This window comes from Dermochelys coriacea, chromosome 2, assembly GCF_009764565.3.
Source record: "Dermochelys coriacea isolate rDerCor1 chromosome 2, rDerCor1.pri.v4, whole genome shotgun sequence".
Taxonomy (NCBI): Eukaryota; Metazoa; Chordata; order Testudines; family Dermochelyidae; genus Dermochelys; species Dermochelys coriacea.
In genome coordinates this window covers 54,419,951-54,480,898 of record NC_050069.1, presented here as the reverse complement: position 1 = coordinate 54,480,898, position 60,948 = coordinate 54,419,951, and the positions used below count along the sequence as shown (strand labels likewise).

The 60,948-nt window shown below is 42.4% G+C and overlaps 1 protein-coding gene and 2 long non-coding RNA genes across 4 annotated transcripts; 1 reads left to right on the top strand and 2 right to left on the bottom strand.

The window, feature by feature from the left end:
• Nucleotides 1–4,048: 4,048 nt before the first annotated feature.
• On the bottom strand, nt 4,049–22,273 carry IL7 (interleukin 7). Of its 2 annotated transcripts, XM_038389540.2 has the most exons (5): nt 21,590–22,273; nt 16,437–16,576; nt 13,782–13,868; nt 6,740–6,895; nt 4,049–5,254 (listed from the first exon to the last, which is right to left on the bottom strand). In XM_038389540.2, the coding sequence occupies exons 1-5, from the start codon at nt 21,597–21,599 to the stop codon at nt 5,105–5,107; spliced, it is 543 nt and encodes a 180-aa protein (XP_038245468.1). In that variant the 5' UTR covers nt 21,600–22,273; the 3' UTR covers nt 4,049–5,104. The 2 variants fall into 2 exon arrangements, with proteins under 2 accessions (XP_038245468.1, XP_043363622.1); XM_043507687.1 differs by lacking the exon at nt 13,782–13,868 and having other exon boundaries at nt 21,590–22,245.
• A 7,769-nt stretch (nt 22,274–30,042) lies between these two features.
• Nucleotides 30,043–43,124, top strand: LOC122458649. Its single transcript, XR_006278754.1, has 4 exons — nt 30,043–30,287; nt 36,015–36,065; nt 41,541–41,596; nt 42,698–43,124. It is a non-coding gene; the product is annotated as an uncharacterized LOC122458649 (long non-coding RNA).
• LOC122458650 lies at nt 33,244–37,600 on the bottom strand. Its single transcript, XR_006278755.1, has 3 exons — nt 37,589–37,600; nt 36,917–36,921; nt 33,244–33,376 (listed from the first exon to the last, which is right to left on the bottom strand). It is a non-coding gene; the product is annotated as an uncharacterized LOC122458650 (long non-coding RNA).
• Nucleotides 43,125–60,948: the final 17,824 nt, after the last annotated feature.

The following is a 60,948-nucleotide window of genomic DNA, read 5'->3' as shown; positions in this document are numbered from 1 at the left end:
ATTTCATAACATACTCAAAAGAAAACTTGGGAAATGTGGTCTAGATTAAATTACTATGCTATATACTCAGTGCTTATCAGTGATTCATTGTCAAACTGGGAGGGTGTATCTAATGGGGTTGCACACAGGTCAGTCCTGGGTCTGACACTATTCAATATTTTCATTAATGATTTGGATAATGGAGTGGAGAATATGCTTATAAAATTTACAGATGAAACCAAGTTGGGAGGAGTTGTAAGGACTTGGGAGGAGAGGATTAAAATACAAAACAATTTTAATAAATCAGACAGTCTAAAATCAACAAGATGAAATTAAATTAAGTGAAAGGAAGGAAAAATCAAAAGCATATATACAGAATGGGAACAATTTTCTAGGTAGTAGTACTGCTGAAAAGGATCAGGGATTATAGTGGATCACAAATTGAATATGAGTCAATAATATGCTGTTGCTAAAAAGGATGATTTCATTCTGAGGTGTACTAACAGGAATGTCTTATGTAGGACAGAGGAGATAATTCTCCTGCACTACTTAGCTGTAAGTTTGGATTTCCAAATAGTTCTCGGTTTACAACAGCACTATGTTATAGAGCCCTATGATGATTCATACTTCCTGCAATAGGCTACGAAGGCAATGTTGCCAATTATTGCCTGTATTCTGTATACATTGGCCAGATGGAAAGATTATGCTTCGGTGAAGCTGGCGCCATGGAATCCCTTCTTAGACACTCTGCAACCCTAAAAGAGTAGGAATATCTTACAGAGCAATCAGAATAGTCCAAATTTGCAAGTCAGTGATGATTCATGCAGTTTTATGAAAGTACCAGCTCTTAGTCTCATATTATGGCCTGTATAATTTTTAAAGGTGAGTTTGTAGGTGAGTTATTTTTATTACATAATGAACACCCAAAAAACCTACAGTAGAGGAAGGTTAAGATTCTGAAGGCAGGCACTCAAAAGTTAAGAAATTCTGGAATGTGCATCTTTAATTCTATATGCATATGCATTATATTTGTGTTTAATGACATGATCACACACTCTTTTTTCCATGGGACCCCTGCTCATCAATGAATGAGTAGTTCTTCAATATTTTATGTTTATCCGCCTATTTCAAAGTGTGCCCCCAGACTTTATTTTACTGCCACCATCCCAATGCTGCCCTGAATATAGCATTATTCACTTCTTCAGCGACATTTCTATCGTCCTCTTGAAATAGGAACCGAGTGCTTCACACACAATAATGAATTTGTCTTCACATCTCCTCTGTAAGATTTGGTAATAGTATTATATCCCCATTTTATAGCTGCATAACTGAGATAAATTAAGGCCAACTGTCCATTAATTTGGGATGCCCAATTTGTGGGACATGGGTTCTAATTTTTCAAAGGCCTTAGCATTTGTATAGCACGTTACGTATTCAAAGCACAACTCCAACTGACTTCAGTTGCAATTGTGAGTGCATTTCAGCACTTCTGTAAGTCAGATCCCAGGTGGACCCTTAAAATGAGAAACACAACTAATGGCCAACTGTAAAAATGTTGGTTTACTGACTTGTCCAGCATCACACAGGAACTCTGTGGCAGAGGCAGGTGTGGTGTTCAGATTGAAAATCATTCTGAGCCAAGGAATCTGACAGTGTTCCTCTTCATTCGATGTCCGACTTCTAAGGGACCAGCATTTCACATGAGCCTTCTGCATAACACAACTGGTTCCAATTAGCTCTTGCCAAACCCTCTTAAAGGCACACTTCCCCACAACAGGGATAGAATCCAGTTCTCCAGGGTGGCATTCAACTTCTATTACCATAAGACTATCCTTTCTCTTTTTACAGTCACCTGCCTCCTTTACTACATACCTTCCAACTTCTGCAATAAATGAGGCAGGGGTCCTACAGACAACAGCCTCTTTCATTACACAACCCTGATTTGTTCCTAGAGCACTGTTTATCCTGTGCACTGAATGAGGCAGGGGTCCTGTGGAAAAATGTGTAATCATGTAATTAAAGACTGCATCATAATTCATATGCATAAGAAGGCTGAATTAATGTGCTCAGTCCCTGCATTCCTGGGCTGGAGCGTGCTCAGTGCAGATTGATCTTCTGAGACTTTACCTGCCAAGTCTCCTAATTAGGATGTGTAAATTGTAATATCCAGGCTTATATCTTGGATCCAGTTTTCACAAGCATAGCAAAAGGCACAACTCTGACAGCAGAGTGACCCACTTTGCCAAATTTCAAGCCCTTAAGAGCATAAGGGTTGCCATACTGGGTCAGACCAATGATCCATCCAGCTCAGCATCCTATCTCTGTGAATAGCCACTACCAGAGCTTCAAGGGGAGTGTACAGAACAGGGCAGCTGGAGTGATCCACCCTGTCTTCCAGCTTCCGGCAGTCAGAGGTTTAGGATTGCTCTGAGCATAGGGTTACATCCCTGACCATCTTGGCTAATATCAATTGATGGACCTATCTTCCATGAATTTATTTAGTTCTTTTTTTGAACCCAGTTATACTGTTAGCCATCACAACATCCCATGGCAATGAGTTCCACGGGTTAATTGTGCATTGTGCGAAAAATACTTCTTGTTAGTATTAAACCTGCTGCTTATTAATTTCATTGGGTGACCCATGGTTTTTATATTGTGGAAAAGAGTAAATCATAGTTTTCTCTGCACCATTCATGATTTTATAGGGTTCCATCATATCTCCTCTTAGTTGGGTGAACAGCCCTACACTTTTTAGTCTCTCCTTAGCTGGAAGCTGTTCTATACCTTTGATCATCTTTGTTGCCTTTCTCTGAAACTTCTCCAGTTCCACTATATCCTTTATGGATAGGGTGACCAGAAATGGACACAGTATTCAATGTGCGGGCACACCATGAGTTGTGGCATTATGCCATATAGTAGCATAGATGTGCCATATAGTGGGATTATGATATTTTGTCTTATTTTCTATCCCTTTCCTATCAGTTCCTAACATTCTTGCTCTGGCACATGGAATGCTAGAGTTTCTCAATGGAAAAGTTGCAATAATTTTTTTTAACAAGGACAAAACAATGTAGGCATCCCTAATCTTGTTCCTTAAAATAACTCAAGCTTCCAATAAATAAATATTAGCCTGAGACAGACACCTGGCATTAAAAATTTCAGCCAGAACAATGTGGAAAAGTTATAAGCAACTGTAAACAGGATCTTATAGTGGGAAGTGTGTGATGAGGTGTGCACCCTACATCAGTCCTGAAGAAACTGAATTAGATGAGGTGGGCCCAATCAGCCAGTTAAGCTGCAAATGGGGGAGATTTAGCCTGCGGGGAGGCCACTAATTCGAACGAAACTCATCAGTAAGGGAATAGGTGGGGCTTCTATAAAGTCAAGAAGCTGACAACGGTGTGGGAGGCTGCATGGAGGAAGCCTGTAGTCTCTCTCTGAGGTTAGCGAAGTGGGGAGAAGAGGAACACTCTGAGAAAGGATTTACTTAGTAGGCCTAAGGGGTCTGACTAGGAAGGCTGGAGAATGAAAAGCTTGGAAAAGCACAGTAGGAAGTAGTCCAGGGATGAGAGTAGTAAGGTTGGTGTAGCCAATAAACTGCTTGCTACAGGGCCCTGGGCTGGAACCCAGCATAGAGGGTGGGCCAGGATTCCCCTCATATCGATTGGTAGAGTTGTGTTATTTGGGGCAGTGAATGGGAAGACTGCCTGAGTCACTGCAGGATTGAGATAGTCAGGGTAGTGGGCATGAGGACTGCCTGATGCTGCATATGCAGAGACTTGGAAAGACTTCCTGTGAAGGGGAAATCGCAGTGTGGCTTGGCTGGAGGGCTGAGTCACAAAGCAGCCATGGTGTGACTCCATCAGTAGGAGGAGAGCAGCAATGGTGGAAGAGAAGAAAAGGGGCACTGAAACAGGCGGAGCTAATCACCAGAAGAAGGTGCCACACAACACTGAGTAGAACACATGTGACAGTCAGTTAACCTTAACTACAGGTGGCATTATCAGCTCTGTCTATGATATTCTCATATACCAAAAAACTAGAACAGAAGCAATGATACCAAACGAGACACCATTTTGTTAGATATATTACAAGTGGGTTTTGTTACAAAAGGAGTAGTATATTTAAGTAAGAAATTGTGAGGTATAAGCAACTAATAAATATTTATAAATTCATCAAAAATTAAATATGAACATATAATTAGTAAAATGCCAATATATTATTCTCTGAAAATACTCATACATATCTTAAGTCATGTCTGTTTTATGTTAAATACACTATGTAAAATATATACACTAAAGTCATCACAATTAATGTAAGCTATTCTAACTATTCCTGCAGCTAACTGTGATTACCAAATCCACAAAGCTAGTATTTTCTCCAGTCAGCTGATCTTCCTCATGTTCAGGAGCTTTCTGCATCCACAGGCCTTACTCTGTCTTGCCTCTAGCTACTTCAGCAGCATCTGTGCTAGAATCCTCCAAAACTGATACCTCTCCCTAGGCTAGGTAAAAATAATTCATTCCCATATCTTTCTCTGGCAGAGACCTGGTTCCATTTTTTTGGCCTTAAAATCAGCTTGCAGATCCCATCGGATACCAGTACTTCAAATATTATTGCATCAGCAGAACTGGCTGAGGAGCCATTCTTAACTAGCATAACTGTTAATTTTGATCCATGATGTGGTTATATAAAACATCCTATTAATTTGATATTTTTCTTTCCTTGCAGTTTGCAAGGCAGTAGGCATCGCAGTAGGCATCTAACAAGTTTCTTCTCACCTTAAAGTCATATAAAGGTATTCAAAAAACATGACCAAGTACTTGTAGATAGCTACAGAGTCTAAGTACTTTTCATTGTGTGAAGGTGGGGCTACAGCATTCTATTCTGTTTGTCTTTGCTTCCAATTGTGTTGTTAGCTTCCACTTCTTGTACTTCAGCAGTTCAATTTGTTGGTTTCCAATGGCTTTGTCCCCAGAAACAAGGTATAGGATCTTCTCATCAGGACTTTGGCAAAAAGTATTTATCTAAGCAGACAGATACACTTGAAGAATGCATGTAAAGTATGCATGCAAAGGTATCTAGCAATGGCACTTTGAAAAAACATAAAGGCATCTCAAGTTTTTTAGCTAGCAATATCTTTTTCAAACTTATTCCAGCAGGATCTGAAACTAGATATAGTTTCCTTTAGTTCACATAAGTCTTGGCAACATTTTTTCTTGGGGCCTTGTGCCCCTCTTGTGTCTTTGCTAGTTTGTGTAACCATTATGCAAACCTGCAAAAGAACAGTTTTTAAATTGTTAATTGAGATGAGCTTATGTTCCTTTCTGCAGAGAAATACTTTAAAACATAAAACAATCAATAAATATAATTAACCTAACTGAGCCAGAACACTGGGCTACTCACAATAAGGCCATAGAATCTTAGTCACTTGTGATCACAATCAGATCAAACCACTAGAGCAGGGATGGGCAAACTTTTTGGCCTCAGGGCCACGTTGGGGTTGTAAAACCGTATGGAGCCCTGGGTAGGGAAGGCTGTGCCTCCCCATACAGCCTGGCTCCCCGCCCCCTCCCACTTACTGCCCCCTGATTGCCCCCCTCACCCATCCAACCCCCCACTCCTTGTCCCCTGACCGCCCCCTTCCTGAACCCTCTGCCTCTAACCGCCCTCCCAGGACCCCACCGCCTATCCAACCCCTTCTCCCTGTCTGCCCCCTCCCAGGACCCTGCCACCCCAACCACCCCCCCGAGACTTCACCCCTTATCCAACCCCCCCACCACTCCCTGTCCCCTGACTGCCCCGACCCCTATCCCCACTCCTGCCCCTGACAGGCCCCCTGGGACTCCCATGCCTATTCAACCCCCCGTTCCCCGTCCCCTGACCGCTCCCCCACAGAACCTCCACCCCATCCAATCGCTCCCTGTCCCCTGGGACCCCCTGCCCCTTATCCAACCATCCCGCGCTTACCATGCTGCTCAGAGCGCCAGGACTGGAAGCTGCATCGCCCAGCCGGAGCCAGCCGTGCTGCCCACACGGCGAGCAGAGGCTGCGGGGCAGGGGGGGATGGTGGGAGAGGGGCTGGGGGCTAGCCTTCCCGGCCAGGAGCTCAAGGGCCGGGCAGGACGGTCCCACAGGCCGGATGTGGCCCATGGGTTGTAGTTTGCCCACCTCTGCACTAGAGGCATAGTGCCTCTTTACACCAAACCAGAATACTCAGTTTTGACTCTGAAGAAAGCAAGCCACCTGCTGAACTACCAGCACACCTTCCTGTAGCATCCAGTGGTACTTTGAAGTGTTCACATGCAAGTACTGAACTGGCCTAATCCTTGGTTAATTAATGCATATAAAAACCCCAAATCCAATTACAGCAAAAGCTTTGTTATCCGGCATGTTGGGGGAATAGGGGGTGCCAGTTAATCAAATATGCCGGTTAAGAGTTATACATTACCAATTGTAGGGAGATGGGGTGTGGAAGGGGATATGGGCTCTGCGCTGGGGGTGGTTCTAAAATATTATCAGAGTACTTATTTTGAAAAGTGTTAGTGCTTACCATAGAATCTTTCCATAGACGTCAATGGGCTTTACATCAGAGCCTTAAACTCTGTATCAAGGGGCATACTATATAGTGTGAGTTTTATAATGTTTCATTTTGGTTGATGGTAGTAACCTTCTATTCTGAAGAGCCTTAGGGAGCAATGTACTTTCTTTTTTGTATAAAAATATGCAATATAATTTGTAGGCTCTCCCAACAACTTACCTTTCTATTTCTGCTCCCCCTATCACATCTGCATTGTAGAATTTCTAATGTCATACATGAAACCAGAGCAGTTTGCCATCTGAAATCTTTGTTGATCTTTTGTTTATTAAAGAACTTAAGCAAGTCACATGCCATATTCTGTAATGACCTTATTTCCTATGAAGACAGAAATAAAGAAAAGATGCCTTAGAAAAGATGAGTTTGAGTTCCCTTAGATTTTATATAATGGCTGTCTTAAGGTCAAAGCTGTTTAAATAGGCATTATCTTATGCTGTTATGCTGTTCTCTTCCAATAGATTATGTGCTTAATCTGACTAAATTTTCAGATCCTTGTAGTGTATGAAGCATTACTAGATGTGTGGAATTCAGTCCACAATTACAACTGACACTGATGGTTTTTGACCTTGTCTAAAGCAAACTAATATATCAAATTTTAAAAAGTGATTCTGTGGTTATGACAACTACCTATGTATGAATTTATGAATATTAGTATGTATAGTAATGAGATTTCCCCCCCCATACCCTATTAACAACTTTGGCTTCTACATGGGAACAATGTCTGCCACAACATTATTTTACAAATACTTCTTACTAGAAAGTGCAGATTATTTTGTAAAAGATGTCTTATATACATATAATTAAAGATCAATATCTGAAGTGAAGGTTTATTTGCATTGGTAACACCAGAAAAAAAATTGGTAGGAAAATAAAACAAAGCATTTGAAAGATTAATGATTACTTGTTAGCTAACTGACACAAAGAAGGCATCTTGTTCTTCATTCAATATTGAATGAAAATATTTTTTAAAAATCAGTATTTTGATAAGTGAATATAATTTCTGTAGTAGGAGATATTGGCTTCTTTGGATACAGAATTACTATTTAAAGTTTCAAATAAAAATCAAATACTTATGTGCAGTATGCATAAATTTTAGGCCCAGAAAAGATTAAAAGGAAATTATTTTATTAGCTTTTAGGAGCCCACTATGCTTGACTCTGTACAAAAATGGAAAAAAAGATGGTCTGTGCCCCAAAGAGTTTATAAACTAAATATAAGAAACTGATGGAGACAGACTGACAGGGATGGGAGGAGGAGTATAAGGAAACAATGAGACAATATTGGCCAATATGATAGGCTGTGGCCTCAGCACACCCGCAGTCTAACCATTGCAAGTTTTAAAATGAACAGTTCTATAATACAAATTCTGAATTCCAGGACTTGCTGTGATTACAACATAACAGTACCCATCAGCAGAATTTGTCACACAGGGATTGGATTATACAGAAAAGAAATTTACAACACACAAGTGCAAGTAAACTCTGGGGGGAAAAAATGTACTGACCTTTCTGGAACTGTTATTCTTCGAGATGTGTTGCACATGTCCATACCAATGTAGATGTGTGTGCATCCCAAGAAACTTTTCCCTCAGTGGTATCCATCGGGTTGGCTCTGGTGTGCTCTGGAGCCTTGTGTCCATAACATTGGTATATAGGACACTGCCAACCCCATACCTCCTCAGTTCCTTCTTTCTAGCCAACTCCGATAAGATGGGTTAGAGGGTGGGTCTTGGAATGGACATGTGCAACACCTCTTGAACAAGTTACAGAAAGGTTTTCTTTTTTGAGTGATTGCACATGTCCATTCCAACATAGGAGATTCTCTAGCAGTTGTACAGGTGTCCCTAGCCTCTGTTTGCTGGAAGCTGGGAATGGGCGACAGGGAATGGATCACATGATGATTACCTGTTCTGTTCATCCCTCTGGGGCACGTGGCATATGCCATTGTCAGAAGACAGGATACTGGGCTTTCTTATGCTCTTATGTAGGTGGACGGCTCAGAGTTTAGTGACATGCTGACTGCAACGCAGCTTGGCCAAATCTAGCATTGTCCCTAGCCTGCTGAGTGATGGCATAATGAGAAGCAAATATGTGCACCGACGACCAAGTTGCTGTGCTACAAATGTCCTGAATAAGGACCTGTGCTCAAAACGCTGCTGAAGACCCTTTGTGTCCTTGTTGAATGATTAGGGTGATTAGGGTGGGAACGCCCGCTAGTTTGTAACACATGTGAACACGACATGATCCATAATGAAATTATCTGAGCTGAGATGGAGAGACCTTTCATCCTGTTTGCAACCGCTACAAACATCTAGGTGGATTTCCAAAACTGTTTGGTCCTTTCTATGTAGAAAGCTAGTGCATACCTAACATCTAACGAGTGGAGCCTTTGCTCTTCCCTGTTTGTATGTGGCTTCGGACAGAAAACCAGTAGGAAGATAGCTTGATTGCTATGGAACTATGAGACCACCTTTTGGAAGAAGAGCAGGGTGAGGACACAACTGCATCTTATCCTTAAAGAACACTGTGTACAGTAGCTCCGAAGTGAGGGCACAGATCTCTGAAACTCTTCTGGCTGAAGTAATGGCCACTAAGAAGGTCACCTTCCAGGAGAAGTACAGTAACAAGCAAGTTGCCAGTGGCTTGAACGGGGACCTATGAGCTTTTGTAAGACAAGGCTGAGGTCCCGAGGGAGGGGGGATTGGCTGTTACACCTGACGGTACAACCTCTCAAAGCCCTTAAGGAAATGGTTAGAAAGATGGATCGGTCACCCAAGGGTGAAAAGCAGAGATTGCTGCCAGGCGGACTCTAATCGACGCCACGCTTAAACTCTGATCGACTGCAGTTTCAAGTGCAGTAAATACTCTAGAATGAACAGCAGTGACGATCACATAGGCGAGACACCCTTCTGGGAAGACCAAATAGCAAACCACTTTCATTCTACCAGGTAAGTCGCCCTGGTGGAAGGCTTTCTGCTTCCTAGAACAATCTCAACGACCTGCTTCAAGTAGGCTAGTTCTGTGGGGGTTAGCCATGGAGCATCCAGGTCATCAGGTGGAGGGACCCAAGGTTCGGGTGGAGCAGATGACCATAGTCCTGAGAGATCGGGTCTAGATGTAGAAGTAGTGGGATTGGTGATGCCACTGAGAGGTCCAGCAGAGAGGCAAACCAATGCGGGCAGGGCCAAGCCGGAGCTATCAGAATGACCTGAATTTGGTCCTGCTTGATTTTCAACAGGACCTTGTGCATAAGTGGAATAGGAGGGAAAGCACAGAACAGGTGACCTGTCCATGAAAGAAGGAAAGCATCTGAAAGTGACTCGGGGCTGTGACACAAAAGGGAGCAGAAATGGTGACACTTCCTGTTGTGCTTTGTAGCAAACAGATCTACCTGGGGAGTCCCCCACTGCTAGAAAATTACCTTCACAACATCTAGGCAAGGGATCACTCATGGTGATCGGACAAGGATCTGTTGAGGTGATCTACCAGCTCGTTTTGTGCTCCTGGTAGTAGGAGGCTTCAAGATGAATCAAGTAGGTTATACAAAAATTCTACAACTGAACTGCCTTCCAACACAGGGGAGAGGGGAAGGCATAGAACGTGCCCATCATGTTGTCTGTTAGAACCAACACTTTTTTGCCTGTAACATGAGGCAGGAAAGCCCTACCAGCCAGGAGGATTGCCCTGAGCTCCCTGATGTTGAGGTGTAGAAAGAGCTCTTCTGGGGACCACAGGCCTTGAGTTCTCGGGACCCAAGTGAGTTCCCCAGCCCAGTGCTGATGCATCTGTGGCCAGGGATAGTGATGGATGGGCATGAAAATGAGATGTCCTTACAAACCACCAGTGGGTCCTGCCACCGATCGAGTGAGTTGAGAACCAAGCGAGGAATTGTAAGGTTCATATCCAGATGATGGCAGTTTGGTGAGTTCACCGAGGCCAGTTATGTTGGGAGAAGTCTGAGGTGTAGTCTCGCATATGCACTACATAAGTATATGTGGCCATATGACCCAAGAGCCTCAGGCAACTCTGGGCCATCATCATTGGCCGATCCTTGAGGCATGCTATGAACTCCATGATTGTTTGAAAACACCTTTCTGGGAGGAAGGCTCTGGCCTGGACAGAGTTAAACACAGCTCAGATAAACTCTATCCTCTGAACTGGGGTAAGGTTGGATCTCTGTGTATTTATAAGCAGACCCAGGTCCTGGAAAGTCAACTGGATGAGGTGGATGCTGGACTCCTCCTGAGCCCTGATTTGGCCTCTGACCAGCCAGTCCTTGAGCTAAAGATACACCTGCACCCCTTGGCTCCTCAAGAAGGCTGCTACTACTGCCATGCACTTTGTAAAAACTTGTGGGGTAGCTGACAGGCTGAACGGGAGAACTGCAAATTGGTAGTGCACGTGATCCACTACCAATCTGAGGAACCTCCTCCTATGTCCCTGAAAAATTGGTGCGTGTAAATAGGCATCTCTCAAATCAAAGGAGATTTTGATTGGTACATCAATCCCCTAGATGTACCAATCCCCTAGATCCAGGGAGGGGATGGACTCCAAGGACCATGCAGAACTTTAGCTTCTTGAGATAACTTTTAACTGGTGCACGTCCAGGATAGGTCTGAGACCCTCCCTTGTTTTTTCTGAATCCCAAAAGCCAGGAATAGAACTCCCAACCCTTAAATTCTGTGGAACCTCTTCCATGGCTCCCACCTGTAGAAGGGACTGCTCCTCTTGGGCCAGAAGTTGCTTGTGAGAGGAGTCCCTGAAGAGGGATGGGGAGAGGGGTGAGGTGGGAGGGAAGAACTGAATTGAAGAGTATATCCCACTTCTATTGTGCTCAGTACCCAATGGTCCGTAGTAATATGGGACCATTGCCCCGAGGAAGTAGGACAAGCAGTCCGCAAACAAAGGGTAGATTGGATCCAAAGTTTCTGTGACTGATATGGTGTCCTTAAGTGCCACATCAAAAGGCCTACTTAGAGCCCCCTGAATATCTGGGAGGAGCAGGCACTGATGTTGAGGAGGACTGGGGTGAAGGCCTCTGCATGAAGCCTTTACTCCTCGTTCTCTGAGAGTTCTGCTGGGAAGGCAGAGGGAAGAAACAGGAGGAATGTTGGGGCCTATAATGCTTCTCAAAGACACCAGGAGTGTAGAAGCCCAGGGACTTCAGAGTATCCCTGGAGTCCTTGAGGTCATGAAGCTTGATGTCTGTCTGCATTGAGAAGAGCGAAGTGTCCTCAAAGGGAAGGTCTTAAAGGGTCTGCTGAACCTCAAGTGGGAGGCCTGAGACTTGGAGCCAGGAACTCCTACACATGATCACTGTGGAGGCATGGACCTGGTCTCTGAATCCTCAGCATCCAGGGCCACTTGTAAGGAAGCCCTTGCTACGAATTTCCCTTCCTCCACCAAAGAGGAGAATTCCCTTTTGGTCTCTTGGGGCATCAAGTCCTTAAACTTTAACAAGGAGTCCCAAGTGTTAAAGTCACATCTGCTCAGGAGTGCTTTTGATTAGTGATTCTGAGCTGCAAACCCTCAGTTGAGTAGACTTTCCTCCCAAACAGGTCTAGCTTTTTTGTGTCTAACTTTGGGGATCGCCCTTTGTAATCCCTGTCACTCTCGCTCATTGGCAGCAGAGACCACCAGGTGTCCTGTTGAGGTCAGGGTGGGATGAGAATACGAAAACTTGTATTCTCTAGCCAGGACAAAGTACTTCTTTTCAGCCTTCTTGGCCTTGGGAAGTAGGGTCACCAGGGTTTACTGTAGGGCTTTTATTGGGTCCATGATGGCTTCATTGAGGGGAAGGGTCACAAGATGTCCACCAAAGAGTGGGAGGACTCCTGAACCCCCTCCACCTGAATGCCCAGGTTTTGGGCCACTCTCTTAAGAAACTCCTGATGGGCCCTATAGTCATCGTGAGAGGGTGACATGTCAGTTCCTGTCATGGCCTCATCAGCAGAAGAGGAGGAGGAGGCTTGCACTGGCAGGGAGCACTACAACTCTTTGCTTTTGGCACCTGCCAGGTCCCGTGATGTTGGCTCCTGGTACTTGGTACCAGAGCCTGGATCAGGCTCTGCTTGAAGAAGTGGCAGCATTCTACCCTCCCAGGCCACCGAGTATGAGCACTTCCATTGAGGACCCTGCATAAAGGGAAAAACCAACAGGTTCCAGAAGGACCACTGTGCAGGCACCTGCCACTAGCCAGCAGGCCAAGCATTCAACGGTATGGCCTGGCCCAGGTCCATTGCAGGATAGTGCCGACTTGCCTTTTGGGGCTGGCTTCTGTGAGAGGTACATGACTCCACCTCCGACTCCAAGGACGAGAAGTCTCTGTCCAGAGACCACGGAGGAGCAGTTCCCATCGGTGCCAGTGACCAGTGTCAAGGCAGGGAAGACTGGAACTGGGCCCTCATGGCCAGTTTCCCTTTATACAGTACCAAGGGCTATGGAGTGACCCAGTACAGGTCGCACTCTGTTCTAGTCTCCATGCCTGGCCATTCTAGGGGTTGGGGAATGTCCTCTCTTGAGTGGCATTTTCTTTTGTTTTTTCCTCAGCACTGGAGATGCTGAGTGGCGCTGACGTGCCCGGACAGCAGCACTGTTCCTCAGTGACACCAAGGTGCTTGGTGCCGAGTTTGAATGGCTTGGCTCCAGTCGAGGTCTGAGCACTGCTTCTATTAAGATGGACTTCAGCCTAGCATCCTGGTCATTTTTGATACAGGGCTTGAAGTCCCTGCAACTCTTGCAGCGCTCCCGAAAGTAAGCTTCCCCTAAGCACTTAAGGCAACTGGAATGTGGGTAGCCCAGAGGCACAGCCTTGCTGCAGGAGCTACCAGGCTTGAAGCCCAGCCACCAAGGCATGCCTCAGTACCAGGAGCAGAGGAAACTAACGCTAACAACTACAAGAGAAACTTAACTAACTATGAACAAAACTATATGTATATAAAGATAGGAAACAAAGTCAACTGAGGAAGACTTGCAAGAGAAGGACAGAGCATTCCCAGCGACCGTCACGGGTGGTAAAAAGGAACTGAGAGGACGTGGTCAACAGTGCCATATATACCAACACTATGGACATGTAGCACTATAGGGCACCAGAGCTGACTTGACAGATACCGGTGAGGGAGTATTTTCTGGTGACAGTGCTCAGGGCGCGCACAAACCTACTTTGCAACGGATATATGCAATCATTCAAAGAAGTTGTCTTTTACCTGAGAATCATTGCAGAAAATCGCACTAGGGTTTTCACGTCTTTTATTCCTGCAGCACCTGTCACGATACTCTTCAGACATATTTTCCTATAATAAATCATATGTTAAATAATGTAACGGTATTCTAATCAAGTTGCCTTGGTTTCTCTTTCAACAGTTCATGAGCTTAACTCCTCACACTGCTTTTTGGGATGGCATCAAGAGTAGCAGTTGAAATAGAGAGTGCTGAATTTTTTCTTGGCAAGTAAGCTAAGGAGGAAATAATTTAACAATAGTTTGCAAGGGTAGCTGTTTATAATTTTGAAACTACAGATTCCACTTAATTACTTAATTCCACTTAATTAACAGTCGTGTTTTTGTTTAAAGTTTATTCTCTTAAGAAATATACATAGGTTGAGATTTTCCAAGGCCTCTAATGGGATTTTGGCCTGCATCTTCTATTAACATGAATAAAAAGTTGTGTCTAAATCCCCTAAATGTCTTCAGCTGTAAGTCTTTCCCCTTTGCTCCACCCCGGTTTGTTCCCTTTATTTCCTTCTTCATGTCACCCACCTCTTGATCCCAAAGGAAACACATTCTGTCTCACTCTTCTTTCCAACCCCCCTCAAAAGTCTCTCTGTACCTTGCAGAAGAAATGAGTTAATTCATATCAATAGTATGTCATCCTGTATTTTAAAAAATACAAGAAAGGTTTAGTCATCTCCATTCTTTGGGTTTCCCTTTGTATTTTTGTTGTAACTTTGTCAGTGTTTCAGAAGCACACCAGAGCAAAACTGACTTCAAACTTTTGAAACAGTAGAAGTAGATTGTGTAAACAGGGAGGTAGTGACTCAACACAAAGCCCTAAAGAATCAAATAGCCAAAGACATAAAACAATTGAGAGAGCATCAAACAGCTTTGTTTGCTGAAGTGCTGAAATTCCATTCCAGACACAAGGGCCCGCCAGTCAGCAGCTCTGCCTGACTTTTTTCAAATAGCTTCACAGAAATCGCTCTGGTTGGTAAGTAGGTAGGTAGGTCACTGCGTGGGACAAAAAGACAATGGATGAAACCCTAGCCCCACTGGAGTCCATGGCAAAACTCCCCTAGACTTCAAGGGAGCCAGGATATAACCCACTAGCTGCCTATACTTAATGTCTTCAGTCACCAGATATGGAGCAAAATCACAATGAGCATTGCCACATGTAACCTCTAATAGAAATCATATTTTACTCTTGCCATTCTTTTAAGCTCACCCATAATTTTGGGGGGAATGATCATGGGAACCTTGGTCCTTGAGAATTTAAGAAACACATACCATAGTTTGGGCGAGAAATCAACATTATTCTCTCTGTGGGGTGACATTGCTTATTGACAGTCAAAGTTTTTATTTTATTCTTTAAAATTTTTGCTCTGTGAATCACTGCATTTACAGAAATCTAGATCAAAGTTAGCCTTGAGCATAACCTTGCAAATCCTGCTCTGAGTCAGACTAGACAGAGATTAGTAACTAAAAGGAAAGTAACTATCTTACACACACTTCAGCAGCATGGTACTTATCAGAAGTATTAATTATGGTGGCTTGGTGAGGATAATGGGGGTAAAGATTCTTCTGCCTTTAGATTCCAGGTTCAAACCAGAACATAGGTTTTGTAGTAACGGAAAGTAATTTGCTATCACTCTGCGATCTCAGGCAAGAGGCTAGTGGACACCTTCTACCACACAAACAGTATTACTAACAGTTATTGCTGGTAATCTAAACAGACAGACAAGCACTGATTAGACATGGAGATTGAACTAACCTCTCCAGAGCTGGGGTAACACACATTGGCTGGGAAATGAGGGAATCTGCTTAATAGGTGCTCGTGCTACCCCTATTCTGTGAGGACTTAAGATTTCAATATTCACAGTCCCATACCTTTCATGAGCACTAAATTCACAGCTCCTTAAATACAAGTTAAATAGCAAATACTTTCTTTTTTTCCAGTTTCCTGTGGAATTCTAACAACTAGGAATGATTCACTTGATGCAGAGAGCTGTTGACTTCAGCATTCTATTTTAATGTGCTGGCACAAAGATATAAAATACTAGGTTAATGGTCTAGGTATGTCAGTCTTCTGGACTGACTTTCACATGGCTTTCAAATGTGATTATTTCCAAATGGGATCATTTTCAGCAATGAGAGGTAGAGATCAAGACTGAGGGCCAGTTTTTTACATGCTGACTCTGGTTTGTGCATATATTCAACAGAGGGCATAAAACTTCACGCTAAGTTATAAAGAGATGCAAATTATGGGTCAGATTATGTAGCTTCTACTCATATTGAATAGCATTTACAAACAAAAGTAGTCTCAGTGACTTCACCACAACTATTGCATAAGTGCTCTCCAATGGGATGTGTGTTTCACAATCTAGACCTAAATGGTTTATATCTCTAACTACCTGTTGCAAGGACACAATCATCTGAGTCATATCATTTGCATCTGCAAATAACTGCATTCACAGCTCGGTGTGAGTGCAAAATTAGAGGCTGCATCGTTATATCCCCTAAAAAGAACTGCACACCCATTTTAATGTGTGCCTTTAAATGTGATATTTAGCATGAATTAACCTTAAAATTATTCACAAAAAGAAGACTTTTTAAAAAAAATTAAAACAAAAGAATATGACTACCTACCAGCAAATCAATATCGTGGCTTAGGATATTCTCATACTTTTCACGTATTACAGTTGTATTTTCCATCGCACAAGTAGATGAATTTACTGGCAACAGAACTATGAACAGTGGCAGAATCCCAAAGACAGACCTAAAAAAAACTAGATTACAACAACATCAATTAAATATATATTTAATACTACGGAGTATGCTCGATTAACTGTTATGTAATGAAGTCTCTTATAGTAATTTATCTGGGATTTATTGTTCAACTCTACCAAATAACTGGTACATTACAGTCCATTTTGGGTATGAAATGTGAAAATGCCTTTAAACATACCTTGTCAGAAAAGTATCTTTTAAATGCATTTTCAGAGTATGTTGCCCTAGGGGTATTAACATAAACTTCATTAATGCTAACAAAAATAACTATGTTGAGCAGACAATAATATCCTTTAGTGTATTGTTAGAAATCCTGAAGTACTACAGTATACAGCAGATGAAGTATACAAGTTTGAAAGTATAATTTTACTTTTAAAATATTTGGATTTGTGGGGGCGTTTTTTAAAGTAAAGTTAGTGCTCATGAAAGACACTGTCTTATTTGCCCTCAGTTGGGAAGGTTGAGCCCCTCAGAGTCATGCAGGCTGCAATCCTAGAAACTAAAATAGCCTCCATGTGCCAAATTTGCTTTGCATGAAGTCAATGCAGAAATCCAACTGAATTCAATGGGAATAGAGTTACAGCCATAATCCATGCGCCACAGCTCCCTGCCAATGGACCTTAATGCTGTCTTGGAAGGATTACCTCTAGGAATAAGAATATAGTACAGTCTTCACACCCCCTCAGTCCCTCTCTGCTGATATTGTCAATTGTGGTAGTGTTGATTGTAGATTCTATAGAGTAGACAGCTACCCTGTAGAAACTGAATTGAGAAACTCTTTTCATCACTGTTAGTCAAATTTCACAGTCTTTTTTTGGGCAAATTTCCCTTTGACTTTTAATGAGAGTTTTGCTTGAGTAACAGGCAAATTCTTTATCCCTATCTTAGGTATTTCCAGGGCACCCATCACCAAAATCATAAGCCATTGAAGAGCCATCCAAGGGAAATAATTTATGGCCACTAACACTCAGAGCTGGATTTAAACAAGCCAAATAAAGGTGACAGGCTCAATATCTCATGACACATTCCCTGACCTAGTAAGGTCCTAAGAACGTATATACAAGAGCACATATAACACACATTGTACAGGAAGCCTCGGCACCTAATTTAGGGCTGTGGATTACACTAGTCGGCAGGGTGCCTAAAAGTTAGGCAATGCAATACTGAGTCTAAGTCTCCTCAGTAGATCTAGCCCTAGGCACCTTTCTGCATCCTTAGGCTCCTAACTAACTTTGAAAATCTGGTCCAAAGAGCTTCATAATCCCTTGAGAGTAAAGACGTAAATATAAGGCTGTCAAAGCCTATAATTTATTAAGGCTGTGTATGCCATCTATGTATCACATACTATGTCCCTGATCCTGCACTTAAATCTCTGACTTCTACAGAGTCATAGAGTTTAAGGTCAGAGGGACCACTAGATTATCTAGTCTGACCTCCTAAATATCACAGGCCACCAACACTGCCCCGCACTCTATTCTAAATTTGGTTGTAAGGCTTAAAGTATTACAGCCCATAGAAATTAGATTATTATTATGCACCATTGGCAGAAGCCTTGTAATGGCAGGGAAATGATTAAGTGAGATGTACCCAGATAACCCTGGCAAGTGACTGGCACCCATACTCTGCAGAGGAAGACAAAGGAAACACAAGGTTGCTACCAAGCTGACCTGGGGAAAAATTCAGTTAGACTCTGAGCATGTGAGTAAGAACCAGCCAGGCAAGCACCTGAGAAACAGAATGCTCAGTGACACCCCAGTCCACTCCATCCAGTGTCCAATCTCCAGCTGTGGCCATCTCTGATGCTTCAGAGGAAGGCGACCAAAACAAAATGAAAAGCCGCAGCAGGTGGCCAGCTAAAACCCTGAAGCATGAGCTCTTAGGAACATGAGACATAAACTGGAAGTAAGCCTCAGGGCTGCTGAACCCTACCCCATCATACAATCACACTCATACATTGTCCAGCTCTCTCCTCAAACTAATTAAGTTGTTTGCCCCCACAACTCCTACTGAGAGGCTGTTCCATAACTTCATCCCTCTGACGGTTAGAAACTTTCTCCTAATTTCCATCCTCAATTTGTTCATGGCCAGTTTATATCCATTTGTTCTTGTGCCAACACTGTCCTAAAAAGCTCTTTACCTGCCCTAGTGTTTACCCCCCACTTCCCCCAATGTATTTATAGAGAGCAATCATGATCCCCTCTTAGCCTTCTTTTTGCTAGGCCAAATGAGTCAAGCTCTTCCAGTCTTCTCTCCATTCCCTGTTCATCCTAATAAATCTTCTCTGCACCCATTCCAGTTTGAATTCAACTTTCTTGAACATGTATTGCAAGAACTGTACATCATATTCCAAATGAGGTCTTACTAGTACCTTATATGGTATTAATACTTTTCTAGTTCTACCAGAATATATCCAAGGATTGCAGTTGCCTGTTTTACAGCTGCATCACATTACTGGCTCATAGTCATCTTGTGATCAAGAAACACAGCCAGGTCTCTCGCCTCGTCTGTCACTTCCAACTAATGAACCCTCAGCTTGTAGCAGAAATTATTATTAGACCTTAGGTACATAACCCTTGCACTTTGTACTATTGAATTCCATCCCATTTCCATTATTCTAGTCTTCAAGGTCATCCAAATCTTCCTGTATAATATTCCCATCTTCCTGTGTACTGACATTGCCTCCCAACTTTGTATCCCCATCAAATTTCATTAGCATACCCCTACTTTCTGTGCCACAGTCAGTAATAAAAATATTGAGTAAGATTAGTCCTAAAACCAATCCTTGAGGACTGCTACTAGTAACCTCCTTCCAGTCACTTTTTGGCACAATCTATTACATTCTCTCCTTTTAACCAGTTCCTTATCCACCTTACAATTCTTATAGTAATCCCCATCTTCTCTAATATAACTAACAATTTCCCAGTTGTTTTATATTTCAAAAGACAAATAACAATGGTCTAAGTCTGTCATCTGTGCAACAAATTCCATCAGTAACCCTAAACAAGAATGGTTTCAGCGTGGTAGCCGTGTTAGTCTGTATCAGCAAAAACAACGAGGAGTCCTTGTGGCACCTCAGAGACTAACAAATGTATTTGGGCATAAGCTTTCGTGGGATAGAACCCACCCACGAAAGCTTATGCCCAAATACATTTGTTAGTCTCTAAGGTGCCACAAGGACTCCTCACTTTTTTTTATTAAACAAGGATGAATCACATCCCTTACGCATATCAGTATACGGCAACAACACTGTAGCCATAGACCCACTTAATTGAGCAGTTTGTGATTAAAGATAACCTGCAAAGGAAAAAGAGTTGGGCATAACTCTATGCCATTATTATTATTATTTGCTTCTCTATGATGTATAAAGAAGGCCTGAAAGGTTTGTTGGGGTGTGTGTGGTTTTTTACATTAGTAAATTGGGTCCTAATAAACCCATAATACTGATACTATGACAAGAGCTAAGAGAGAGCCAAATGATTGAGAAGGGAAAGGATTTTCTGTCAGATTGTTTATAATTAAAAAAGGTGAACATCTATTTATCTGCAATGACTCATACTGTGTTGAAGGAAACAAAACTTTTAATGAAGTGAACATTCTGCTTTTCCAGTGAAAGTATATGAGTTCATAAATCCCAGTTCCCAAAATCCCCAGCCAGCAACAGTTAACATTCACGGGAGTTTCAGGCAGAGGAAAAAAGCCCGTATTTACAAAAAGCAACCTTTAGTCCCTTCAGGGTACAAGAAGGGGGCCAGGCAGGCACACTATCAATGTTATACCACACGGGGCAGGAGATCACTTCAATTTCCTCAGCAACACCTTGCAATATCTGTGGATTAAGCGACAGTAATGGAAAGCTACCAGGTTGTAGCATCCTTGCAGGGTTTCAATGCTTCCGAAAGCCTCCAAAGGAGGCTGTTCAGAAGCACCAGCAGGTCCAGTCTGGGCTTTCCCTGCTGTGGCTCAGAGCACTGGGCAGTCAGGGTCAGCTGTGTCCCTCAGCCCCCCGCCCCCGCCCAAGCCATGGAAATGCCCCACTGGCCTGAAGAAGAGAAGAGCGGGTTACCTTCCTGCGCCCAGCTTCCCAAAGCAAGAGCATGCTTCGGGGGTGGGGGGCAAGCAGGGGCACAGCCCCCCTAATCAGTGGGGGCACAGTGGGGGGAGGGAAGCAGCTCCTCTGGCCTTGCAGGGCCCTGCCCTTCCAAAAGCAGCCGAATTTTTATTCCTGCGCAGGCCCCTGCCCCCGAGCCTGCAAACCCAGGAGGCTTAATACATCTCCCGCCCCCTCGGCGGAGGTAGGGCGACCAGACAGCAAGTGGGAAAAATCGGGACACTTTCCCTCCCCCCCCCCCCGGGACAGCTGCCTATGTCAGACGAAGCCCCTAATATTGGGACAGCTGGTCACCCTATGGCTGAGGAGCCGCCGGCTGGGCGCGTGGGGACCCTCCGAGGCACCTGTTCGGTGCCTGCCTCAACTTTGAGCGGGGCTCGGCGCGGCGTGCCGCGGGCAAGGCGCACGCCGCGGGAGGGGCGGCTACGCCCCTGCAGGAGCCGAGGCGGGACGGGTGGCAGCGGACCCGCACCCGGGACGCCAGCCGCTGCCTGGGGGGAGCCGGTTTCCCTGCGCGGCGTCCGCGGGCAGCGGTTTGCACCGGCCTTGAGAGGGGCGGCGGCGGCGCTCCCTCGCCCGCTCCCCAACCCCTGCAGTTCCCACCAACGCCATCCCGATTTCCCGACACCGGGCGGGCTGGGAAACGGGCGCTTCCACTTTCGCTCTGAAAAGCTGGGAAATTCCCGGCCGGGGCAACGGGGATAAAAGCACCGTCGCGGGTGCCGCTGCTGCATTGCGGGCGGCAGCTGCCAGGGAGCCAGCGGAGCCGGGTGAGACGCGCGCCGCGGGGCAGCGAGCAGCTTGGGCTGAGGTGCAAAATCCGCAGGGGCGGCGCGGCGCGAAGGCTGCAGGCGTCGCCGGCTCGGGGGCGGGAGGGGGTCGCGCGCGCGCGCGCGCCCCTTACCATGGAACATTGTCCGCAGGGGGAGGTGGAGAGCGCAGCGCTGGTGGCTTCTCGGTCATGGTGGGGGCAGAGGCTTGTGCATGGTGCGCGGCTGGTGCTGAGCGCCAGGGGAGGCTCTGGGAGTGCAGAATCCGCCGGGCCAGGCTGCGCCACGCGCCGCTGGGCGAAGGAGCGGGAGTTCCCGGACTCACCCGCCCTCTGGCCGCATCTTCCTGCGGGGGAGACGCGCTGGCTCCGCGGGGCTCTGCTTTTCCCACGGGACTTCCGCGTGCACAAGTTACTTTCGCTTTCTGCTCTGCCCGTGTGGCCCCTGCGCTCCAGCCGAGGCTGCGGACCCAATGGCTGCACCGCGGCCAGGGGCCGAACGCGGGGCTGGGCAGGGCGCTCGCGCAGGAGATTCGCCCCCGCCTCCCCCCCCCCCCCCCCAGCCAGGGCGCTCCGCCGCGGAGCCGGTGGGACGGCGAAGTTAGCGCGCTTCCCCGCCCTCCGCGCAGAAAAGCGCCCCGCGCCCCGAAACCTGCCCGCTCAGCAGTTCCCTCCGCGAGTCCGCCGCGAGAGCTAGAGCCTGCGGCTAGCGCGCGCCTGGGGCGGGGGGAGGGGCGCCGAAGGGGGGGGGGAGGCAGCGCGGCACTCCAAAGGCCGGAGCCCCACACAGAAGTGACAGCCGGAGGCGCTGCTTGTGTAGCTTGCCCCCGTCCCGGGAAGAGGAGGTGGGACCACACATGCCTTCCACGCCCAGTCCCTCGGAGATCCCACTGTGCGGGCAGAGGCAGAAGGATGTATCTTGGCAGGGCGCATGGAAAGAAGCATTCATTAGGAATCAGAACATTGTGAAAGACTGGCTTTTGTTGTTTGTTTGTTGCTTGGGGTGTCTTTGTTTGTTTGGTATGTTTGGGGTAGGCGGGCGTGCTGCCCGATCCCTGTGAGAGCCCCCCCCACACACACACACCTCAGGGGCTGAACCCACCCAGCTTGCATCCAAAAGCATGTGATTGAAATATGGATCGTGCTGCCAGGTGGAGACTGGGGACTTCCTTGACTCATTTTCAACGCTCCTGAAAGAGCGCGGGCCAATCTTTAGGTCGATTGAGCCTCCCGGGAGATTATCCACTAGTTTCTCTTGGCCGGGGGGGGGGGGGGGGAGTTCACATGATAGTAATGACTGCAGAGTAATTGCAACGTGGAGGAAACAGCAGGGCAGGGGGGAATGCACTCTGATCCATGTGAAAGGGTTTGAAATGTTACCTATCCGTAAGCAATACCTCGGCCAGCGAGTCTGCTTTAGCAGAAAGGCCCGCCCGGGTCGTGCAAAGCGCTGTGCCTGCGTGGACCCTCACGGAGATCTATGGACCTTTGCCCAGTTCAAAACCGCAGCGGTCTGTTCCCGTGGATTTCCATGCAGGATCAGAGTAGTAGTCGTGTTAGTCTGTATTTGCAAAAAGAAAAGGAGGACTTGTGGCACCTTAGAGACTAACAAATTTATTAGAGCATAAGCTTTCGTGAGCTACAGCTCACTTTTTTTGCATCCGATGAAGTGAGCTGTACCTCACGAAAGCTTATGCTTCAATAAATTTGTTAGTCTCTAAGGTGCCACAAGTCCTCCTTTTCTTTTTGCCAATACAGACTAACACGGCTACTACTCTGAAACCATTTATTTGAGCATAAGCTTGGGTGAGCTACAGCTCACTTCATCGGATGCATTCAGTGGAAAATACAGTGGGGAGATTTATATACACATAGAACATGAAACAATGGGTGTCACCATACACACTGTAACCAGAGTAATCACTTAAGGTGAGCTATTATCAGCAGGAGGGGGGGAACCTTTTGTAGTGATAATCAAGGTGGGCCATTTCCAGCAGTTGACAAGAACGTCTGAGGAACAGTGGGGGGCAGGGGGGATAAACATGGGGGAATAGTTTTACTTTGTGTAATGACGCATCCACTCCCAGTCTCTATTCAAGCCTAAGTTAATTGTATCCAGTTTGCAAATTAATTCCAATTCAGCAGTCTCTCCTTGAAGTCTGTTTTTGAAGTTTTTTTGTTGAAGTATTGCCACTTTTAGGTCTCAGAGTAGCAGCCGTGTTAGTCTGTATTCGCAAAAAGAAAAGGAGTACTTGTGGCACCTTAGAGACTAACAAATTTATTAGAGCATAAGCTTTCGTGAGCTACAGCTCACTTCATCGGATGCATTTGGTGGAAAAAACAGAGGAGAGATTTATATACACACACAGAGAACATGAAACAATGAGTTTATCATACACACTGTAAGGAGAGTGATCACTTAAGATAAGCCATTTCTTATCTTAAGTATTTCTCCCCCCCACCCCACCCCCCACTGTTCCTCTGATATTCTTGTTAACTGCTGGAATTAGCCTACCTTGCTTTTCACCACGAAAGGTTTTCCTCCTTTCCCCCCCCTGCTGCTGGTGATGGCTTATCTTAAGTGATCACTCTCCTTACAGTGTGTATGATAAACCCATTGTTTCATGTTCTCTGTGTGTGTATATAAATCTCTCCTCTGTTTTTTCCACCAAATGCATCCGATGAAGTGAGCTGTAGCTCACGAAAGCTTATGCTCTAATAAATTTGTTAGTCTCTAAGGTGCCACAAGTACTCCTTTTCTTTTCACTTTTAGGTCTGTAATCGAGTGACCAGAGAGACTGAAGTGTTTTCTGACGGGTTTTTGAATGTTATAATTCTTGACGTCTGATTTGTATCCATTTAATCTTTTACGTAGAGACTGTCCAGTTTGACCAATGTACATGGCAGAGGGGCATTGCTGGCACATGATAGCATGTATCACATTGATAGATGCGCAGGTGAACGAGCCTCTGATAGTGTGGCTGATGTGATTAGGCCCTATGATGGTGTCCCCTGAATAGATATGTGGACACAGTTGGCAACGGGCATGCAGGATCGGGGCCTAACTTTGGTCACTAGTTACATGGGTCTTGAATGTGAAGGAGAGTTTTGCCTGACTAAAACTTTCAATATTTGGTCCTTAATTTGATCACTTCATGAGACTGCTGAATTCATCAGCTTTTTATTGGTTCTACTGGGCAAGCATGCCTTCCATCCCACCTATATCGAAATCTGCCATCCCTTCTGGTCTAAAGAAGCCTGACTTGGTTGATATTCAGTTTAAGGCATGCTGCAGGGCTTCTTGATGGGGGGAAGCAGCTTGCAGGGAGGTTTTAGGAGGTTTAGTATAGGGCATGATTTAGGGTGTTATCTGGCCTGGCTGTATTTGAAGGGGGTGAGGATTACCTTGTTCATGATTTGTGATTCATCTTAAAGAACTGGGAACCCTTGGGGGGATGAAAACTTTTGCATTGTAAGGCCGGAGTCCTCCAAACACTTGTGCATGTGCTGAACTTTACTTACTGAAGTAGTCCTATTGACCTCTGGTGGTATTACTTCTATGAGTCAAGGTAGGTGTCTGTGTAAGTGATTGCAAAATCACAGCGAAAAGTTATACCAAAGTCATGTATGCATATGCTAGCAAACAGTTAGTATGTAAAACTTATAGGAGTACTTTATTTAACTGGCTTTAGATGTTCTGGATAAAATAAACTAGAAAATCAGCATATCAAAAAGACGCAGATATAAAATATAATAATTATTATTAATAAAAGTTTCCGTAGTGTGACTCATTTAGTTACTAGGCCATGTTCCTTTAATAGTCCATTCTGAAACTGAGCGTTAAATCCCGAAGTCAAAGGGCATTTGGCTTATATGGCTCAATGTTTTTTTCTCTAGTCAGAGGGACAAGCAAACTAATAGCTTAGTCTGATCATTTTGACCAGGGTCTTGCAATTAGATTCACGTGTATGCAAGGGTTTACCAGTGTTGAAGGCCTTCCCAAGTAAAATATGAACAAATAAATACTTGAATGTCATCATCCATGGACATTATTTCACAAATGCTGCTTAATATGAAAACCTCTCTCTGTAGTAGAAAAGCATCAAACGTGTAAAGAAGTTTGGTTCCCAATGCATGTATATTTATTCAAAGTAGACTAGTAAATGTAAATTTGTTTAATGCTTGTGTAAAAAATATATGCAGTACTCCTTTCATCTCTGTAGTAGCTTCTCGTTTTTTAACATGGTCAAGTCATCTGTTAAAATTACTCAGATTATCCAAAGAGAAATAAGCTATTGTGAAATCAACTACCGTTTTATGACTAAGATTTATTCAGCAATAAAGCAATCTGAATGTTAAAAGCAGCAGGGATTGAAAATTATGGTTGCGAAGACTAAATATAAATCAACTCCATGTATTATGGGAATATCTCAGCATTCATGAGTTCTGGATGAAAAAATCATTGGAAGATCAATGATATTACAAAGGCTAACTGATTTGACCCTAAATTAGTCTAATTAACTGATAAAAGAAAAGGAATACTTGTAGCACCTTAGAGACTAAGAAATTGATTTGAGCATAACCTTTTGTGAGCTATTACTCACTTCATCGGATGCACTCAGTGGAGTGAGCTGTAGCACACAAAAGCTTATGCTCAGATAAATTTGTTAGTCTCTAAGGTGCCACAAGTACTCCTTTTCTTTTTGCGAATACAGACTAACACGGCTGCTACTCTGAAACCTCTAATTAACTGATATCATTTTTCAAATTTTAGGAAACATGTTTGATACAACTGTGCTCTGAGTGAAGTCAGTAGCAAAACTTATTCACTGGAATGGGACCAGGCTATGGTTAAACAGAAAAAATCTTAGGTCTTGATTCTGTCGTCTTTACTTGGGGGAAAACTTTAATTGACATCAGGGAAAATGTTGCCCGAGAAATACTATAGGATTGGACACATTTATTGTATTGCCATACTAGACAGCTCCAAAAAAATCAAATATTTCAGTTTATTATTTATAATTTGACTAACTAAGCAAGAGTGGAGAGTAGGTGGCTTTCAGAAAGATTTAGGTGGTGATTCTTTCTGTACATATAGAATTTTTTGTCTGTTCCTGTCTGTAAATGCATATGTTTCCTGTATTCATTCACTGATATATAACCTTGATTTCTTTTAAGCTTTGAAAAATAAGCAGAAATAACTTTGAAAAACAGAGAAAGCATTGAAGTTTGTATAGCAAAGAGTTACAAGATACCAGTAACATTCTCAATTTATGCATGATCATACTCCATGAGTTTAGTATATGAATTTGTGAAGATAAGTGCTGTTCATCTAAATTACCTTCAGTAGGTATTACTAGAATGACAGACTAAATTACTTTTTTTAAAGTAGACCTGATAATGTCCTAACTTTCTGCAACAATTAAAAATAAATAGATAATAGGCAGCAATTACTGCAACATATTAGTTGGAAAAACATTTAAGGGCCCAGTCCTTCAAGCTTTCACTTTAGCGGGACTATTCATGTGACTAATGCTGTGGTCATGCTGAAGTAGTTTTTAGGGTTGGGACTTAAAATATAACATGTAATTGCAATAACTGCTTTTCAATAAATGATAATATCTTGTGTACATAAATGCATAAGTTTAAATTATGACCTATTATATAAATCATATTTCTGCAGTATTGGTGAATGATTAATTTTAAAAACTATGGTATACTGTCAAAATACATATGTAGCAGAAGAGCTTTTTTTAATTTTGTGGTAAAAAGCTAAATGTTGTAGTTGAGATACATACTGACAGAACCCAATAAATTGGGGTTTCTGTTATTCATATCCTTATATTTTAAGTATAAATATGTGACTGGTGATAGACTTAATTGAATTTTCTCATTCTCAGCTTGTTGCAATTTAATGTTAAATATTCTAGGGGTTTTCTATACATTACAAAAAGTCTTTGCTTACTTGGGATTCAATGTCAAATGCATTGGGCACCCAGAACTGCCATTGACATGGAGGTTTGGCCTTATTTTATAGTGCAGCTAGAACTAGGGTTCCAATCCTACACTTACACCAAAACGTTCATTGACTTCTGTTGATGGATGATAGATACTTTTTTTCCCTGCATACAGTGATTGTGATCTTTAGAGTTGTATGTTATGGGACAACAGATGAAATGACTGTTTTTTAAAATGCACTACTTCTCTAATTGAACCAAATGTATATTTTTATGTAAGAACTCCAGCATAGTCTATCTTCCCCCCTCCATCCCGCACCCTTGGAACTTGATTCTGTATTCCTTTTGCGCCCCAAATAGATTTCATTATGCATTTAGCATTTAAGAGAAATTCAGGGCCTTGAGAATGGCCTTTTTTTCTTTCTCCCTGTCACCCACAAATGCTAGCTTTGAAAGAGTCTCTGAAGAAAACTTGTATTTTCATTATAGCCATAGTTGGACTTTAAAGCATAATTAAAAGAAAAAACAAAATAGTTGCTGTAGTGGTTTTTCATGGATCAAGCTAACTACACAGGACATAAACTATTACAAATTGCCATGCTAACATTCTGAGTTGAATTAAATAGTATTCCCTTTTAGTGGACACATTGTTTGGAACTACCTCTGCGTTGCAGAAGAGTAGGTACTTATATTATGTCTGCTGTCATTGTAATCTGAAAAAAGAAAATATATGCATTTCTTGTTTTTGTTTTTAAGTTGGAAGCATTTATATTTACTCAACTTGCATAGAAGTATTTTAATAAGAAAATCTGAAGGCTGTAGGATTGAGTCCTTTCGTGTTTTGGAAGGGGGAAAACAAGAATTTGTTTCTTATGAGCTTTTTTTGTTGGAATATTCTGCAACTGTGATGCATTTTGTAGTATGCAAAAGAAAATATATATGTTTAAAACTTTATCAAAGTTCATTTTAAGGATATCTCAAAATAGGTTTTTGGAGACCTAATTAGGAGAAAAACTGTAAGGATAAAGAAACAAAACAATAGATGTAAACAACTTTCTTCAGGATTGTTACTGCTTTGACATTATGGCATATATTTTTTTATTAAAGCTATCTACATTTTGAAGTTTCTGTAATGCACATGTCCCTGAAGTCGTTAAAGTAATAAACTTTTTTTGAATTTTGGAACATTCCTAGATTTCTAAATCTTACGAGGAATGCCCTATATTGACTTTTTTATAAAAACTGTTGTGGCGAACAAAACATACATACTTATAGACTGTGTGTTGATATCATTTGGAGTTGACCGAACAAATCAGAACTCTTTCATAATGTCACATTTCTCATAAAAACATCAGGGTATAAGTACTATAACACTTCAAAGGCCAGAATAAACCTCACTTATTATTTGTACACAGCATAATTATGAGGAAAGGATTGAGTTAGGATTGAAAAAAGTAATGACCAAGCTTTTTAAAAACATGTTTTATTTAAACTGGATTATGTGTGGAATATGAATTCTGACTAAAATCTTACTAATAACTTTCTGAAAAGTGTAAGGATCAAGCATGCCTTATTTTACTCTTCCTTTAGTGCATGACATAAAGGATACTGCAGCTTTATAATGAAAAGATATATTAAGTGTTTGCCCAGTTTTTTTTTTAAATATTTTTTCAGTGAGCTCTCCATTGAACTCTGAAATTCATGCGTCACTGAAATATTTTCAGATAGGTTTTCTTTCCTGATTTGTATTTGAAGAAGTTTCCCAGTAAAGTGTATCGTAATTTGTAAGGAGAGAAACTTCCCACATATTCCGTTAGAATGTATACGTACTTGGAAGCTGGGTCACAATTAATTGGTTCAGCCAACTATTTCAAGTTGTTGACGGTGAGAAGCTTTATCTGATTTGTTTTGTCAACAGAACTAAAGTTTTAAAGAAGCACAAAAAGCATGTTTTTCTGTCAGATGGTGTTGGGTGCCTTACTCAAAACTGTCAGATTTGGTAGAAAATAGTATCTGAATATTCCAAAAGACACTTTCTGTGAAAACTCGGCAGCATGTTAAACCACTTTTACACTTCTTTTCCTAAAGTAACTATGTAGAAAAGTTTCAGAGTAGCAGCCGTGTTAGTCTGTATTCGCAAAAAGAAAAGGAGTACTTGTGGCACCTTAGAGACTAACAAATTTATTTGAGCATAAGCTTTCGTGAGCTACAGCTCACTTCATCGGATGCATTATGTAGAAAAGTGTGTGTTCTTTGAACATGACTAATCTCATCTTTTTATGTACATTTCTCTGACTTTTTATTTGATTTCATTACTGACCTTCGGTAGTATTGGCACTTTCCTTCATGCATGCACGCATGTTTCTTCTCATTTGGTTGTTTTTATGAAAGAGTCACTGCCTTCTGGTTTGGGGTCTTTTTTGCAAATTTTAAAAATTCTAAATGCACTTCTACAACTTGTATTTCTACACTGTTGGTTGTAAAAATACATGATAGTGGTTTTCTAGCTCTTGCATTCCTTAATTATTTATGTTTTAAAATTGTTTGCCATCAGAGAATGATAGAATCAAGGGCTTGGCAATTAATAGCTGTAATATAGAAATGCTGGAACAGCCTGTTTTGGGGGAAGATCTTGTTTTTTAAACTGGGGGTTTACTCCCCTTCCTCGCGGTTGTCTACCCTAAGAAATATGGATACCTTATTTGTATTGACCTACAGTTATATTCGTTCTTAGTCCCTGATCCTGCAAAGACATACAAGTTACTTAACTTTATACACTGGGTGAACTCCAGACTCCACTGAAATGATGGAAGTTCTGCCAGGATTCCACTCTGAACAGTCTCACTGAAGTCACTGGGACAACTCAGTGTGTAAAGGTAAACATGTATGTATGCCTTTGTATGATCAGGGCCTGTAGGTCTTAAGTACTGTCAGCTCTTAAATCTTGTTGGTTTTTTGCTGTATGGTCTATTGCAATTTTCTGTAAACATGCACTATTACCTCATTTATTGAGCTTAAAAAATTTATTCAAATGCAATCTTTGTATGAAATTTCAGTAAGCTTTAACTATAGGGGAAGATTTTGAAGTTGCTGTTATTGGGTTATTTAAAATCATTCAGGACAAAAAGACTCCTGACAAAGGGTGTTCAATTTCTTGAGGGACCTATTTTTTAAATTAACTTTCACCTTATAAACTAAAAGATTTATCAAATAAGTATTGTAATTTTGGGGAGGATAAGCAGTATCGTTCATACATAACAAAGAGGGTGAATATCTGCTTTTGGTGCAAAATCAAACTCAACTGTGCAACTACTATAATTTTGTTAATTTTAATTACTTTAGTAAATTCGTCCTTTTTTTCCATTTTAACAATTTCTATTTGACTTGTCAAATTAATGGGTCAATCCTATATGTATCAAAACAGAATCAAAAGGGGTCCATAAATGCAGCATTTTACTGGAGTGCAATAAATTGTCTTCAATAAAACAACACATTTCTTCATCTTCTGGTAGATGTGAGTAAAAGCCAGTGTCACAGCAAGTCAGCCATTTTGAACTTAAAATTTAAAAATTATGGATCTGATCCTACAAACATTTAAATGCTTAACTTTACCTTTGACATGAGTGGGACTATTTATGTGTTTAAAGTTAAGAACGTCAATTAGTGTTCACAGATCTGGACTGGTGGGTAGCTGCATTGAAAAGATGGACCATCTCTATTGTGATGCTTTGATTTATTTTACTAAGTTTCCTAAGTTGTCCTTTTATTCTAAACCAAATATTTTATCTTCCTTTTTCTATGCAGTCTCATTTTAAAAGTCCTGGCTGTAAATCTTCAGTGCACTGGGGTGGCATTAACATAGACAGCTTTTTCCTTTCTCTACTTTGGTTTTGTTCTTCTTTCCATAATTGTTTTAATAATCAAAACATACTATATCAGTAAAACTTACTGATATAAACATGAACTCCCCAAACCACATTGTGCAGTTACCAAATAATTAGATCTTGGTATGCACTAGTGCACAAAGGACTAAGGGACTGAAGGTCTAACAATAAGGGCAAGATTGCAGTTAATACCCCAAAAAGATTTGTGAAACTTAAAAATGTGTTAGAATAAATAATTAGTAGTATCTAAGGCGTTGATTCTGCAATCTGACCCCACTGAAGTTAGTGAGGCTTTGTATGGGCATGGGGGTTCAGCTGTGTGGAACTTGCTGTAGAAATGGGGCATAAATTAGCTCAATTCATGCTGTGTCTGTCTTTTTTGGCATATTGGCATCATATAAATCTAAAAGAAGTACTCTTCTGGTGTATAGCTTAATGAGGGGGAAAAACCCAACTCTCCTATAATACAGGTTTGGCTTTTGTTTTTGTTTGACTTCTGGCTGAGATCTTCACCCCAGCTCTGATCCCTTTATTTTGGATCAATAAGCTGGAACCATGTAAAGAGCCCCTAAAAGTCCTGGCTGTGACCAGGGCAAGATATCTCTGGCACTGTGGAAGATAGCCGTAAGACTGCCTCCGGAAGACCCCATTACAAGCCCTTGTATATGGAGTGTGCTAGGGGATGGGGTGTGTTCGAGGTAGGTCTACAGCACTGTGGACATTCTGAGCAGGGCTGCAGCACAAAGAGACACCTTTATCTTAGGGTATGTCCATCCTGCAACTGAGAGTTGTAATTCCTAGCTCCGGCAGATGTACATGCATTAGCTTTGCTGAGTTAGCTCACTAAAAGTAGTGATCTGGCCGTGGTGGTTCAGACGAGCCACCCAAGTGTGTTCCCATGGATTTGGGCAGCTGGCCAAGGCCATCACCAGCCTAGCTGCAACTACGCTGCTACTTTTAGCATGCTATCGCAATCAAAGCGAACACGTGTAAGTCTATCTAGGCCAGAAACTCCACCCTCAGCGGCAGTGAAGTTTCTAAGATTGTATTGGGAAAAAGACGGGGGCAATGGAAAATCTTAACCTTTTGGGTCAAATTGTTTTTGATAAAGTCTTCTAAAATGAGGGTGAAAATACAAACTCACTGGAATTCTTATTAAAGATAATATTCTACTGTCTTGTAAAACAGAAACTCTGGAGAATATTGCAGCTACTAGAAAATGGTACCAGAGAGCATTCACTCAATTTTCCGTTATTCGTAGAAGAGATTTTGCATCAATAATTTGAGACACTTTGATACGTTTTAATATTATGTAATTATTTTTTAGATCTTGCCCCCAAGTTGCGCATTCTGACTCTCCACAACCTGAGAATCCATATTGTCATCTTCATATTTGGATGAAGGAACATAAGGGTGCTTGGAGATGTGAAGGAGATCTTAAATATATATACATGCTTTATTAAGGTTTTAGTCACTCCTGCAAAATCTGCTCATCTACACAAAAAGAAACTTGACTTCATAATCACAGTGAGACACCATGATGCATTTTTAAGAAGCACAGCCCAGAACTCGCAGTGCAGTGGACATCTAAGGTTGCGTTAATCCACGCTTGTACCTTCCTGACCATGGACTGCTCTAGCTTTTGCGAAGCACCTAGCATTGCCCCCATCTTCTTTCCAATACAATCTTAGAAACTAGTGAATCAAACCTTGATTTAAAGAAGTCAGTGAGGTTTGAAAATTTTCTGCAGAAAACATTGCTTTGAGTGACATATCCAGTCATTTTTTAAAGGAAGGCTTATAAAGATATATCTTTAATCTGAAGGAACAGCAGTGTGAGCAGCTGCACGCAACTAATGCAGTCTGGGGAATGGAAGGACAGACCACCAAATCTTCCCCCCAATCAACATTTTCCTCTCATAGAAATTTCTGAAGTAACATACTGTAGCCAATGATTTTAGTTTATTATCCATTTATTGTGTGATGTTATGATTAATCATCTATTATATATATTCATTGTATGTTAATTAGAATGAATTTGTAGGATTATAAAAATATAAGATTGATCAGTATTTAGAGGAACTAATATGAGGCATGAGTAAGACAAGTTGAAACACAAGAACCTGTAGGTTGAGGCCTGCAAGACTTTAGCTTAGCTATTTTAGGCCTTGGAGACAAGAAATGATGACATAAGTGACCAGAAAATAATCTGATTCACTAAGATTATGGAAAAAGAGGCACCAACTGGTAAGATTGCAAAAAATTACCCAGAAGATTAATATTAGATTATAAAAATAATGTAAAGATGCATCTGCCTCCAACATGTGTTTTAAACACAGGATACTGGTTATGCGTCAATGCTAATGACAATAAAGGGAACTTACATAGCCTATTGCAAATTTAGGTCCCTTAAGTTTCCAGGGGTCACAGACCAATATGAGAAAAGAGAGTTGACACTTTTACGGACATGTGCAGAATGTAGGTATAGACAGAATCACATTATAAAAAGGGGATATCCAGAACAGGAAAATTGAGCTCCATATGGGATACTCCAGCAGGAACCATCTCTCTACTGATGATCAAGCCATGAGAGACCGATTAGACCTTAACACTATTGTTAAGAATGTGAATATAACTAAATTTGTAACTTGTGCATAGGTCTGTATAGAATTTCTATATGCTTGGGTAATCATAACTTTAATTGTAACTTTAATAAACTTGTAAAACAGTCTAGACCAGTGGTTCTTCACCTATTTACTGTTGTGGGCCGCATATGCAGCTCTGTGTGTTTTGTGGGCTGCATCCACACAATATATATCCTACCTGTATGGCCCTGAGGATGTCACATGGGCCAGAGCTGTGTGCTGATTGGGCCACAAGCAGGCTGCGGGTTGAGGACCACTGGTCTAGACCTTGTACTTGTGAATGTATGTATGGTCACTACCTTTGGTCTTTATGTGTTCCTAGAGACTCTAACTCTGAAGCGAGGTGCAGAGATGACTTTTACTCTGTTAAGCTTGAAACTGTAGCCACCAGAGCTGAACCCACTGTGGTGTAATACCACATTACAAAATTCACTTTAAATAAAATAAAAGGCTACAGTACTGTTCTTCTCTGAGTCTGTCTCCTGCTTATTCTGTTGACTTCTCTTGGGAGACAACTTTTGAAAGAGGAAAAAATATTAAAGTAATAAATCATATAACATAAGTCCCTACCCAACTCACTAGAATGTTACTTAAAAAATATCATGCACACATAATAGCTGTTTATATAGTAGTAATTGCATCTTATCCAACCCCAAAAGATTCTTAAGTGTGGTGTGCCACAGGTTTCCATGTTGCCAGACCTCTTTTTCGGTTTTTATACAGGCCATGAGAAGTCATGAGGTATGGAATTCTCAGTATGTGTGACATCCAGCATTGTCCCTTATCTCCTCCAGCCTATAGGATGAAGTTGAGTGCTTTGCCAATGCCGTGAGATTAGGGCGTACTTGTGAGTAAGCTAGCTAAAGGTCAGTCCAGGCGAAATTGAGATGGCGATGATCATTGGGGAAGCAGCTGCAGGTTATAGCAGAGATAAGAGTGGCCTCTTTGAGAGTAAATCCAGTATGAGCCTCCAAGTTCCTAACGTAAGGGTAATGTTAGATATACACTTGCTATTAGACAATCATATGGCAGTGACCAGAATAACTTCCTCCCCCAACCTATTTGCATCTGGCGAGGAGATTGTGCCCTCTTCGCTGGTTGCAGATCTTGCTTCACTACTGCAGTCCACTCCATTTGGGAGAGCTCAGAGGCACAATGTGAGCACATGATTGGATGCACAGAGCTTCTGACTTATTATCCTGGTTCTGAATCTGACTCCTGCTGGGCACTGGGGCAAATCACTCAACATCTTTGTCTCAACTTCTCCAGTTTTGAAAGTGGGATAATACTCATCTACTCAAAGGTGTTATAAGGATTATCAAATTTGTAAACTGCATTGAAGATGAACTTTGCTATATAAATGCTAAGTATTTTATTAAAAAAATTATCTTCTTGGTTAGCTACAGATGCTACTCACAAAACTATCCAGTCCTCTTCAGAAAACAAATATTACACATTTGCTGGTCTCTGGGTTTTCCATTAATGTCTCTTCTAACTGTTTAAGGTTGCTCTGGTATAATTATAAAGACCAACAGAGGATAAAGCCTGACTGTAAGGGCTTATCTACAGGTTGTGCCAAAGTGTGCCAATGGAGTGTGATTTGTAAAGTGCTCTAATTGCTCCACAAAGACCTTGCTAGAATGCCCTAAAAGGTACATAGTTCACATGAATGGTAAATGAACTAGGTACCTGTTAGATAATGCCAGCAAGAAGAAAATGCCTACCTGTGGGACAGTTAGAGTACAACATAGTAAAATACTTCACAAATTACATCCCTCCAATGCGGTTTGCCAGCTCCGTGTAGACAAGCCGTAAGACCCACCCCTCAGATCCTTCTTTCTCCAATCCATTAATGCTTCAGTTTAGCTGGTGGTTTGTTTAACGTCTGGTTTTCTTTTCCTTATAGTACCTCTTCATCCTTGCTCCTCTTCATCAGATTTTGAGACTCACCTCTCTAGATCAGATACGTATTTTGGTTAACTTTATTGTTCATTCGAGATCAAATTGATGTTGATGTTGATGTGGTGGCTTTCTCTTTACAGTTAGTAGCTTTTCCTTTTTTATTCCCTTTTTAGGTCATCTAATCCCTTTTTATTGGCTACAAGACCAAAGGATTTCCAGTTGAGGTATGGAATTGGTAACCTGTAGTATGTACTTGTAGCATATATTGCAACTAATTAACTCAGGCATGTTTCAGAATTCTAAATTGTATGTGCTTGTTTTGTATTTAACAAACTGAAGTGTGTCTTAAAAATAGAGCAGTGAAATAATCAATATAAAAGCAATACTTAACTGCAACACTTATACGGAGAGTACATAGAAATGAAGTTAAGCAAACCATACGTGTCCTGAACCAGAGATTCCTAATTACATAGCACATGTGCATTCAAAGGCTTTCTCAACACCGGGAGCATAATTGTGCTAGCTGCAAAGTTGACTAAATGTGTTTATTGGTAGGATGCTAGCCTGGTTTTCCTGAGGATCACCTTGGGGCATTACTACCTAGCGGCTAAAGGAATAGTGATAGAAACCTGCCAGCAATGATTTTGTTTTGCCACAGTTGTAACTAACTATATTCTGATTCTAGTGTGGACCAAGCCTAACACACTCATCTTTAGAACTTATTGTTCATTAATACAGCAGTAGTGCTAAGACCCACATGAGCTGAAGAATGTACAAAGGGTAGGAGAAAGGAAGAGTCATCCCCATTTTATAGTTAGGGTACAGAGTTATTAAATGACTTGGCCAAGCTCTCACAGGTAGTGTATAGAAGAGCTAGGAATTGAACATAGGTCTTGAAATCCCTATGCAGTGCCATTACTACAAGACCATCTTTCCTCTGATCTGTTATTCCTGTGATATTTTACTCCAAACACTGGCATGACAACCACTTCTGTATTTTAAGTCTTCCCTTGTTTATTTTAAAAAAAGCTTATAGAACAACTTTAGCTAATTTCTGAATCCTGCATTGAATGACCCAAGCTGTAATGTTACTGTAAAACACTGAAGGATGTTTTGAAAAATCTATATAGGATTCACAGTATGTAGTAACTCTATTGAAGACAATTGTAACTTCATAATTAATTCTTCTCTTAGCTATTACTTTATGTAAACTTGTAAATAAAATCCTTTTTTTATACTTATAACAGTTTTTGTCTTTGGTGCAAACTGTTGTACTATATCTATGGAAATTTCATGAATACTTCCATTTTCCTCACATTTTGGACCCCCAGTGAGCAAGGTCACCCCAATTTCTTGGTGGAATCCAAGATATCCTAGGTTCTTTTGTGTGCTCCCATTCCCAAATACATTCATATAAATACAGATTTGTAGTAAGGCAAGAATGCAGTAGCATTGGTAAAACTAGTAATTTCTAACAGTATTTCACTCAGGAGGGATATGGGATACAAGATAGCTTTGGAGGAAAGGCATTTTTCATTTCTTTTTTGTGCCATATGAAGTTCATTTTGTTTAGCCTGACTTTTTGGTTGCTTTTAACTTCTTAGATCTTAGTTTTCATGCTGAAATTTGGCATATTTGTTCTCAGTCTGGAAATAAATTTGTAAAGTTTGAATAAATACAGTCATGTAATTTTTTTGAGAATGAAAACAATCAAAGGCTGCCGGGAAAGGAATACTTGTCTTATTACATTTAAATGTAACTTGTGAATAGCTGTAGTGCATGAGTGGTAGCAGTTTGGCAGGAGCATAGCCCCTAAGTCACAGATATGTTTTTAATGTTCTGGTGAAAACTGGGTGTGATCTGTCAATGTTCGTAAATATATTTAGTAAATTAACACTTTTTTTTGGTAAATCAACTCACATTGGCTCTGCACATGCAGACCGACTGGTTAAGCAGCAGTTCTGCAGAAAAGGACCTGGGGATTACAGTGGACAAGAAGCTGGATATGAGTCAGCAGCGTGCCCTCGTTGCCAAGAAGGCCAACAGCATATTGGGCTGTATTAGAAGGAGAATTGCCAGCAGATCGAAGGAAGTGATTATTCCCCTCTATTCGATACTGGTGAGGGCATACCTGGAGTATTGCATCCAGTTTTGATCCCCCCACTACAGAAGGGATGTGGACACATTGGAGAGAGTCCAGCGGAGAGCAACGAAAATGATTAGGGGGCTGGGGCACATGACTTACAAGGAGAGGCTGAGGGAACTGGGGTTATTTAGTCTGCAGAAGAGAAGAGTGAGGGGGGATTTGATAGCAGCCTTCAACTACCTGAAGGGGGGTTCCTAAGAGGATGGAGCTTGGCTATTCTCTGTGGTGGCAGATGACAGAACAAGAAGCAATGGTCTCAAGTTGCAGTGGGGATTGGTCCTGCTTTGAGCGGGGTGTTGGACTAGATGACCTCCTGAGGTCCCTTCCAACCCTTGGATTCTATGATTTTCTTGCCATGCTGTATTAGGAGGAGAACATCACCCAACAGATATTTAAATTGTTTTATTTAACTAAAACAACAACAGAATGTATTCTAGATTTTTTCTTCAACAGCAAACATATAATATTATAATATTTAACAAAAACAAACATATGAATTTTTGAATTTAGTTAAACATTCAAGTTTTTTAAAATCAGGTTTGTTTTTGTTAAAATTGTTTTTAACTAAAATAGTTAAATGAAATACTTTTTTAAAAAAAACAAAAATTAAATTGACTATGTCAGCTAGATCAACATGAGAAACTTTGTGAAATATTGTCTTCAGTCGTCTTCACCTTCATTTTCCTGTTTGTTCATAATCTGGAAAAGAAAAACAAGCTCTCCTGTTTTTTCAGGTCCCAAATGATTTCTGTAGAAACCAACGTGGCAAGAGCTAGAAAACTAGGCCCCTGGAGTAGATGGTGTTACTGCCTGGACTCAGCTCTGCATTCTCCATTGTCTGCTGTGACTTTTTAAGCCCTGCCACTTGGTGCTAGGGACTCGCTCATGGAGAAACTAGGATCAGTAGCTGGTTCCCACCGGCAGTTTTAACGGGCCTGGCTGTTCCTTCATGTGATCCAGAGGCTGATCTGATCTGTCCTCTGGCAGGTGATCTCCTCCGTCATTCCCAATGATGAGTACATCGGATTTGAGCCTCTTAGGCCACAGAGACAGGGCTTTTATGAACCCAGTGTCAATGCTGTACAGGCTTCAAAATGGATTCCTTGAGGACATGCTCCATGATTTTGCTGGGGACTGAAGTGAGACTTCAAAAACAGACTCCAACGAGAGACTGCTGAATTGGAATTAATTTGCAAACTGGATACAATTAACTTACACTTGAATAAAGTCTGGGAGTGGATGGGTCATTACACAAAGTAAAACTATTTCCCCAGGTTTATTTCCCCCCCGCCCCCCACTGTTCCTCAGACGTTCTTGTCAACTGCTGGAAATGGCCCACCTTGATTATCACAACAAAAGATTCCCCTTCCCCTGCTCTCCTGCTGGTAATAGCTAACCTTACCTGATCACTCTCGTTACAGTGTGTAACACCCATTGTTTCATGTTCTATGTGTATATAAATCTCCCCACTGTATTTTCTACTGAATGCGTCCGATGAAGTGAGCTGTAGCTCACAAAAGTTTATGCTCAAATAAATTTGTTAGTCTCTAAGGTGCCACAAGTACTCCTTTTATATTTTGTTTGTGACCTCAAATTGTACAGCTGTCTTCAGTGTTGCCGACTCTTCTGATATTTTGGGTTTTCCTTAAAGCTCCAGTTTTTGGAGTCAGATATAATTATGTGAGAATGTTGGCCTTAATTATTTTTAAAAAGTTTCTAGTTTCCTTATGGCTGTGGAGAAAAGCTGAAAATGTGAATCCTAAAGGTTCACAGAGCCAATAAATAGAAACCAAAATTCATTATTGTTTTTTCTTCAGCTCTGTGCAAGCTCAAAAGTTTCTCTCTCTCACCAACAGAAGCTGGTCCAGTAAAAGATATTACCTCACCCACCTAGTCTCTCTAATATCCTGGGACTGACACAGCTACACCTACACTGCATATAACAACAGCTACATCAGGGTCTCTGTCTGTACAGTGTTGTTGTAGCTGTGTAGATCCCCAGGATATTAGAGAGTCAAGGTGGGTGAGGTAATATCTTTTATTGGACCAACTTCTCTTGGTGAGAGTGAGACAAACTTCTCTCTTACCAACAGAAGTTGGTTCAATAAAAGGTATTACCTCACCCATAATTGTTGTTGTCAGTTAAAATGACTACATTTGTCACTGAAGAGTACTCCTATTGAAATATTTGATTTCCTTGGCAGTCTGTTGGTTGCTCTGTAGGCTTCAGTGTTAGTTTAAAAATCTTATGTGTGTTAAGAAAACATGTATACTGTAGATACAAATAGTCTAAATATTTATTAATTAGATCATTGACTCCCAAACTTCACAGCCACGGATTTAAGGTGCATTTGCTGATGGTCTGGAAAGAACTAGTTGGTCACATATTGGCAGCCCTCCGCCTTGTTTCCAGCTATTATATAACATTTGAGACAGCTAAAGATTACATGAAGTGCTGTCCTACTATTGCATTTCCGTATAAGCAATTCTGTAGTTGTCACAGAGATGCCCTGTGACTGTCTCACCAGCTACCTCCACTCCCATTTGCAGTCTCTCTATGGAGATACAAGCCATGTGATAAAAATGTTTTTGAGAACTCCTGAAATACAGTTAGGCATTGGATAGAAGGTTGAGTTTTAAAATCAATCAACTGACATGTTCAGTATGTCTGCAGTATGAAGCAATTTTTGAATGGAAATTTGACCCAATAACTAGTGTGGCAAGGCACCCTCCTTTGCTTCATCTGCCTCAGTGATTCTTAGTGGTGGGGGGCCTAGAGTAAATCAGTCCTACTCTGGAGGTTTTTAATTCTTGGCCGTTGTTTATTTTTCAGTATTTACAAGATGGATCTCAGTGTAGGCCCAAGTAGTTCTCTTAAGCAAAACAAAACTCCTCAAACAAGAAATACCTTTCCCTGCCCCCTCTACGGCGCGTTGCATTATGATGCTGGTTTCTGATCACCAGTCCTTCCCCACACAGCAGTTAACTTGGTTGTTTCCCCTATAGGGAGGAGAGTAGCCTTCCACCCAGGCAAAGACTTTTCTCCCTGCTGCAGCTTGTTGCTCATCTCTCTTCCCGCTCTCTCACCGGAAGAGGAGTTTTTAAAGGTCACTAGCCCTTGGTGCTGGAACTAGGGGTGTTGGGGGTGCTGCTGCACCCTCGGCTTGAAGTGGTTTCCATCATATACAGGGTTTACAGTGTGGTTCAGTGGTTCTCAGCACCCCCGCTATACAAATTGTTCCAGCACCCTGTCACCAGCAGCCCTTAATGGGACTCAGGTGTCTCTAGTTAACCTGAGGTAACCTCTTTAACTCATAGGGAGAAGGGCTTTTACCATTCTAGGGCTGATATACCTGCCTTCCACCTGTCAGCTGTCAGGCCTCTCTTTGTCACATATTTCCCCCATCTCCCTCCACTCACCATGGTGGTGTTGGGCTAAGAAATGGTGTATCCTTAACAGGTCACCAGCGTTGGCATATGTTGCACCCTGAAGTGGAAGGGTTGTAGTGACAGGAACCATCTTGTTATCTTTGCATTTTTTTCTTTGTTCCAGTGCATCAACTTCTGGGCGCCGTGGTCTGTTAGGAGGGTAAAGTGCCATCTGAGCAGGTAATACCAGAGGGTTTCCTTGGCCCATTTTACTGCAAGGCATTCCTTCTCCACTATGACAGGTTTCAGAGTAGCAGCCGTGTTAGTCTGTATTCGCAAAAAGAAAAGGAGTACTTGTGGCTTTGTTCTCTGGGAAGGCGTTTCCTACTGAGGTGCAAGACTGGGTGTTCTTCGTCTCCTACCATTTGAGAAAGTACAGCTCCCAACCCTGCTTTGGAGGCATCTGTTTGTAGTATGAACTTTCACAAAGTCTGGGGCTGCTAACACTGGATTACTCCAAAGGGCTGTCCTCAGATCTGCAAAAGCTTCTTCAGTTGCATCAGTACATTTTACTATGTTTGAGCCTCTGGCTTCAGATTCATCAAACGGTATGCTCAGGTGGCGAATGAACACAGCAGAAAGCAAGCTCTTGGCCAGATGAGGAATGAACTGCCTGTAATACCCCACTATCCCCAGAAATGCTCTGACCTGTTTCTTCCTGATTAATGAAGGCCAACTTGGTATCACTCTCTATCTTGTTCAGTTGGGGTTTCACTACACCTCTCCCCATGATGTACAAGAGATTGTTGGCTTCCACTAGTCCTATTGCATCTTTGGATGGATTAGTGGTGTGGCCTGCTTTCTCATATTCCACCTTTTCTAGGTGTGTCTCCCAGTCTTGTCTGTGTATGACCATATCATCCAAGTAAGTGGCTGCATACTTGACATGTGGGTGTAATAGCTTATTGATGAGTTGTTAGAAGGTTGCTGGAACCCCATGTAATCCAAAAGAGAGGATGGTATACCAGTGCAAGACTTTTGGTGTAGAAAAGGCAGTCTTCTTTTTGGCCTCCTTTGCCAATACCCTTTGGTCAGGTCAAGAATAGACAAGAATCTTACTTTTACGAAATTGCCAGTCAGTTTGTCTATCCAAGGTATGGAATATGCATTGAATTGTGACACCTTGTTTAGTTTTCGGAAGTCACTGCAGAACCTCGTGGTACCATCTGGTTTAGATACCAGAATGATTGGGCTGGATCGTTGATTATGGAATTCTTCAATGACTCCCAGCTTCAGAATTGTCCTAACTTCTGTACTGATCTCCTTCTTTTTAACCTACAGGATCCAACATGGTTTAACCTTCACCTGTACTCCTGGATTTATGATGATGGGGTGATGAGCTTCTGTGGTTCAGTTTGGCCTCTGTGATCACACATCATGGTTCCATTCAATCATTTTGATGACCTCTCTAAATTGTTCAGGGGTCAATTCGGGAAATATTTTTACTTGTCCCTGAGATCTATTTTCTTGGGTGGTGTCTTTTGGGTGACCGTTGCTCCAGCTTTTGGCTATAAGATTGTGAAATTATATAGTCAGCTGCTCTAACAGCTTCTAATACTTCATATAGCCCCTACCATCTGGCCAAGAGCTTGCTTTCTGCTGTGGGCATCGGCACCATTACCCAGTCCCCTGTCTGGAATTTCCAAACCTTTGATTGACGATTGTAATAGGTCTTGTACTCTTTCCATGTATTCCCATACTATGGGGGTGACTTGAGCTATTCTGTCCCACATCTAGAAAAGCAGTATCCATTCCCAGTCCATTCCCAGTCTCTATTCAAGCCTAAGTTAATTGTATCCAGTTTGCAAATTAATTCCAATTCAGCAGTCTCTCGTTGGAGTCTGTTTTTGAAGCTTTTTTGTAGAAGGATAGCCACTCTTAGGTCTGTAATCGAGTGACCAGAGAGATTGAAATGTTCTCCAACTGGTTTTTGAATGTTATAATTCTTGACGTCTGATTTGTGTCCATTCATTCTTTTACGTAGAGACTGTCCAGTTTGGCCAATGTACATGGCAGAGGGGCATTGCTGGCACATGATGGCACTGTTCCTCTGATATTCTTGTTAACTGCTGGAATTAGCCTACCTTGCTTGTCACCATGAAAGGTTTTTCTCCTTTCCCCCCCCTGCTGCTGGTGATGGCTTATCTTAAGTGATCACTCTCCTTACGGTGTGTATGATAAACCCATTGTTTCATGTTCTCTGTGTGTGTATATAAATCTCTCCTCTGTTTTTTCCACCAAATGCATCCGATGAAGTGAGCTGTAGCTCACGAAAGCTTATGCTCTAATAAATTTGTTAGAATTTAATTTAATTTAATTTAAGAATAAGGTGCCACAAGTACTGATTTTCTTTTTGCGAATACAGACTAACACGGCTGCTACTCTGAAACCTGTCCCAAATCTGTATCACATATTCAATAACATTCCTTCCCTGGTTAGGCTGTTTTTCCTAACCCTCCTTGCATGGGCAGCGGGTGAACTCCCACTTTGGGGAGGCTAGCCTGCTGGCCCCTCCAGTTCTGCCTGAAGCCCCACCCCCCTGCACACGGAGCCTCCCCGCATGCCGAAGCCCCAGAACCTGCCCCCTCATAACAGAAGGAGCCCTGAGGTCCCCCTCCCCGTGACTAGAGGAGCCGTGGCTCACCCACCCTAGCCTCCCTGGGCCAGCCCCTGCAGTGTCGGGCTGAGCGCTGTGCCAGGCTGCTCCAAGGGCCAGACCAAGCGCCATGCCTGGCCGCTCCCTCGCCCAAGTGCCACGCCTGGCATCAGTGCTTGGCTGAGCTGCCTCACTCCCTCAGCCCCAACTTTGATCACTCCTCCACCCCTGAGGAGAAGTGACATGGTGAACAGCGGGGACCAGGTGGGGAGGTAGAGGGCAGGTGGCAGCAGCAGCAGGTCGTGGTGGGGGCCTTGGAGAAGAGGCAGGGTCACCACAACACAGGTCTCCCTTGGGGATGGCTGCGCCAGGGAAGGCTTTGCCTTTCCTGGCCTATGATACCCGGCCACCCATGCCGCCTTGGCAATGTACAACCTGCGGCGGGGAGTGGGGGGGGGGCGTGGGGTGGCAACCATATAGCAACTTGAAGGAGGAAAACCCAGTGGAAGCCTGGGGAACTTCCCATATAGCAAACATCAGGTAGGATAGCAAGGTATCCCAATTTTTCCCTTCTTGACTCACTACTTTCCATATCATGCTCTTCAGCATTCTGTTAAAGCATTCGACCCATCTGTGGATGGTAGACTGAGATTCATAAGGCCCATATTAGAAGCACTGCACACAGGTCCTTCCATCAGTTTTGACATGAAGGGCGTCTGTTGATCTGTTAATCTCCTTAGGTATTCCTACCATAGAGAAAATTTGGATTAACTCCTTTGCTGTCATCTTCAACATTGTGTTCGCAGGGGTATGGCCTCCAGGTATGGCGTAGAGTAGTCCAGAACCATGAGCATATTTATGACCCTGCCTTGACTTCACTAATGGGCCTATCAGGTCCATCGCTATCCTCTGAAACAGGACTTCAGTAATTGGTAGGGGTACTAAAGGGGCCTTTATGTGAGGTTGTGGGCTGTGCAATTGGCATTCAGGGTAGGACATTCAACAGCAACAGACCTCCATATAGGTCCTTGGCCAAAAGAATCTTTGTAGGATTCTATGTAAGTTTTAACTACCCTCTAAATGTCCCCAAACAAAGGATTGAGAGTGAGGTCTAATACTGCCCTTTGGTGTCCTCAAGGTACTAAAAGCTGCTCCAGTTCTCCCTCCTGTAGTCAGACTATTCTATATAATAGGTCTTTTATTATCATGAAGTACAGCCTTTGGTTTTCCCCTCTACTGGGACCCCATTCATCTCAACTACTTCTTTTCTAATACTGTGGTATAGAGGATCATTGGCTTGGTCCTGCCCAAAAATCTAATATGAGGGATTGATATGTCCAAACTCAAGGAGCTCTATTTCTGTTTCACCCCCAGGATCAGTCTCAAGTGGAACTGGGCCCAGCCTCAGGTTTGCTAACTATCTGAGTTGCCTCCTTGCCTGTTGGACAAGATCACTTACCTCACAAACACCATCTTTTGATTCTGGGCCAAAATTTTGGTCCGCAGTATTTTGTATCCTCTTTTCTTGTTTAGTCTTCCGGCACTTCCCAGTTGGTGACAATAAGTCCTGGGCTAATTCAGAGAAACTGAGAAGAGGATTATACTCTGGGGCCACAATATTGGCCCTTGGGTTATTGCTTTCCTCCAAGTAGAGTTCCAAACCTGCGAAGTTTCATCCTATGAGCACAGGATACAGAAGTTTAGGGATTACTCCCACAGTCACCCTTGTGTTTCCCTGAACTTCAGTTTGTATGGTGATGGCCGGGTAGTAATTAACTGCCCCGTTTAGGTGGGTCATTCCTATGCATTTGGCTGAAGACAGCTGGTTCCCCTCCACCAGTTTCCCAGAGACCAGCATGACTGCTCTTCGTGAATATACTAAAGCAATGGTTTCTATACCATTCAGTCTAACTGCCTGTGTATATCTATGTGGGATCATAGCAACTCCTACAAGGTTGATTAGATCACATAAGGAACATCTATTACCCAGACTGCACTGCATGGGCTCCTCAATGTTGGGACATTTTCCTAGTTCCCAACAAGCATAACATCTATACACTGTCCAGGATATCCCCCTATTCTTTGGGCTATTAAGTCTCATTCTACGGCCTTTTCTCCCCAGTTCTGTAAGTCACTTCGCAGTCACAGGCCACTCTTTGGTGTCCCTCCTACCCAACACAGTCCTCCCTGAAGTTTTGGGGGTCCAGGCCTTTAGGACTGGGATTGGCCTCTTGGTCTAGTGCACCTCTTCTCCAGTAGTCTGAAAAAGCATTCTGGTCATTAAGTGAGTCTATGAAGGACCAAAGCATCATAAGAGGAAAAGTCATTTTGGCCAACCCACCCTTGTAAGTCAGAGGTAGTCCTCTCATGAATCTGTCCCAAACCATGAATTCTATGATCTTTTCTGTTCTGTGGGTCTTGGGATGAAGCCACTTCCATGTTAGATAGATCAGGTTGAACAGTTGTGATCTTGGCACTGTGCTCTCCCAGTACCTCCACTTGTGGAATTCCTGGTCCCTTATGGCTGTAGTCACTCCTTATCTTGCCTGAATCTCATCTTTCAGCTGGGACTAGTCTTTAGCATCTTCTGTTGCCATGTTATAGTAGGCTTTCTGGGCCCTTCCATACAGGAAATGAGTGAGGATACTGGCCCACTGGTCTTGGGGCCAGGCCTCGCATAGTGTTGTTTTTTTGAAATGTGAGGCGATATGCCTCAACATCTTCTTGTCATCAACTTTTGCAGATAGAACTTGATCCCTGAGGGCCAGCAGTTATCATGGCCATCTCCCAGAGCAGTCAGGGCTTTCAGTTGTCTTCTGCCTCCTTTGAGTTTCCTGGGTCCTGGGCCTTCTGGTTCATCAGCAGTTGATTTGTCTGCCTCAGTGTTTCTCCCTCTGGCAGTGGGGAGGTTGAGGGGGGCGCCCTGGAGTAAGTCAGTTCTACTCTGGAGGTTTTTAATTCTTCACTCTGGATTATTTTTTTACCTAGTAGAAACCTTTGCTCCCTGCTGCTACTAACTATGATGAAGCTTGTTTGTCCTCCCTCCTCCCTCTCTCTCACCAGAAAAGGGTTTTTTAAAGGTCACCAGCAACCTTAATTGCACTCAGATGTCTCTAGTTAACTCAGATTGCTTGATTTGCTCCATTATCTTTCTGGATACTGAAGTTAAGATGACTGGTCTGTAAGGCTATGTACACACTACAGGTTAAATTGGTATAAATTATGTCACTCAGAAGTGTAAATAAACCACACCCCTAAGTGACATAAATTACCATGACCCAAGTGCCAGTGTGGATAGTGCTATGGCATGAGAGACATAGGTACCACTGCTCACGGCAGCTGGAGTATTTAAATCAATGGGAGAGCTTTCTCCAGTTGGCTTAGAGTTTCTGCACCACAGCTGCATTGGGACAGTTGCGCCACTATAAGCTCTACAGGGTAGCCATAGATTCACTCCCCGCGTTATCCTTATTCCCCTTTGTGTAGATTAGCACTATATTTGTCCTCTTCCAGTCCTCGGGAATCTCACTCATTTTCCATGAGTTTTCAAAGATAATTAATAATGGCTCAGATATATAATGGGTCCTGCAAGAGCAAGAAATTAAGGAACTTCTGGAGAAGACATATGGACTCTCTCACACAGTAACAGTAAGTTGGTGACAGAAACCTTTGTTCTTATCTAAGACATCAGAGCTCTGATAGATGCAACTGGAGATAAATTGCATTGTGCCTTCTCATCCCTGGTTTCTGAATCCTGCCCTTCAAAATAAAGAAATTCCTGTGGAGGTTGATATCTCTGAGGACTTCTTCGGTGGATCAAAGAGTGCCAAGATCTGTAGTAGAGTCTCTAGAGCTACAAGGCCTTAAAAAAACACCTAAGGATGTCACCAAAGCACCTGTCCCCTGGGATACTTAGTGATAACTATTACCTACTTTAGTCTGGGCATTGTTTTGTCAAGGCCTCAGACACAGCTGGTATTGTGATTGCGACCATAATAGCTCATTGTTCTTAAATCTCAACCTGTTCTAGGGGATGGGGGTGAAAAGAATCTCCCATGGCAGCTGCTGTTAAGGTGCTCTCTCTCCTCATTGAAATCTCTTCATAAAACCCCCAAGACTCTGACTTTAGTAATTATACCACAGTATCTGAGCTCTTCATCTTTTCTGAAGTAGATTCATAGGTTCCTCGGCCAGAAGGGACCATTGTGGTAATCTAGCCTGACTTCTTATAGAACAGGGCATAGAATTTACTGAAAATAATCCCTAGAGAATAGCTGTTAGAAAAAACATCCAATCTTGATTTAAAAATTGTCAGTGATAGAAAATTCACCACAATCCTTGGTACATTGTTCCAACAGTTAATTACCCTCAGTGATGGGGCAAGGCCAGATGGCTATAGGAAAATAGTGGGAGACAGATGTATTAGCCCCAGGCTAAACAAATCCCTGTTACAAGGGTAAGCAAATGGCAGTTGCTCCAGGTCAATTAAGACACCTGGGGCCTATGAAGAGCCTTCCAGAAAGCAGTGAAGACAGCTAGGTTGATTGGGACACCTGAAGCCAATCAGGGGCTGGCTGAAACTAGTTAAAAGCCTCCCAGTTAGTCAGGTGGGGGTGTGTGTCAGGAGCTGTAGGAGGAAGCCGTGCTGCTGGAGAAACTGAGCAGTACAAACCCTATCAGACACAAAGAAGGCCATGAGGTAAGGGTGAAGTAGATATTGAGGAAGTGGGGGTTGCTATGGAGAAGTGGCCCAGGGAATTGTACCCGTCCTATTTCCAAAAAGTCAGCTACCAATAGCTGCTACTCTTAGGGTCCCTGGGCTGGAGCCCGGAGTAGAGGGCGGCCCTGGGCTCCCCCTCTGCTGATTAATCACTGAGACTGTGAGACAACAGAAACTCTGCGAGGGAGCATTGCTTCTCCTCACCTCCCGTGCTCGCTTATGATGAAAATGGTTCAGTAGGCTCTGACTCTTGCGTTTAGAGAGAGAAGGGCTACATGGAGGGTCACAGTGAGCCTCTGAGGCTACTGTAATCTGCCAGGAAGCGCGGGACCCACTGAGACGAGGTCAGAGCTTTGTCACATCTCATTATTAAAAATGTATACCTTACTTCCAGTCTGAATTTGTCTGTCTTAAACTTCCAGGCATTGGATTGTGTTATATCTTTGACTTGCTAGATTGAAATGCCATTATCAAATATTTGTTCCCTTGTAGGTACTTATAGACAAATCAAGTCACCCCTTAAGCTTCTCTTTGTTAAGCTAAATCAATTGAGTTTCTTATAAGGCATGTTTCTAATCCTTTAATCATTAGTATAGCTCTTCTCTGAACTTTGTCCAATTTATCAACATCCTTCTTGAATTGTTGATGCCAGAACTGGACACACTATTCCAGCAGTGGAAGACTAGTCCAGTGTTCCAGCAGTCACACTAGGCATGCTGACCAAACAGACAACCCTGCTACAGGAGCTCATTCTGGGAACAAGTTTGTCCAAGGCTAATAGAAGAACAGACCTTCAACACAGTGTCACTTGTTTTAGGCTTGGAGGGATTAGCTAGGCCTGAAGAGCTATAACTCCGGTTCTGATCAGCAAGATATACTTGTGATATCATACACTTTGGCACTGACTTTCTTAGGCTGACATCTGCTCCTTGTCTGAAGACTTCAGTGGTGCACAGGCCCTTTGCCAGGGGTGAATTTCCTTTAGATTTCAGTGGACTACAAACCTGGACTAGATGTGCTAGTTAGGGCTGCTCTATGCACAAACTTGCCCCAACTGGGTCACTTTTATTCACATCTCTGGGTTAATTGGGTGCAAGTCTGATTTTGGACACTTTTGGTTTGTCTGGGATAAAGAAAATCAAATTAGAATACTTATTCCCAAATAAGAGATTTGCACTGAATCGGTGTGAATTAAAACTGATTTAGTTACTTTGGTGCAAGTTTGTGTGTAGAGCAGCCCTTAGATGTTTATAAGTGTTAGAGTATCGGAAAAGTCTCTTTCTAGCCTGACTTTGTAAGTTCTATGAGGCAGGCTACCCTGGTTGGTGGTTGCATGGGCTGTAAGACCTCTCTTCGGCCTCTGATTTTAGTGGAGACACTTGGTGGATTTTTTGGATGTGGGTTGACTGATGGGGATGCAGTATTTTAAAGAGGGGTGTATGTGATTACCTTCATTCAGAAAACTGATATGGGGGTAGGGAAAACAAAAGCAAGTGCCACAGAAGCATGCTGATAAAATGGTTATTTTTTTCTATGAACTGTTAGTGTAAGCCTTATGTCATAATGTGCAATGTTCCTGTACCATGTTTCTCTTTTTGTTCCATGTTTCTTTTCACAGTCTCCATTATTGTATTAAAGGCTTGTGTGTACAGTGGTGGATCAAGAGACGCAGTATTACTCATTAGTTAAAAATGTATTTGTTAATTTTGGCTACATGCCTTTGGCTGACCTGTAGTACAAACATAACAAACTTCTGTAGTCTATAACATTCATGTATTCTTCCCTACAAAGTCAGGATCTATTTTGAATTAATAGCAAAGTCCCCTGTGCTTTCAGAGCCTCCATGCTGAAGACTATGGTAGTTTACTACAAAACATACCTTCAGGTTCTGAAAACACAAACTAGAACCACTATCCAAGTTTGGCTCCCATAACAACTTACCATGCAAAATCATCTATATTCAGCTGGTCTGCTTTTTAAAAAAAGGGCAGGAGAGAATGGTTTTAAGAACCATGGCAGGAATCTGAATGACAACAAGATCCATTTCTATATACCCTCATTCCCTGGACTCAACAACACCAGTGGTACACACACAAGCCTACACCAAACTGAAAAATACCCAAGATGCTAGATCAGCACGTAGACCTTCAATGCCTGAAGCACTGTGAAGAACAAAGACATAAGCAAGCTAGAATCCTGCAGATCCCTGCACAGAACTATTGTATTAGGAGACTCCCTTACTATGGCAAACATGTCCTGTAGTAGGGACCAATCTGAGAGATTTGAAATGGGTAGCAGAAGTTGGGGCAGTGCATAAAGGCAAATGTGTTAATAGGCTTTTCCAGACCAAAGGGCAAAGGCCCATTCCTCACCTCTTTCCAAACCTAGCATCTCTTCCTCTAGCACTTTGAGTCTTTAAATTCATGGGGGATTTAAATGGAAGATTACCAAAACCCGTACCAGATAATGGATCAACATGTGAGTGAAAGAGGACAATGAAAAGGTGCTCCGTTGTCTTCTTACCATCCAAATGCCTTTTTACCTTTTATTCAAAGGGTCCAGGAACCCTTGAGAATTTGTCAGTTTACTTTGCTTTCATTTCTTTTTTAAAAAACACCTGTGTGGGGGAAAGAGTTCCTTCCTGGGGCTGCGTTATTTGGGATCCCTGAATGAGGACCAGACTTCGCCGGGGCACTGATTTGGGGCAGATTTTTTGCTGCACTATATGGAGCTGGAGGAAATTGCATTGTGCTGAGGCTCCTGTTCCTCGTCTCCCCTTTTCAGAGGACAGAAGCACTGTGAAGAACAAAGACATAAGCAAGCTAGAATCCTGCAGATCCCTGCACAGAACTATTGTATTAGGAGACTCCCTTACTATGGCAAACATGTCCTGTAGTAGGGACCAATCTGAGAGATTTGAAATGGGTAGCAGAAGTTCTATACTCTCAGGGAGAGTATAGAACAGCGGAAGAATCCATGATTGATTTTGAAGAAGCAAGTGTGTCGCTGGAGCCAGTATAATTTTCATGAGAGGGAGGGGAACAGTAGTGGGCCCTGAACTAGTGTGCTCTTTAGTCTGTGGTTTTGTCTTCTTTCCCTTCACTGGTTCCTTCTCACTCTCTCTCTCTTCCTCCTCCGCTTCTTCCCTTACCATTTATGTCATCCTCTTTTCAGACATCTGGAATATTTCTCCAGTTCTGACCCCACCGCCACATGTCTCCTCTAGATTGGGTCCCTACTGTCCCCTTCCCAGGTCAACCTCTCTCTGTCCTCTTCATTTCTTGACTTCACTCCTACTCAGTGATAAATTAAGGGCTCCAAGAGACAGGCTGAACTGCTACTGCTATGGGCTTGCAGCCTCATTAAGACACTGTTCCTTCTTTCCCTGTCCTCTGCTTCCAGCTCCTCTGCTCACATTTTCTAGTAGTGACAATGTACAGTCATTGTTCAGAGGGAGTGAGGGGAAGAAAACCTGACCCAGTGATCAACAGCACTAGCTGAGGCCATTAGTGCAGTGAGAAAGAAAGCTGGGTAAAGAAGAAGGCCACAGTAGCTGAGGGATTACTGGAATCCAGATATCTAAGCGTCCCTCCCCGTGGCTCCCTTGTATTGTCTCATCATTCCTAGCACTGCAGATGTGGGCCTTCAGCCCCTGCTGTCAGTGAACAAATCACTTAATTCCTCCACCCACGTGCACACGCTCCCATGAGTGCAACAGAAATGCCTGTATGCAAAAAACTATTTTTAAAAGTGTGTGTGTCCTGACACACTTCTTATTTACTCTAACCTGAGAAGTGTTTCATAAGGTTCTCTGATCAGGAGAAAAGATGTAAGGATCTGTAATAATAGGTGACTCCTAATTTAAGATCTTGACATGGACTATTCTCTAACAAGTTGAAAATTCTAATAAAACTTCTCAAAAATAGTGACTAATTGATCAAAAATTTCAAGGTATAAAATTAATGTTAGTTCACTGTAGAACCACCCACTTCAAGTCATTTTATTGTGCTACTTTCTCACCTCTCGTATATCTGCAACCACAGATCTATAAAATACCTCTGAGGTCACTATTAAATCTCATGTAGAAGAATATGTATCTAATAATCTCTTTGCATGGAGAGTATCTGAGAATCTAAGTTCTTTACAAACACAACTAAGCCTTTTTAAACCCTTTGAGGTAGGTGGTATTATGCCCATTTTATAGACAGGTAAACTGAAAAGATTACGTGCCTTGTCACATAGTGAGGCAACTGCAGAGTTAGGAATAGAAGCCGGGAGACCTAAGGCACAGTCCCTTGTTCTAACTAGATATCACTGTATCTTGAACTATTTTAATGTAAATGTGATAGAAAGCTTGTCTTCATTAAATCTATAATGAGTGGAAGCAACTGAAAGTTTATTTTTCAAAGGTGCTGAGCACTAGTTTTATTTCAATGCAAGTTGTGAGTGCTCAGCAGTGACCAAAAACAGCCACCTTAAAACAAAGTATGGTTTAATCTTAACAGTTGAAACAAAGCATAACATAACAGAAAAGGATTGTTAAAACAACAAAGGATTTAGATGCAAGGCTCTCTTACATAGGGTCCTAGGCAGGTCTATCTTACCCCTAGATCCTTACCTTTGGAGTCTGGATCTTAGTTTGTTCTCCTTAGCTCTCTCAGGGCCTGTTTTTAAATCCAGCCAAACTTTTTTGTTCTCTTGGCTCACATACTTCAACCTGCTGTCCAAAATCAGTTTGGTGAGCTCTGCAGAGGCTCAGATCCAAAGCATTAAAGTAAATGGCTCTTACCTTGTCTCCAAACTGTTCACTGGGAAATGTATATTTGATTCTTCCTCTTTTGTGCTCTCCCCCACCCCACAACTTCCAGGATGCATTTCCTAACAATCCGGCTACTGAAATAACTTATTGTGATGTCTACTGGATGCATATATTATCTACATCAGTGCATAATATTCAAAAATTATTACAGGCAACTTCAAATCCCTCATAACACCACACATTACATTCTTTTATTGCATCCTCACTCAGTTCTAGATAACCTCCTTGAAGGTATTAAGTTACTCATATGTTGTCTTTGTAATAAAATCCTGACATAAAAATGACAGCCTCTGTTCTTGGGAGAATTTAAGTCCCCAAATATTTACATTTCTCACAAAAAGTTTGTACAAGGGTAAAATATTCAATGTAGTGCAGAGTATAACTGTAAATAGTTAGGAACTGAAGAAAAATTGACTGACCATTGAATATATTTTCTTCTTTGAAACTTTTGTCTTATAATGAAACAAACCATTTGGTAGAGGAACATATCTTGTCCTTATGTTAGTGGAGCATTTAAGATCACTATAACATAAGTTAAAATCACATCCATGTAGAACAGGATCACAATGGTCTGAAGAGAGTGTTTTGTAGAGTAACTGAGTCATGTCAAACATCAAAATTAGTTTTCAGAGTAGCAGCTGTGTTAGTCTGTATTCGCAAAAAGAAAAGGAGTACTTGTGGCACCTTAGAGATTAACAAATTTATTTGAGCATGAGCTTTCGTGAGCTACAGCTTTTATATACATAGAGAACATGAAACAAGGGGTGTTACCATACACACTGTAACCAGAGTAATCACTTAAGGTGAGCTATTATCGGCAGGAGAGCTGGGGGGGGGGAACTTTTGTAGTGATAATCAAGGTGGGCCATTTCCAGCAGTTGACAAGAACGTCTGAGGGACAGTTGGGGAGGGGGGGATAAACATGGGGAAATAGTTTTACTTTGTGTAATGACCCATCCATTCCCAGTCTATATTCAAGCCTAAGTTAATTGTATCCAGTTTGCAAATTAATTCCAATTCAGCAATCTCTCGTTGGAGTCTGGTTTTGAATTTTTTTGTTGAAGTATTGCCACTTTTAGGTCTGTAATCGAGTGACCAAAGAGATTGAAATGTTCTCCAACTGTTTTTTGAATGTTATAATTCTTGACCTCTGATTTGTGTCCATTTATTGTTTTACGTAGAGACTGTCCAGTTTGACCAATGAGACAAACACCTACAAGATCTCTATCAAGCATTCTTACAACTACAATACCCACCTGCTGAAGTGAAGAAACAGCTTGACAGAGCCAGAAGAGTGCCCAGAAGTCACCTACTACAGGACAGGCCCAACAAAGAAAATAACAGAACACCACTAGCCATCACCCTCAGCCTCCAACTAAAACCTCTCCAACACATCATCAAGGATCTACAACCTATCCTGAAGGACAACCCATCACTCTCGCAGATCTTGGGAGACAGGCCAGTCCTTGCTTACAGCCAGCCCCCCAACCTGAAGCAAATACTCCCCAGCAACCACACACCACACAACAGAACCACTAACCCAGGAACCTATCTTTGCAACAAAGCCCGTTGCCAACTGTGTTCATATATCTATTCAGGGGACACCATCATAGTGCCTAATCACATCAGCCACAATATCAGAGGCTCATTCACCTGCACATCCACCAATGTGATATATGCCATCATGTGTCAGCAATGCCCCTCTGCCATGTACATTGGTCAAACGTTGGCTGGGGGAGGGGCTTGGGAGAGCACGGAGATCGGCAGGCAGGTGTAGGCCTCCTGGAGGGAGCGGAGTAGGGGTGGGAAGAGGCAGAGCGAGAGCAGGGCCTTGAGGGAGGGGGGTGGAATGGGGGAAGGAAGCGGTGGAGTGAGAGTGGGGCCTTAGTGGAGGGGTGGAGTAGGGGCGGGGCCTTGGGGAGGGGTGAGAGAAGGGTGGGGCCTCAGGGTGGAGCACCCCCAGGAAAAAGTAAAACTCAATGCCTATGTGGGCACCTATCTCCTGCCTAAGCCCCACCATGATTCACAAACTGTGGAAACATAGTCATCCACCCAGCTATTTTTCCTGCAGCACCTGATCTAGTAGGCATGCTCAGATATGGCCTAGCTCTACACAAAACAGCTGGGGAGAGGAGGAGGACCTCCCTTATAATCTTTAGCCCCATGGTTATAACACACAGCAGAATGTGGGAGACCTCTGGTTCAAGTCCTCCCACTCTCCCTGATAAGGGATTTGAGCAAGGTTCTGCTATTTCTCAGGTGAGTTATCCGGGAAAGTTACAAGGTGGTTTGGTCCTGGTCTGCAAGTAGTTACATGGGGAAAAGATTTCTGATTGTAGACCATTCTTTAATATAGCAGAAAAAGGTATAATGAGATCCAATGGCTGGATGGTGAAGTTAGACTAATTTAGGCTAGTAATAAGATGCAAATTTGTCAGTAACGGTAATTAACCATTGGAACAACTTACCTAGAGATGCTGTGCACTCTTCATCACTTGAAGTGTTTAAATAGAAACTAAATACCTTTTAAAAAGAGATACTATTACTCAAACAGAAGTTATGAGTGCAGAAATTACTGTATAAGGGTCTTCAGCCTGTATTATGCAAGAGGTCAGACTAGATGATGATCGTGGTTCCTTTTGGCCTTAATCTATACATGCATGAATTTCTATGTTGTGTTTAGAACTAACATTGTCACATGCTGTATTAGCCACCAGAGGGAGCTCAAATTGTCTCTTGAAAGTGAAAATAAAGCCTGCTGAAATTGACAAAGAAAATCTAAGCATTTCAGGTTGAGATTACATTGTCCTCATAATGCAGTCCATATTTCATACCAAATTTATTCGTCACTTATTCAGTTTACTGACTTGTTGATGAAACAAGAACTCCTCGTTTTTCTTTTGGCAGTACTGTACTTTTTAAAATAAATTTCAAATTTATGTACATTTTTGTGTGTGCATAAAATGTAAGAGTAAGTTGCTGCAGAGAAACAAAATGTATTCCCAGTACTTGAAATTGTCAGGGAAATGCCACATACGGAGAGAAAAATCACTAAATGTCTACCATAGGGTCTAATGGAATAATATTTATTCTATTTTACTATGAATAAATTTACATTTTAGAATCTTTCTGCCATCTATTTTCTGCAGAATCTAGTCTTGCTCTTTTTGATAAATTAAGTCTTTTTGCCTCTTTTTGTTATGAATCTGTATCTTACAATGAAACCATTATTCATTCAGTTGTCTTATCAATTAAGCCTTGAAGAGACCTGTCTCCAGCTAAGCAAAGTAGCAAAACACCTACTCCTTTTTTTGGATGCACAGAAAAGGAATGGAGGATAGGACCTACCACGAGTGTATGCATGTGGGTGCAACTGAATGTATAATCAGTTCACTAGACATAACCATAGTTAGATGAATGTTAGAATTTTCCTCTAAATATACATATAACTTGGTCAATGGCAAATCAGAGCAGATTAATAGATCCCAAAGGCCAGAAGGGACCACTGTGATCATATAGTCTGACCTCCTGTATAGCACATTCCATAGAAGTTCCCCAAAATAAATTCCTAGAGCAGATCTTTTAGGAAAACGTGCAGTCTTTATTTAAAAATTGTCAGTGATGGAGAATCCACTGCAACGCGTGGTAAATTGTTCCAGTGGTTAAATACTCTCAACAATAAAAATTTACACCTTATAAATAAAGGTGAGGGATGATGCTGTTATATGGGACAGTGGGACCTTTGCCTGATTACAGGCTGCAGGATTGGGCTCATTATTGCTATTTCTATAGCCATTATCATGAAGAGGCAGTAACGGAGGATCAAATTACAGTGAATGGAAAAATATGGCTTAGAGGTATGTTTAGAAAACATGATGGATAAAAGGAAACACTTATCTTGCTTTTCACTCATTAAGGATCAACTGAAGTTGCTGGCAGCTCTTAGCACTGAGTTACAAAAGTCACCCAGATCTGTAGGAGAAAATATGGGTTTGTACCTCACTGCTCTCTCTAGGGGAACCTGGAAATCAGGCCCTACCTATGTAAAGCAGAACATCCAAAAACTGGCAACACCCAAAGCTAGAGGCTACTTTTGAAAATTTTGCCTAAATGACTTTTCTAAGGCCACCTAAAGAGCCTGTGGCAAAGTGGGATTAGAAGTCAAAAGTTCCTGGCTCCAAATAATTGAATCATAGAACTGGAAGGGACCTTGAGAGGTCATCTAGTCCAGTCCCTGCACTTGTGGCAGGATTAAGTATTATCTCAACCAATGGTGGGCAACCTGCGTCCCATGGGCCACACACGGCCTGTCAGGGTAATTCACTGGCGGGCCGCCAGATCATTGGTTTATATTTGCATGGCCACCTGCAGCTCCCAGTGGTCACTGTTGGCTGTTCCCAGCCAATGGGCTACAGGTTGCCCATCATTGATCTAGACCATTCTTGACAGGTGTTTGTCTAACCTGCTTTTAAAAATCTCCAATGATGGAGATTCCACAACCTCCCTAGGCAATTTATTCCAGGGCTCAACCACCCTCACAGTTAGGAATTTTTTCCTAATGTCCAACCTAAATCTCCCTTGCTGCAATTTAAGCCCATTGCTTCTTGTTCTATCCTCAGAGGTTAGGAGAAACAAATTTTCTCCCTTCTCCTTGTAGCAACCTTTTACAGACTTGAAAACTGTTATCATGTCCCCTCTCAGTCTTCTCTTTTTCAGACTAAACAAACCCAATTTTTTTCAATCTTCTCTCATAGGTTATGTTTTCTAGATCTTTAATAATTTGTGATGCTCCTCCCTTGACTTTCTCCAATTTGTCCACATCTTTCCTGAAATGTGACACGCAGAACTGGACACAATACTCCAGTTGCGGTCTAATCAGCACAGAGTAGAGCAAAAGAATTACTTCTTGTGTCTTGTTTACAACATTCCAGCTAATACATCCCAGAATGATGTTCGCTTATTTGCACCAGCATTACAATATTGACTCATATTTAGCTTGTGATCCACTGTGACCCCCAGATCCCTTGTCGCAGTACTCCTTCCTAGGCAGTCATTTGTTATTTTGTATGTGTGCAACTGATTGTTCCTTCCTAAGTGGAGTACTTTGCATTTGTCCTTATTGAATTTCATCCTATTTACTTGAGACCATTTCTCCTGTTTGTCCAGATCCTTTTGAATTTTAATCCTATCTTCCAAAGCACTGGCAACCCCTCTCAGCTTGGTATTGTGAAAAGAAGAACTGGCTCTTCTATACAAATCACCATAAAATACCTGCTGTGGACACAGTTGGCAACAGGCTTTGTTTCAAGGATAGGCACGTGGGTTAGTGATTCTGTTGTGTGGTGTATGGTTGTAACCTATGAATCTATGAAGCATCTTACTTAGTAACTGTCTTAGTTGTTTGATAAATATATTTCCCTTAATTGTAGTGGGTCAGTGGAAAAAAGATTTGCCTTCTAAAAATGTGGTATTTTGGAGGTCACTGCATAAATATAACAGATTGAAACCATAAAGTACATTTATTTTCCATGGGAAATATTCTTTCTTTAGTCTTTATTTGTTGCAAAGGAGAAACATTTCAGAACTCAAGAATCGGAAAGTCTAAAAATATATCATTTAAAAATGTAATAATTGAATGGTTTTGTGTACCTTCTCTTTGGCCTCTGGGAGAGGGATGCTGGGGTTTACTTTTAGGAAGGGAGAATTCCAGATCAAAGGAAGCTGGGAGTGAGTGGTTGGGAGTGATTTACATCTGGTTTTCATGAGAAATTCCATCTGTTTTGTTCTGGGCTGTAACAACTCTCCAGAGAGGAGTGGAGGTTAGTTATGTGAAAATGCTTGATTTGCCTGTTTCCCTTGCTCTAGGGAGGTGAAAGGCTAGAAATTTTCAATCTGGTGTTCATAGAATTTTAGAATATTAGGGTTGGAAGAGATCTCAGGAGGGCATCTAGTCCAATCCCTTGCTCAAAGCAGGACCAACACCACCTAAATTATCCCAGCCAAAGCTTTATCAAGCTGGGCCTTAAAAACTTCCAAGGATGGAGATTCCACCACCTCCCTAGATAATCCATTCCACTGCTTCACCACCCTCCTAGTGAAATAGTGTTTCAGAATATCCAACCTAGACCTCCCCCCACTGCAACTTGAAACCATTGCTCCTTGTTCTGTCATCTGCCACCACTTTGAACAGCCAAGCTCCATCCTCTTTGGAACCCCCCTTAAGGTAGTGAAGGCTGCTATCAAATCCCACCTCACTCTTCTCTTCTGTAGACTAAATAACCCCAGTTCCCTCAGCCTCTCCTGGTAACACATGTGCCTCATCCCCCTAATAATTTTTGTTGCCCTCCGCCGAACTCTCTCCAGTGTGTCCAAATTCCTTCTGTAGTGGGGGGACCAAAACTGGATGCAGTACTCTAGATGTGGCCTCACCAGTCCCAAATAGAGAGGAATAATCACTTCCCCCGATCTGCTGGCAGTGCTCCTACTAATACAGCCCAATATGCTGTTGGCCTTCTTGCCAACGAGGGCACACTGCTGACTCATATCCAGCTTCTCGTCTACTGTAATTCCCAGGTCCTTTTCTGCAGAAAGCACTAAGGGGTAGGGTTGCATAGAGAAAAGATTAATATAAGTGTGACAGAGGGGGGAAGTCCAAGAAAAAATGGGATTTTGTCCAATGAAAAAAATCCAGTTTGCAAGACAAATGTGGTATGAGATTTACAGCCATCTGTCTTGGATGTTTAGACACCACAAATCCTGAATCTTGGCAGAACCCCTCTTGTGGTCCCCTCTAACCCTATGGTTCTATGATTCTATGTAGAAGAGCTTAAGATCAGCATTTATGATGCAGATTTTGCATGAATTTGGCATTTATCTGACCTATCTTGGAGGTCCCCTATTTGGGTATCCATTTTGGAAGGATGTCTCTCTTAATGGTAACTTTTTGGTGGTCAAGAGAGTGTAACAGTACTGCAGTGAATTGAAGATATGGCAATCTGTGGGCAGGGGAGATTAGTTGTGGGGGTTTGTACACATCAGTCCCTGGAGGCATAGGCTGAGAATATGGCATTTAATGTAGATCTCACTGGCCATGCTCGGAGTCTAGTCCGAGGATCATAGAAGGTCTTCAAATAACAACCCAGCTCTTTGATTGAGGCTGTTAAATGAAAGGTCAATGGTTAATAAAATAGTTACCATCCATGATTTGGTTAGAAGGCCCTGGCTTTATATATATATATAACAGAGACCTGTCTAGATGATGGTCTAGGTTGACTACGAATCCAGATGACTCCAGTCAACTACTTTGTTCAGCAAGAATCCTGTGTAAGGGGGAATGACTCTCCTGTTTGCATCTACCCCTAAATGTAGGAGATGACACAACCCAAAATTGCATTTGA

What these genes read in the sequence shown, in the direction of transcription:
- IL7 (XM_038389540.2), bottom strand. An exon ending in GCCACGATATTGATTTGCTG is followed by an intron (nt 13,869 to 16,436) that starts GTAGGTAGTCAT and finishes GATTTATTATAG; the next exon opens with GAAAATATGTCTGAAGAGTA. An exon ending in TTTTCTGCAATGATTCTCAG is followed by an intron (nt 6,896 to 13,781) that starts GTAAAAGACAAC and finishes CTGTCTTCATAG; the next exon opens with GAAATAAGGTCATTACAGAA.